Source organism: Lutra lutra, chromosome 1 (genome assembly GCF_902655055.1).
Source record: "Lutra lutra chromosome 1, mLutLut1.2, whole genome shotgun sequence".
In the NCBI taxonomy this organism is placed as follows: Eukaryota; Metazoa; Chordata; class Mammalia; order Carnivora; family Mustelidae; genus Lutra; species Lutra lutra.
The window spans coordinates 77,068,370-77,140,458 of NC_062278.1; the positions used below are offsets into that span (position 1 = coordinate 77,068,370).

The window sequence follows — 72,089 nt, forward strand, 5'->3', positions numbered from 1 at the left end:
AATTTCAGCAGATGGTATTCTAAAGGGAAAAACATGTTGTGGTGTTCAATTCCACTCTCTTATATCTCTTACCTCTCCTTAAAGACTTTTTTACAAGCCACCCTCTTCTAAGCACGCGCACACACACACACACACACACACACACATATATTTTTCTTTTGAAGTAGTGATCCACACAACCACAATTTCTTATTTTTTTCTCACTTTCAAGACAAAATCTGCAGGCAACATCATTTTGCACCTTCAGACAAATGCTGAGGTTTTCATTATAATAGTCTTGTTTTCCGTTTTAAAAAAAAAAAAAATGTCACAAAAGATGTTTTAGCAATTCCAAAATCAAGTTTTCTAGGGACAAAATAGAGAAGCACACAGTCCTATCTTAGGGGAAGGGGACTCCTTCAAGAGGATGCGATGGAGCGTCCACGTGCTTCGGATGAGAAACTGACTGTCTGGAAGTGGTGGCCCAAGGTCACGCCATAAGGCGTGGCAGAGTCAGAACCAGCGCGGAGCGGACAGCTGCCTTCCAGACCAGAGTTATCACCAAATCGGTTTCTTCAACTGTAAAGTGCAAAGGATAACACAACTGTAAAGTGATGTAGCCGGCCTGCAAGAGGATGTTGAAAGGTAAATGAGTTAATATGTGTAGGCGCTTAGCTCCTGGTGCAGAGTTCATGTTCCATAAATGTTAGATTGACATTGTAGGGAAAGGATGCCCTATATTCTCATCGTGTACATTTTGTCAAAATGATCTCATTTCTGTATTTGATGGAGTTTCTATTAGAAATGTGGAGGCTAGGATTTGGCCCAAAATGATGATGCTGATAAGTTAATTCACCAATGTAAAATATAATACTAATAATTTAACAGTAAAATATCTCAGTATTAAAATGTTTTATAAGGGGGATGGCATCACTAAGGGCATAGGGCAATTCTTCATAATCTGTTCTCTTTTTACTACATGTATCAACTTTAAGGGTTTTTTTGTTTTTGTTTTTTTAAAGATTTTATTTATTTATTTGACAGACAGAGACCACAAGTAGGCAGAGAGGCAGGCAGAGAGAGAGGGGGAAGCAGGCTCCCTGCCGAGCAGAGAGCCTGATGCGGGGCTTGATCCCAGGACCCTGGGATCATGACCTGAGCCGAAGGCAGAGGCTTTAACCCACTGAGCCACCCAGGCGCCCCTCAACTTTAAGTTTGATGATTATTTTCTCCCAAAAATATATACTATATTTTTAAAGATCATCATCTTCTACTTTCATTCCTCAGTACTTCTTTTCCTTTCTTCTCGTCCATCTTTATTATTATTCACTGAGAAGCAAACATAGGGCCTTCTAGACTTACAAAATGTATCCAGAAGTAGCAGTCTGTCCTTTCTATAATCTAATAAGACTACCTATTCATCAAACAGGCAACTCTGTTTTTAGTTATATTATTTGCGCCCTTATCCCTGTGATATTTTCATTCTTAAGAGGAAGTAGACAGGGGATGGTGGTGAAGAATCTTCAAAGACAAATGGCTTAAAATAAAAAGGCTTTAAAATGTCAGTGTGTCAATACGCTTACAACGTAATGTTCATGGGATATAAATAGAAAGAGGAGAGAGATGAAAATAACTAAGTTATTTGCCAGCTGGTTAAAAATGTGGTATACATTTAGAATTGCCTTTCAAATGTCAAATTTGTAAGAATATTTTTAAATGTATGGCTATTTTATATATTCATAATAATTTACATAGATCCTTAAGAACAGATTAATTCCGGGGTAAGTCTGGACCTGACTGAAATCTGCACTGTGTACCTTGTGGGTTTATTTTTCTGTAGGTCACTTCTTCTGAATAAAACAAAACAAAAAATCCACATACACTCACTGATGGACACACATACACACACAGGTAGTTCCAACATGACATTTTAGCAGGAACCGGTCTTTATTTTAGACAATTTTTATGTTTGGTCTTATTCAAGACTGGTTCTCTTGGCCATCCTCGGATGAAGGTTAAGTATGCAGTGTATTCAGCAGTGCCTTTGGGATGAACATTTGTAAAAACGGGAAAAGAAAGGAAAGGAAGAATGAGACCCACCGACTGACTGCCTAACAGATTCAGCCAACACTACGGAGATCTCTGGAGTGAAAATGGCTCTTTCAGGTGTCCCACGTGAAGTTAAAGGCTGGGCTTTTCTACTGCCTTCTCAATCAGTCACTGGATATGGGCTGCCCCAGGAAAGGCCTGTTCCCAGGAGAGATTACTCTATGCAACTGGGGCAAATCCTAAAAAGGCTGACAGCTAAATGCTGTTGGCCAGCTCAGCGGCCCTCCCAGCAGCACTGGCAACCAGTCCTTCAAGAGACATCTGGGCGACCCATTAGTGAGACCACCCTGGATTTGGTCATGGTGTCACCATGGCTCTGTGCACTTGGGCAGATCACTTGGGGTTTCAATTTTATTTCCTAGAAAAGGGCTGACTGGATTAGATCATCTCTAGGATTTCTTGGAGCTCTAAAATTTTAAATTAAAAAAAAAAATCAAACTGAATTTTCATAACCTGACTTCTACCTTGCCTTCAGCCAATGTAGAAAATAGTTCTATGTAATATATACAATGAAAGGATATAAACATGCATACAAGTAGATGGAAACTTGCCTTGTTCCTTTTGTCACAACAGGAGTTTGGCAGGAAAGTACAAGCAAGGGAAAAAGTGGGAGGGATTAGATAAGAACTCCACTTCTTGGGCAGCACTAAAGAGCTCTCAAGGGGCCATACACTGTGTGTCTCTAGAATATAGAATTCAAAAATAAGGTTGTTTTCTGAAGCCTTTAGATCGCTCTACCCAACAGTGATAAGAGCATGTTCTCTCTTTCTCAAATTATGGTGATTAGACCCAATTGTAGGAACATTAAGGGGAAAAAAGTACCCTTCTCATCTCTTCCTTTATCAGCCAGCCCACAGGATCTTCCACCTCCTCCCCAGCTAGATTTTTCAAGACTCGTGTGGGCATCTGCAGCATGGGAACCAGATGGCAGTTTTCTTGAATCTGCCTGTTCTACTTTAGCAGCCTCTCTGCAAAAAGCTCCCCAAATGAGTATGCTGCAGGTAGGGTCAGCATGAGAAAACTGGATTCAGGTCATCTGAGAACACGGGATCCCCCCTCAACACCAAGAAGACGATGAGAAGATAGTCTAAAGACAAACTCAGTAAAATATGCAATGTGGGGAAACGTGTCCAAGAAATAGTCTCTCTTCTTACTTGAGTTGTAGGAACATTCCCCCATTTGTAGGAAGGGGCTGATTGGCAGGGGGAAGTTTGGATGTCTGGTATGGAACTAAACATTTTCTAGACTTTGGGGCAGATCTTTGTCTCATGGTGAGAAAGTCTCAGGAAGGATCAACGTGGTTGCTGGGTTTTGGCTGCTAAGAGAAAATGGTTAGGGCAGCATGGCTGGTGGAGGAAAGGGGAAATGTTACAGGATTCTGAGGTGAAGAAAGATGGAGGGCTCTGTGGGTTCTCAAACACCAGTGGGCAGGTTGAGATCAAGCTGGCTGCTTCAGAATCACTTAAGAAACTTGTTAAAAACAGAGATTTCTGAAACCCACCCTAAAAAGTTTTGATATCATTACAAATTCTCCTGTTTGATTCTGATATATAGATAGGTTTAGGAACTATGGGGGTGGTTGGAATGTAAATACTTAAATCATTGGAATTCATCTATTATTCAAATATATGGTCATTAAGCATCTTCTATGAAAAATTTGCTTAGTTAAGTTCTATGGGGTTTATAAATATGTAGAAGACTTAGGCTGCCTCACCTGCCTTTGAAAATGAGCAGAGGACAAGAAAGTTATGCAGGTAAATGACAGACAGGGATGTTCTCAGATATCAACTTACAGTCCCAGGGGATGGAGAGAATAGAATGGAACTAGGATGCCAGGGGGAAATAAACAGATGTTTTAAACTGAGTAAGAAAAGAAGAAGGAGACAGCTTGGCAGATTTCCCAGGAATGGTCCCTAGTTCAGATGCCCAAAGGTTTGAGAAGACAAATATGAATATAAACCTCATAAGTTTGTGGGAAAAAATTCAATGAAAGCACGTATATAGTGCTAAGCACAGTCTGTGGTAATCAGCAATAAATGGTAGATATTAATAACTGTAGGAGATTTAAAGAGCTATGGGCAAATACCTTGTTCAAAAATATCTTCCTCTCTGCCTGTCACGGTGCCTCTAATTCCTTTACTGAGTTTTGAAGTCTTATTAGAAAAGACTTTTATTGAGGAAGCTATTTTGAAAGTCTTATACCTTAAGCTTTTAATAGTCTAGGAAGAAGGCAAAGAAAAGCAGGGGACAGTGGCCACATGGGAGGACAGAAGTCAGGAAGGGGTTGAGGTGGTGTCAGAAGCTAACTTTCATACATATGACATCATTGCTATAGATACTGCTTTCCTGAGAGTGAGTCAGCAGTCTAAGATAAGCTGTAAAGCTTGTGTGATCATCAAGAGCCTGGGCCCGCTGCACCTAATGGCTCCTTTTTCGTCTCAGCTGCTGGCAGATGGGGAAAGAGCCTGAAGAGAAAGGTCCTATTTCTTAACTACTCAGGTCTTAAAATACACACACACACACACACACACACACACACACACACACACACACCCCTCTTTGGGCTCACATTCCTTTGGTGAGAATCAGTCACTTCACCCATCTAGATAGTGGGTAGGTGGGGGATGATGAGAAGTGTAGCCCCTCGCTGGGCAGAAGGCCTCGGGACTCTTAGAGTCCTGAGGGATCCCGGGAATGTGACAGCACATTCATGAAGTGGAATCAGAAACAAAGAGACACAGGCTTGGCCAGCAAGAGAAAAGCTAAAGTTCAGAAACAGGCTAAAGTATAGGTGCCCCCCAAACAAGTGAAACTTTTCAGGGAGAAGAAATGTATTAAGTTAGGTACCAAACTGAGAGAAGAGAAGGGAAAGCATTTGGGGGAGTTTATAAGGGAATAAGAGGAGTGGCCTGGATGAAAAGATGAGAAATCATGCTAAAAGAAGGTAGGGAGGCCCAGGGGAGGAAAGGAATCCCCAGATGGAAATGTGGACTTTAAAGACATGTGATACACATGGTTAGTTGACCAACACAGATTCACGATCCCCCTGGCCAGCCAGAGACCACATCTCCCACCCCTTACATTCAGGTGGGCTGTTGACTGCTTCTTACCAATGGAATGTGAGCAGAAGATTTTTTACAAAAAGTCAAGGGAGCCAGTGGGCCATGAGAACACATGTATCTCCAGATAATTGCTTTCTCCATTTGTCTGCTTCTAAGAAGATGAAGAGAAGAAGGAACCACAAAGGAAAGAGGTCTGGGCCTCTGAATGATCATATGGAAGCTGTAAGACCTGCCTTAGGTTGCAACAGGAGTTAGAAAGAAACTTTATTGTTTTGGGTCTCTGAGAGTTCAGGGTTTGTGTATTTCAGCAGCCTGCTTTACTTAGTACATATAAAATACATATGAAAGGTCAGAGGCGGCCTGTGGGGAGCAGAGGCGATTCAAGAATCAAGGTGATGACTCCTCTGAACTAGACCCTAAGATACAGCATCTTAGGCAACCACCAAGGCCAAGTAAAGGAAACTTCCCTCCCCCTCCACTTCTACACTAGGCTTCAGGCTCCAGACTTTGGGGGGATTGATTTCTCTTTCTTAAGGCCTCCATCTGTCATCTCTAAACCACTTTGATTCTAGATAAAAATGTTGTAGAATAGGAAGAACACTAGGTGTTTTTACCCTAGCTTTTTTGCGGGGAGAAGGGGCAGAGTAACGGAATCAGATAAACAGGACAAAATCAGTTGTGAAGAAGAGGGCAGTGCTACCATAAGAGAACATCATAGTATCTCTGACCTCCAGGTGTGTTAAAGGAGGTGGTTTTTAGTCAGGCTAATCTTCCATGGGCTTAAGGTGGGTAAAAACTGGGCTGTGAACTCAGTTTGGGAGGAAGACCCGGTGAAGGGTTTGGTTGAGTTACTCTGCAGGGACGTTTAAGGATGAGAGTTGAGGAAAGGAAGAAATGTAGAGAGAAGTGACAGCAAAGTCCCAAGATGCCAGAAGAGTTGGCAAGATGAGAGCATTAGGGATGTGATGGGGAGGAAGATGAATCTGCCACATCCGTGAAACATGCGTGTTCAGTGTTAAACAATCTGGTCACTTCCACGTAAGTCTTTGTTTCTTCCATTATCACTGAAGGCTTTCTACCTTCTGTGGGAGGTTTTCCAGGAGCACGCTAGGAAGAGCTAGAATTCTACAATCTGACAAACAGTGAAATAGGGACATCATTGTGCAGGTTGGGCAAAGAGCTATGAACAGAGCTGATCTGGGTGGAGCCTGGAATTATAGTGACCTTCCATGCCACAGTCCTTGAGCACCCAATATGTGCTGGGCACTACTCTAGGACATGAGGACAATGGCTTGAGCCAAACAGAGAAGGTTTCTGGGAACTCACAGTCTAGTGGAATGGCGGACAATAAATAAATGAACAAATAACTAAAAGAGAAAACAAATTGAGGGGTTGTGATGTGAATGGAGGACCTACTTGAGAATGGGTGGTGGTCCTGCAGAGGCCATATGGAAGCTGAGACTTCCATAAGGAATTTGCAAACACCTTGGATGGTGGAAGTCTAGTCTCCCAGGAGCAGAGCCACCCCAGTACATGTAGCTACTCGTTTCTACTGCTAATTCTTTCCCTCCTCGCCATACTGATGTAATGTTCTTTTTCAATGGACAATACACTTGCATTGAACCCTTCTTTGTCTACTATGGAGAGAGACTTGCTATTCAAAAGGATGAAATCAAGGTTGCCGCTGAAGAAGGTCCCAAAGGAAAAAGCAGTGATCCATGGTATTTGAAATGATTTGATCTCACCCTGGTGTAGAGGCAGAAGAATAAAGACGCCTGGCAGACCGCTTAAGCTCCTTAGTTGTCCTGAGGGAAGATGCACTCCACCCTCCCCCAGAGTAAAGACGTCTATGTTGGCGGAAGCTGACATCCTGGTAAAGCCTGAGGTGCCAGGGCCCCCCTAGCTCTGGGTTCGAAGAAACTGCTGAACCCAAGCCGGCTGCCGCCCGCCCGTGCCAGCCTAGAGGGAACGAAAAGAAGGAGCTCCATCTAGTGTTCTCACAGAACAAGACCCAATGCACCCTGAACGTCATTTATCAGGTGAACAAACACACCTTGTCTGGTGTCAAGAAAGATTATCTAAAAAGCTGGAACTGCTGGAGGAGTGTAGCACAAAGTAGAAGTGGGGTTCACCTTTGTCTGGGAAGGCAGACTCAGTGGTCTTAAGCTCTTGCTCGTCCGTGACAACGCATAAAATATCTCCTCCTGGAATGGCAGACCCCAGCCCCACGCACAGGTTCATTTATTGTTATAAAATCAGGGCCTGGGCCCTTGACAACATCCAGAGGACCCTGGGGAGACATATACACTGGGTCCTGCACATTGGTGACTTTTTTGGAGCTTTTGTACACATTTTTGCACTTGATGGGTCATGGGGTTCACATAGCTTCAGCCTTACTGAATAATGGCAAACTGTTTTCCTAAGAAGGATAAGATGATTTATGCTCTCACTGACACTCTATGATGGTTCCTTTTAGTCCTTGTTGTCTCCAAAACTTGGTTTTGTCAGCCATTTTCATTTTTGTCATCCTGATGGCTATGGTCCTGATACTTTGGGGTGTTTTAATTTGCATTTTCCTAGTTAGTAGTCAAGTCAAGCACTTTCCATTAGTTTCTTGGCTATTTAGATTTCCTCCTTTATGAATTATCTGTTGGCCATTTTCCCATGATCTTTTTTTTAATTCTTAAAGTACTTGTTCATTACATATGCCAGTTAAGATGTCTTTATCAGCACATGTCTCATGCCTTCCTTCTTCATTTTCTTTTCCTGGCATCCCTGGATGAACACTCAAATGGAATTCAATGTATAAATCCTTTCTTTTTTTAATATAAATCCTTTCTTTTATGGCTTGTGTTTTCTGTGTCCTATTTTAAAGCCATTTCCCTATCTTGAGGACAAGAAGATATTGTCCTATATTATCTTTCAAAATTTTATTAAAGTTTTGCTTCCTGTATTGAAGTCTGCACTCTCCTGAAAATGAAATTTTGTTGGTAGGAGGTAGCACTCATGTTTTTTTATTTTCTTCCATGTGGATTTCCGATTCTAGATCTGTTTATTGGAAAGACCATCCTCTTCCCACTGTTCTGCAGCACCACTCTGATCTTAAATCAGGTGTCAGTTTCTCTGTGTTTTGAAATGTTCTATTCTATTCCACTGTCCCAGTTGCTGTAAGTTTATAATATGTCTTTATATCCTAGAGAGCTAGTCCTCTCACCTTGTTCTTCAAGTGTCTTGGCCATTCTTTTTTTTTTTTTTTTTTAAGATTTTATTTATTTATTTAACGGAGAGAGAGAGCACAAGCAGGGGGAACAGCAGGCAGAGCAGGCAGAGGGAGAAGCAGGCTCCCTGCTGAGTGAGGAGCCCAATGCAGGACTCGATCCTAGGACCCTAGGATCATGACCTGAGCCAAAGGCAGCCACTTAACTGACTGAGCCACCCAGGCGTCCCATGTCTTGGCCATTCTAAACCTTCATACTTTCTGAATGAAATTTATAATCCCAGGGTTGCATTAAATCTGTAGGCTATTGTAAGAGACTTGACATCTTTGTATCAAATATGCAGTCAATAAACATGGCTATTTATATAGGTCTTATTTAGTTGTTCTCAATAATACTTTGTAATTTTCCATATAGACATCTTGGACTTCTTTTATTGGACTTATTTCTAGGTATTCGATTTTTTAGGCTTTTGTAATTTTTTAAATAGACTTTGTTAGCGCAGTTTTAGCTTCACAGCAAAATTGAGCAGTAAACAGGGTTCTCATATATGCTCTACCCCTGCATGGGCATGTCTTCCCCATCATTAACATGACTTACTAAAGCATCACATTTGTTACAACCAATGAACACACGACAAATCATTACAACCCAAAGTCCATAATGTACAATAATGTTCACTTTTGCTGTTGTAAATTGCATGGATTTTGACAAATGTATAATGACATGTATCTGTATCCAGCACTATAATATCACACAGAGTAGCTTCAGTGCCCTAAAAATACTTGCACTCCACCTGTTCACCCCTCTCTCCACCCTAACTCCCAACAATCATTGGTGCTTTTACTATAGCCATAGTTTTTCTTTTTCCAGAATGCCAGATAGTCAGAATCATACAACCTTTTCATATGGGCTTCCTTCACTTAGTAATATACATTTAAAGCTCCTCTATTTATCTTTCCATGGCTTGGCTGAAGGACATTTTGGTTTCTTCTAAGTTTTGACAATTTTGAATAAAGCTGCTATAAACATCCCTGTGCAGGTTTTTGTGTAGACATAAGTTTTCAGTTCCTTTGGGTAAATAACAAGGAGTGTGATTGCTAGATTCTATAATAAGAGTATGTTTAGTTTTGTAAGAAACTGCCAAATTGTTTTCCAAAGTGGCTGTGCCATTTTGCATTTCCACCAGCAATGAATCAGGGTTCCTATTGCTCCACATCCTTGACGGCATTCGGTGTCATCAGTGTTCCAGATGTCAGCCATTCAAATAGGTAGGTGTCTGGTGGCATTTCATGCTTTTTCTAATTTGCAATTCCCTAATGACATATGATGTTGAGCATCTTTTCATATACTTTTTTCCATCTGTATCTCTTTTTTGGTGAGGTATCTTCTCAGGTCTTTTACCCATTTTTAAAACAACTGTTCATTTTCTTATTGTTGGGTTTTAAGAGTTCTTGGTACATTTTAGATAACAGCCCTTTATCAGATACGTCTTTTGTAGCCCTTTATCAAATATTTTTTATCCCCATCTATGACTTGTCTTCTCATTTTTTTTGGATAGGACCTTTGGCAGGGCAATAATTCTTAATTTTAATTAAACCTAAGTCATTTATGAATCCTGACTTTAGTATTATATCTAAAAAATCATTATCAAACCCAAGGTCATGCAGATTTCTCCCACCTTATCTTCTAGAAGTTTTATTGTTTTACATTTTATATTCATGTCCATAATCCATTTTGAGTTATTTAAAAAAAATTTTTTTTTAAGATTTTATTTATTGGGTGCCTGGGTAGCTCAGTGGGTGAAGCCTTTGCCTTTGGCTCAGGTCATGATCTCAGGGGCCTGGGATAGAGTCCCATGTCGGGCTCTCTGCTCAGCAGGGAGCCTGCTTCTCCCCCCGTCTCTCTGCCTGCCTCGCTGCCTATTTATGATCTCTCTCTGTGTGTCAAATAAATAAATAAAATCTTTAAAATATAAAATAAAAAATAAAAGATTTTATTTATGAGAGAGAGAGAGAGAGAGAGAGAACACACACAAGGAAGGGAAACAGCAGACATAGGAGAAGCAGGCTTCTCCCTACCGAGCGAGGAGCCCAATGTGGGACTCGATTCCAGGACTCTGGGATCATGACTGAGCGGAAGGCAGATGCTTAACCAGCTGAGCCACCCAGATGTCCCAGTTTTGAGTTAATTTTTATAATGTGTGTAAGGTCTATGTCTAGATTTACTTTTTTTTTTTTGCCTGCAGATGTCTAGTGGTTCCAGCATCATTTGTTGAAAACACTGCATTTGCTTCATTGTATTGCCTTTGCTCCTTTGTCAAAGACCCCTTGACTGTATTTGTGTAGGTCTATTTCTGGGCTCTCTGCTCTGTGCCCTTGATCTATTTGCCTACTTTCACCAATACCTCCTTGTCTTAACTACTGTATCTTTATAGTGGGTCTTGAAATTGAATAGTATTAGTCCTCCAACTTTATTCTTCTTATCCTTGTGCTGGCTTTTCTGAGTCTTTTGCTTCTTCGTGTAAACTTTAGTACCATTTTGTCAATATACACAAAATAAGTTGATGGGATTTGGATTGGGATAGTATTGAAACTATAGGTTAAGTTGAAAAAAACTGACATCTTGACAATATTGAGACTTCCTATCCACAAATATGGAATAGCTCTTCATTTATTTAGTTCCCCTTTGATTTCATTTATCAAACTTTTGTAGTTTTCCTCATATGTATCTTGTACATATTTTTTTAGATTTATAGCTAAGTATTTGCTTTGGGAAATATTCTTTTGTCCTTTGCTTTTCAGTTTTGGAGTTCTACTGAGACATCCTCAAGCTCAAAACTGACTCCTTTTTTTTTTTTAAGATTTTATTTATTTATTTGACAGACAGAGATCACAAGTAGGCAGAGAGGCAGGCAGAGAGAGAGGAGGAAGCAGGCTCCCCGCTGTGCAGAGAGCCCCTTGTGGGGCTCTATCCCAGGACTCTGAGATCATGACCTGAGCAGAAGGCAAAGGCTTTAACCCACTGAACCACCCAGGCGCCCCCTCCTTTTTTCATTATATAATGACCCTCTTTATCGCTGATAACTTTCCTTGCTTTAAAGTTTGCTGTGTTTTGACATAAAACTCATGAAAATGTGTAGGGCCCCTAGGACTGGGTTTTTAACTTTCAGGCTTATTCACACTGGGTCTCTAGCAACTTATCAATTACAGTTTAGGTTTTCCTACCCCACTACTCATTCTCAGGGAGGTTTCTGCTCATGGGTTTCTGCTTCAGTAAATTGTGATTCTCTGTATTTGCCTGTCTAATTTAGGGGGCAGTGGTTTGCCCTCTTACCTCAATTCTCTTGACAAATCTAAGAGGAGTTGATTTTTCAATTTGTTCAGTTTTTTACTTGTTTTGGGATAGAGCAATGATTTCCAAGCTCCTTACAAGCTGGACTGGAAATGGATAGTCCCATTATATTTTAAAGCAATTTAATAATCTTTGTTTTTTAACTCAAAGATTTATTCTATTTATAGTTACTATATTTGACAGATATATTTGGATTTTATCTCTGTTACTCTGTACTAATTTTTCACATATAGTCCCTTTCCTTGACATCATTCAGATTGACTGAGTGTTCTCAGCAATCTTTCTAAGATTCTCTCTCTCTCTTTTGGCCAGATGTATAGTAATGTATTTTTAGGTATTTATCCTATTGGGATTAATTTGGATTCTTGATTCTGTGGATTGACATCCTCCATCAATTTTGGTAATTCTCAGCCATTTTCCTTTCAAAAATTGCTCTTGTCTAACTTTTTTCTTCCTCTCCAACTCTAAAAAGATCTTACTGCGTTCTTTTATCTTTTTTCTTTTTAAGATTTTATTTATTTTTTAGACAGCCAGAGATCTCAAGTAGGCAGAGAGGCAGGCAGAGAGAGAGGAAAGGAAGCAGGCTCCCTGCCAAGCAGAGAGCCCAATGCCTGGCTCTATCCCAAGACCCTGAGATTATGACTGAGCTGAAGGCAGAGGCTTTAACCCACTGAGCCACCCAGGCGCCCCTGTGTTCTTTTATCTTTACTACATTCTTTCATACCTCTTTGCTTCGTTCTGCATATTTTCTTCTAAACTATTTCCAGTTCACTAATTTTTCTTCAGCTGTGAATAATGAACTATTAAACCCATCCATTGCATTTTTTTAAAAGATTTTATTTATTTATTTGACAGAGAGAGAGATCACAAGTAAGCAGAGAGGCAGGCAGAGAGAGAGGGTGAAGCAGGCTCCCTGTTGAGCAGAGAGCCTGATGTGAGGCTCCATCCCAGGACCCTGAGACCATGACCTGAGCTGAAGGCTTAACCCACCAAGCCACCCAGGTGCCCCCATCCATTGCATTTTTAATTTCACTGTTTCATTTTTTTCAGTTCTAGAATTTCTGGGTTTTTTTTTTAATTGGCTATCAAAGTTTTCAGTTCTTTCACCAGATAATCAGTTTTGTCTTTTGTCTTCTTGAATGTATACTGCAGGTATTTTAATACTTGTTTCTGATAACTCCAATATCTGCAGTTTCCGTACATCGTTTTCTACCAGAAGTTGCTATTTCTACTGATTATGGTTTGTGTTGTTTTGTCTTCTTGTGTGCTCAGTTATCTTTGTGTACCAGGCATTGTATTAGAAAAATTTTTTCTTGAAATTATTTGGAAGCCAAGGTGATACTATATTTCTCCAGAGTGCATTTGGCTTGCTTTTGCCAAGCATCTGCAGTCCCTAGCATTATTGGATTACTTGTGTGAGGTCTGTAAGAGGACTGTGAGAGACTTTTTTCTAGGTTCGCTCCTTAGTTCCAGGGGATAGCTCGGGGTCCCAGATGAAAATGGGACTCACCAAAGCCCTACCTTGACAGATCACTTACTCTTTTATCTATCTGACTCTAAAACTAACAAGAGTACTGATTGGCCTCCTGGCATTTCAACAGCCTCTTCTAAATCAACAAAAATTTCAAGGCATAAGCATCACCTTTATGGGTTTTCATTTTCTTCCCACTCTTGAACTACTACACTCTCTCATGTTTTTAGACATATCTACTTATATATAATTTTTTCCATTTTTTACTCATTTTTCTCAGTGAATGGGTTTGTCTCATTTATCTAGCTCCCCATTTCCAGATGTTGGAAATTTAGAGTTTGAAATTTTTGGTTTTAAAAATTAATCAATTTGCGGTGCCTGGGTGGCTCGGTGGGTTAAAGCCTCTGTCTTCAGCTCAGGTCATGATCTCAGGGTCCTGGAATCGAACCCCACATCGGGCTTTCTGCTCAGCTCCCCCCCACTCTGTCTGCCTCTCTGCCTACTTGTGATTTCTCTCTGTCAAATAAATAAAATCTTAAAAAAAATTAATCGATTTAACTAATTTTAAGGGGAGAGAAGCTTAGAAAAAGAAATACTAAAACTTCATTTAAGTACAAAAACAAGAATGTCAATAGAAAATGTACGTTAGAAGAAATGCCCTAAAATAAATAATTTGCCTTAGGCATAGCATATTAATAGAAACATTATTAACTTTTTCCTCACCACAAATATGATGTTTGGTCCACTTAGGTATTACCACAATCAGACAGAGTAGGATACCAGAAGACCAGTTCTGGTTTAACTAGACTGACATTGTTTAGCCCTGGGTTTTAAGGTCTCAGGATCTATAGGTAGATCTGAATAGGCTACTTTCCATTATTCACCCTAATCTTACTCAATTCATGTGTTAGAGCAAAATATTCAGGGTATTTTTCTCTTATTTAGAAAGCACTTAACTAAGGTGTGTTTAAAGAAAATCTATTTATGATAACTGTATAGTCTTATTTTTCCCACCCACTGACTAACCCACATGTACAGTATTTATCATTTTAATGAGCAAAATAGTTTTTTATCAATAATTTTATATAGAACACTAATATTTTATTAGAAATAAAAGTGGATTTTCATGCTCTTTCTTTATATGTATAGCTAATGCACATAGATGAAAAAAATAACCAAGAAAATAAGGAGAATTGGTTTTAAGTCTATATATTTTGAGGGTTATGCTTCAGATTTAAGAAATACATTATAGTATAGAGCATATCTTTATTATGTCCACTGAGAATTTAGGATTCTGTATCTACGTGCTAATAAAATTTCTAAAGGAATATTTTATACCTGGTAACACCACGGACCATGTTCCTATCTCGTGTACTCTCTGGATTTAAATCTATATTGATAATAATGAAAATAAAGGTGAAAGTACACACAGTTTAAATTTAGATTAAATAAAATCTATATTTTGGGATCAACAAAACTTCTAAAACTAATAAGTGATTTGAGCAAGTCAGTGGAATACAAAATCCACATGCAAAAATCAACTGTATATCTATATACGTCAATGATTATATGGAAATCAAAATTAAAAACAAATTGTAACCGCTGAAAAAAAGTAAAATAATTAGGCATAACTCTAATAAACCATGTGCTGGACTCGTATGCTGAAATAAAAAATACTTATGAAAGAAATTAAAGACCTTAAAAAAATAGAGGGATATACCATGTTCACAGATTGAAAGACTCAACATGATAAAGACAGCAGTTCTCTCCAAATTGAACTACAGTTTTAGTCCCATTCCTATCAAAATCCAACAAGAATTTTTGCAGATATGGGCATAGTTACTCTAAATTTTATATGGAGAAGCAAAGGAACCAGAATAGCAAATAATTTTGAAAAAGAAGAATAAAATTTACTAAATCCCCCTACTTGATGTTTAGACTTAATATATAGCTATAGCTACCAGGACGGTGTGGAATGACCAAAGGGATATGTACATAGATCAGTGGAAAAGGAAAGATAACTCAGAAATAGAGCCTGTACACAAGTATGGCCAACTGACTTTCAAAAAAGGTGCAAAAGCATTTCAAAGGAGGAAAGATATACTTTTCAATAAATGATGCTAGAACAGTTGAACATGCATAAGCAAAACTAATGAACTTTAACCTAAACCCTCATACTGTCTATAAAAATTATCTCAAAATAGATCATAGATTTAAATACAAAACCATAAAACATTTAGAAGAAAACAAAACATCTTTAGGATCTAGGGTTAGATCAAGAAGTTTTAGACATGATACCAAAAATATGATCCATCAAAGAAAAAAACTGGTCAACTGAACTTCATGGAAATTATGAATTTTGCTTTGTGACTCTGCTAGGAAAATGAATGGACTAGATACAGATTGGGAGAAAATATTTGCAAACCACATATCTGACAAAAGTCATATCTGGAATACATATATATTTAAAAACTCAACAGTAAAACAAAACAAAAAAACAAGTAATCCCATTAGAAAATGGTCAAAAGACATGAACAGACATTTCACCAAAAGGGATTTCAGTGGAATTGTCCTGAGTAAAAAAATCCCATCTCAGTAGTCCACTTATGCAGGGTGCCTGGGTGGCTCAGGGGGTTAAAGCCTCTGCCTTCAGCTCAGGTCATGATCCTGGGGTCCTGGGATTGAGCCCCACATCGGGCTCTCTGCTCAGCGGGAGCCTGCTTCCTCCTCTTTCCCTCTGCCTGCCTCTTGGCCTACCTGTGATTTTTGTCTGCCAAATAAATAAATAATATCTTAAAAAAAAAATAGTCCACTTATGTAACATTTCAAAATGAGAAAATTTATGGAGATGGTGAACAGATAGACGGTTGCAAAGCATTAAAGAATCAGGGGAGAGGAGGCTGGGTATGACCATGAATGAGGAATCTTTACGGCGATGAAGTAGTTCTTGACTGTGGCAGTGGGTACATGAATGTACACTGTTGGGTCCCCCAATAATGGGTCCGTGATTAAAGGAGTGAGACTGATACAAAGCGAAGGTCAAACAAAGCTTTATTTCGCGCCAAGCATGGAGAATCAAACCGACTGGCCAGGGCCACACCTCTTACTGAGAGCGCGACCCCTCCCTGCCTCACAGACTAACTTTTATAGAGCAAAGGCCATGTGGTGGGCCTGGCCACACACAGGTGGCGAATGAGATTGTAACACACAGAGAAAGCTTCACAGTCATGCTAGGTCACACATAAGTGACCAATTGATTTACAATTTACCCTAGTAGATATTTGAATTAGCCTATCACCTTGGTCAGAATGGGCACCCAAAAGGCACCCAAAGGGCGGGGCCCACACTCCTTGGTAGCTAGGGAGACAGTATGTGCACTCTACTGATTGGATGTCTCCACCTGACCCAACTCATCCCTGCATTGGGCTGTAATCTCCACCTGACCTGACCCACCCTTGTATTTGGGCTTTGTTACAAAGCCCAAAACCTGGGACTGGTTTCTCTGACTTGTTTTTAAATAAGTTTCCCTGGGGGGAGGCAGGGTCAATTTAAGTTTTACTGAATAAACAACAAAATGGCTGTTCAACCGAGGTGGGGCCACTCTGCCTAAATAGGCCCTTACATACACATGTGATAAAATTGCATAGAATGTGCACACATGCACACACACACACAAATAATGTGTATAAAATTGGTGAAATCTGTAGAAGGTCTATGAATTATACCAATATCAGTTTCCTTGTTTTGATATTGTGATATCCCTGTTAACTGTTGTCACTATCACTGGGGAACGCTGGGAGAAGGGTACACAGGATCTGTCTCTACTACTTTTGCAACTTCCTATGAATTTATAATTACTTCAATATGAGAAGACTTTTAAAATACTACATTTTTGTCACTGGTCTTGCTCTCCTTTCTTCAAAATCTTTACAGAAGATGCCAAGAAGTAGCCAGTTGGGGTGATTTATTTTTCTACTATCTATTCTCCACGACTTAATGGCAAGGACCCTGACTTGAAATATATACAAGTCACCTAGCAGAGGAAGAAGGTGAGAAAAATCAAGAATTTGGGCCAGGGCAGGAAAGTATTATGTGCAGTCATTACTGAAAGTGATGCCTTTCTCAAGGTGTTTATTTTTTTAATGATCTTAGATTAACAGGAGTCAGGGCAGCAAGCCGGTTTTAAAGACAGGTGTTTGCAAATGAATGGGCAGGAGGGGAGACCTTGGAGGCAAGAAAGAAGAGTGAAGAGATTTAGGAGAGAAGAATTCACTTAAAAGACAAGGTGAGTGGAGGAGACTGTAAATTCAAAAATAAAAATGATCCAGAGACCCAGTACTTGATAAAATTATGAGTATTTTTACTTCTTACCCACTAGACAGAGCTAGTCTTTGTTGTGATTTCCATGAACCTCTGAATTGCATGTGGTTTCCATGAACCTCTGAATTGCATTTACTGAGGTGAGAGAGAGCTCAGTAGAATCCAAAATTACTTGACAATGGGTATTTACCGTATAAATCTTAAAGGGAAAATACCCTGTTTCAGCAATGTTAATTGCTGCCTCATTGTCTTGTCTTTTGTTACCAAGTGAGCAAAATGCAAATTGCTTGTTCGTAATTGTTCTATGGTTCTGTGGTGTTCTATCAATATTTGCAGCATCCACAAAGGGATAATTGGATACAGACAAAAGTAAAGAAAACTCAGAGTTCCAAAACTCAGACTTTTGCAACAGACAGACTAGGTTAGAATTTCAGCCCCACTACTCACCAGTACAAAGACTCAACATCCCTGAACCTCAGCCTTTTCAGAGGAGAGAGTAACACCTTCCAGGACTACTGTGAGGATTAGAGATGATGTGGAGAAGCTTCTAGCACAGTGTGTGGCACACTGTTGGCATGTTAGTCATTGGTAAATGTTCGATTATTATGTTATTATTAGTAGTAGTAAGTGATTCTTCGATATAACACTATTCACTATAAAGTGTCATTTTGCACACGTTGCATCTTTCTTGAGCCAATCCAAAGAAGACTAGTTACTGATGAATCACAAAGGCCTCTGTATGAAGCAGTCTTAACCTTATAAGGCTGTCTCCTGGGAGGGATCCCAAGGATAGAGTTACAGGGAGGTCATAGGTTTATTTCCCCAAATTATAAACCTTACATAATAGTGCTCTGTACTAATATAGTAGAAAGCATATACTGCAGATCTTTTTTTCTCTTCCAGAAACCCAAATAACATATCCATAACATAATCATAAAATAATTAACAGATTTACCCGGAAAACTTCAGGAAGTCAAAGCCAAAATTATATACATTTTTGTCCCTCAGAAAGAAACCCAGGTTTTTCTACCTCTTGACAATGATTCTTTGCTTGACCAAACTTAAGCCAGGCTCCTGAAGCTTTTCTTAGGCCCAATGGCACACTTACTTACAAAATCCACTTTCAGCAAGAGCCCTGCTAAGTCAGTATACCAAGGATCGATCCCCCATGTTCCATATCTGATCACTCTGGACCTCTACTCAGGTTCCTCAGCCTCCACATTCCCTGGGTGATGTCTGGTCACCTTGGCCTGTCTGCAGCAAGAATCCTGTTAGGTCAGTTTAGCCGGATCCCCCTTGACCCCCCAATGCTTCCTCTAAGTAACTGTCCACCCGCGCACTCCTGCTCTGTTCCTTGGCAATAAATTCCCGCTTGCCCATGCTATATTCAGAATTGATTCCTGTTCCCACAATAGGGTTGGTTTTCTCCTATTCCAAGAGTCCTGAATGAACTCAGATTTTACTGCTTGAACTACTCTCCAGCTCTGGCTTTGCTTGGACAGTCTCACATCCCCAAGACTTGCCATAGTTCTCTGAGTCAGTGAGGTGTTCGGTGTGTTCACAAGATCTGCCTCAATTTTTATGGGATTAAATTACACATTATGACTGCAAATCTTTGAGGTGGAAATGAATAAATTCCCCGAAAGAAGTAACTATGGTTGTTCTCCCACCATCAAGTTCAATGTTACACTTCTAGGCACTCATCTTGCAGTCATGAAGGGTCCACTTGTTGTAACTGAACCCTAAGTGACTCTCTGTGATGTTCTTGTTCGTTCACTTTCTTATTAAGACTTCTTCGATTCCCCTGTGGTACAGAACCCAATGAATTCTGGAATATTTGGCCGTCCTGAATCACCTGTCATGTTCCAATGACAATGGAAACATTTTCTATTACAATCTTAAAAGGAGAACAGCAGGGTACGTTTGGAAAGAACAAGTTCTCAGGGAAAGTCAGAGAAATCAAATTATCTGGGAAGATTTAATTTTCACAAAAAATATTGCCTTTACCCTGAGTTCTCTCTGAGGTCTGCTCTATAAATGAACTAAGTCTCTGGAAGAAAAGTTCGGTGGAATTTGACAACAGAAAAAGCACATTATTTTTAAGAATTAAAGGAAGAAATCATGACTCCAGCTCTTCTCATAATCCTAATTAGTGATTGCTTAGACCCATAAAACTTTACAATGGGAGAGAGACCTCAGAGATTATAAGATCCAGTCCCATAGTTTTCCTGATGATGGCACTACAGCATGGAGATGTTGCTGGCCTTTCTCATGGTCACATAGATCCTTAGCACTGAGCTGAAGATTAAAACCCAGGACTCCTCATCTGTGGGCCAGGCTTTTTACACTACCATAGCAGCCACTTTAGGTCACTATATGAGTCAGGGCTCTCCAGAGAAACAGAGCCAATAAAGACATATCCAGGTAGAAAGAGGTTTAGTGTGAGGGTTGGCTCACATGATTATGGAGACTAAGGAGACCAATGATATATGGTCTGCAAGCTGGAGCCTCAAGAAAGCTGGTGGTGTCCTTCCAGCCCAAATCTGAAGTCCTAAGAACCAGGATAACCAATGGTATAAGTCACAGTCCATGTCTAAAGGCCCCCAAATCAGAACACCGAGGTACAAAAGAAGAAGAAGATGGCAGAAGGCAGAAGAAGATGGATGTCTCAGCTCAAGCAGAGAGATTTGTCCTTCCTCCATCCTTTTTGTTCTGTTCAGGCCCTCAACAGATTGGATAACGCCCAGGCTCATTGATGAGGGTGATCTTTACTCAGTCTACTGATTCAAATGCAAATTTCTTCCAGAAACATCCTCATAGGCATACCCAGAAATAATGTTCTATCAGCTATCTAGTATCCCTTAGCCTATTCGAGCTGACACATAAAATTAACCATCACAGTTATTGTATATTTTCAAATATGTCTTCTATCTCCTCTTATGTGTCCAATAAGAACCTCAAATTCAACAGAAGGGGACTTTGTTGGTGGTGTTTATTACATTCCAGAGCCTAGATTAGTTCCTGACACCTTGTGGACAATCTGTATTCCTTACAGAAATCACAGGGAGTATTAGGCCTACTCTCAGAGCTGTGTCTATCTATTCTAGGCCTGTAGATCACGTTCAGGCAATCTTATAGTTCACTGCAACCATGGAGGATGAAAGATGGCCACAAATTCTTAGATAATACTCCAGTTGGGTGGTAGGTCTAAGTCCCCTTGCTCAAGAATCTCAATAAGCTCTGTAACTGCTTTGACCAATATAATACAGTGAAAGTGAAGCAGTGCTCATTTCCAGGGCCAGTTTTGAGAAACTAGACACTTCTGTTTGAGCTCTTTTCTCTCCAGGGGCCCTGAGCCACCATGGGATGTCTGAGCCATTGTGGTGGAGAAGCCATGTGTATGTGCTGCAGTTAAGAGACCCCACTGAGCCCTACTTCAGGGGCTCCCTGCCAAGGCACCAGACACGTGGGTGGAGCTGTCTTGGAGCCTCCAGACAAGACCAGCCGCCAGCTGAGTACCACCCAGTGACCATAGTTGATGCCATATGGATCAGAATAATTGCTCAGCCGACCCTGCCTGGATTCCTGACTCACAAAGCCAGGAAAGAGAGTAATTGGAATAATTGCTGGTTTAAGCTCTAAGTTTTGGACTGGTCTGTCATGCAGTAATAGATAACCAGAATAGGCTCCCGCCAAAATCCCTTTCTGTGCCCTCATGGAGAGTCTCAGTAAAGAATATGTTTGGCTGCAAATAAGAGAAAACCCTGTTTAGTGGCTTGAAGAGATAACAGAAATCCAGAGCCAGGTGTCCTGGAATGGGACAACTTCTCCAGGCTACCCTCTAGGGCTGGGCTCTACCTTCCTGCTTCCTCCAGGATGACTACAATCTCTCCAACCACTGCAGCAGCAATGAAGACAGTAAAAAGAGGTAAGGGCAGAGCAATGAGAGGACAAAGGCCTAGGAGACTGCCAGGCAAATCTGCTTCTTCCCCAAAGCTTTTGTGGAGGTTTCATTCAGTGACTTTCCCGTGCATTTCTTTGGCAACATTTGGATCACAGGGGGTACCTCCAGCCACCAAGGGAGTCTGAGAAGGTTTTAGCACAGCACATTGTCACCCTCATCATAACCGGAGTTAGCAAAGAGAATGGGTAGTAGAGAAGCAGTGAGCATATTCCCCGAGGATTCTTTTTGTCCTGGAGCCTCAAGCAGGGAAGAAGCTGCCTGTTGTTACATGTCCTGAATTCTTAGAGAGAAATGGCTTAGAGCATAAGTCTTTTCAGAAAGGTAGGTGATGGAAGCTGAACTTTCAGAGCAAGTTCACTTGTTTCTGCTTAAATTCATTTGGACATTTATCAGGATGGCTTAGGGAAGCCTGTGATTTCTTTTAGTCGGGGAGCGACTCCCCTCCCCCACTGAGCACCCTTTGAAACTGACCCTGTCTTCTCAGGCAACGAAGCACCAGCCTCCTCAGCTACTCTGGGGAATGGTTTGAAATTTGCTCTTCACAAAATATAAAAGGCCTTAATAACTGGGTCAACCCATACCAATCATTTCTGTCCATCTTTGCATGACAAATGCACAAAGATGCAAATTCGCTTTCAGAGGCACCCATATACACAAAAACTCATTACAAAAAAAATGGAGGCTTGTCATGTTTGGAACAAGAATTAAAAAAAAAAAAAAAAAAAACAAGCTCATCTGAAATCCAAATACCTCACAAGCACTTGAACGTGTAACATGGCCTAAATGTTAATGAAGCAATTCGGCTCACTCAGCAGGATGAGCAACAAAAGAAAGTCTTTTCAAGACACAGCTGTCAACAATTACACTTCGTGGGGTGGAGCTGGCTGGTACTCAGCATCTTAAAACTCATGGAAATGTGGAGCCTATTTGACCGAAACCATTCCAGACTCCAGGGAAGACAGTAAACCCTTATTTATTTGGCAGGCCCGAGCATAGGATATTCTGGGGAGCTGGGCATCCCCACCCTGCTCAGACATAAATGACAGATTTTTGGAAAGACTCAGAACGATACAGAAAGCACTTATGAATGATAGAGGGTCCAACCCACCCTTCCTTTGAGGTGGTGATTCAGATGGCATTTTGGGGTCTGGCAAGGCCTCGGTTTTATATTTCAGAATTAAAAAAAATATATTGGAACTGATTATTTTTATAAACTGAAATTCACTTTACAGTATTGGGGTTACTTACAAGAGAAAGCCCCCATTCTGGCTGGGAGTGCTCCTTTGAGAATTACTGCCCTTACCCCAACAGACTCACACACACGGGCACCTAGTGAATGCGTTTGTACCACAGATAATTGGGCCGGGAGTAATCCCTGACCAAAGGGAGATACTCAGATTCTCTTTCCTGGCAACTGGGAAGTCAGAATTTAGGGAAAGCCCTGCAGCCTCTACCAGTTGCCTTGAGCCAAGGGTATTAAAACTTGGGACCTAGGGAGTGGCCGTGTTCTGCCTTGTGCATAGGGATACAAAGTGCCAGATGGGAAAGAAAAAGTAGGAGGTACTTATGCTGAATGAAGAAAGACTAGAAACCATGTAAACCCCAGAAGGAGACACCCCACCCCCAGAGTGGTGGCCTGGGTTCCTAATAGCCTGCAGTTCCTGGGTCTTGCCCACCCCCCATGAGGCCTGACTGAACAGCTTCCCTTCCACTTCCTCCCCTCTCTCCCTCCATTTTGTGGCAGGTCTTTCTGCCACGTTGGTCTAAGACTTACTATTTGTTTAATTGTGAAAGATTTCTAGCCTCCACAAAAGAGAGCATAATTAAAACAAAAAACACCCATAATTCCCATCACCCAGATTTAACAATTGTCAAGATTTTGCTGCATTTATTTCTTTTCTGAAGTATTTTAAAACAGATCTCAAACGTCACGTTATTTCACTCCCACATACTTCAGTGTGTTTCCCAGAAATATATGTAATTCCAAGACTTTTGTGCTGTAAAATCAGAGGACGGACAGTGAAGGATGGAGTTGAGCAAAACTGAGGAGGGGGGAGAACAGTGGGGAAGGGTAATGGGGGGAGGAAAGTGGGCGAGGGGTCAGCAGAGGAGGTGGAAAGGACTTGTCAAAAGCAGTGTCCTAGAGAGCTGCTGGACTGGGTATCAGGAAGAGGGTTTGGGGTGAGCTAGCTGAGAGGCTGGGGGAGACTCTGAGGTTTATTAAAACAAAGAGACAAGGGGGTCCTAGAAAGCTCATTAAGGATTGTATTTGATTACCCTTACATTCCTTCAAAAAACTTGAATAAAGACTGAATTTTAAAAAGCTAATTTTTAAATATTTAAATATTAAAAATATGACTCTATTCTCCGTTTGAATCATGTGTGACTTGGCTCCACTGAGGTACATTAAATGTGTTGGGAGAAATGGAACACATGAATTTCCCTCAATATTGCAGGCATCTTTTAAGAGTGTTTTTCTTAAGATTCGCTCACAATGGGCCAGGCACTGCTTTCAGTACTTCATGTGAACTGGTTTAAATTCACAGTAACTCTATGAGGTAGGGGCTATGGCTATTATTATCCCCATATTACAGATGAGGATATCATGGCTGAGAGACGTTTAAATGTCTTGTCCAATGTCACAGGTTGTGGGGCAGAACCAGGTATCGAAACCTGGTCTGTCCTTTCCAAAGCATGGCCTCTCAACCGCTCCTCCACACTAAGGATTAGGAGACTGTGAGCCCCCAGTCATGGGTGGGATGCCCATCTGATAGGCACAGAACATTCCATGACTCTGTGCTGTCAGAAATGCCACCACTACCAGTGTGCTCTCCTTTCTCGGGGTCCCTACGGGTCCTGCAGGGATTTCTGTGTTTATAAATTCCTGTAAGAACAAACTCCCCCTAAGAAGGCAGAACCAGTGAGGTGAATTCACTGCTCATGAACATGTGATGAGCTGGAAAGGAACGGTCTTAGTCTGTTTGGGTTGCCACAATAAATTACCATATACTGTATGGCTTATAAACAACAGAAATTTATTTCTTATGATTCTGGGGGCTGAAAGTCTGAGATCAGGGTGCCAGCACAGTTGGGTTCTGGTGAGAGCCCAGTTTTGGGTTGCAGACAGTCTACTTCTTGCTGTATCCACACATGGAGGAGAGAGAGCAAGCTAGCTCTGGGGGACCTCTTAAATAAGGGCATAAATTCTCTCGATGAGGGCTCCAACCCCATGTCTAAGTACATTTCAAAGGCCCCACTTCTCAGCACCATCATATTGTGGATTAGGATTTCAACATATGAATTTTAGGGGGACACAGTCTACAGCAGGAATGAAGAGATGAGGAGCAGGAACTCTGGATTCAGGGGACCCTGGTCTCAAGTTCTGTGTCTCCCCTTTCAAGGTCTGGGACCTTGGGCAAATTGCTTAATTTCTCCAGACCTCAATCTTCTCAAAGTAGTAATTACATGATTACAAAGAATAGAGAAAGCAGAGGATAAGGGAAGAAGGACATGGTTTATAAACACTAAGAGGGGAAATAACATGGAAAGGCAACCGTGTCAAAAATAAGTTTCACACACACACAAAAATAATAAGTTTCACATGTTGGGCTGGTGATGTTGGCCTTTTGTTCTGCCTATTTCAAAGCCTTCAGTCTAGGTCAGAGTTTCTAAAGAGTGTCCCTGACATTGACGCCACCTCTTTGGACTAGACTTTGTGGGTGGATGGTACCTGTTGACTGGCAGAGGTGTGGCCTAGTGGGCTCACGCATGGAGCCAGAATCATCTACTAACAGAACATCTTACTGCCCACTAAGAATTGTCAAGAATTTACACTGCCCTGCTCCTCTTTGTCCAACATTGTAAAACACCGCCAGGCCTTCTGCACTGCACACAGAGTGACCAACCACCCAGGAGGGGTTCTGGGTGCCAATTGGAACCACCCAGGGCAACCGGCATAAACTGGCCATCCTACCCACACAGCTCCAGGTCCGGGGCTCCTCATGAAGGTGCCTGTGTGAATGACGCCCCCTTGCATGAGGCACAGTTTGTGTAACTACACACCAGTCCCCAAAGAGGTTATTTAAAAAAAACTTTCAGGTTACATTATTATGGACAGTTTGTACTCTCAGTGGTTAACTCCAAGTACCTCCAGAAATGAGAAGAGGCTGAAGAAGTAAATAAAGTTACTTGGGCTCTACTTGGAGAAAAGGTCAATCTTTTTTGGCTCTAAAAATAAATAACAAAATGACCTGGTCTCCGATTGAACCATGAGACCAATTTTTCTTCCAAACCATTTATTCTCTCAACATTTTTGCACATATGGAAAAGGAAAATGGGACAAAACAACTATACACTCTCCACTTAGTTTTTTGGTTTTTTTTTAAAGAATTATATATTTATTTATTTGACACAGAAATCACAAGTAGGCAGAGAGGCAGGCAGGGGCAGCGGGAAGCAGGCTCCCTCTGAGCAGAGAGCTTGATGCAGGGCTCCATCCCACGATCCTGGGACCATGACCTAAGACACCCAGGTGCCCTCACTCCACCTAGTTTTTAACAATTGTTAGCAGATTGCCATATTTGCGCGTTCTCCCCCACCCCCCTCTTTTTATATAGACAGATATGTAGTGTGTGTGTGTGTGTGTGTGTGCGCGCGCACACGCGCGCTACATATCCTCCTAAATATCCTACAACACACAGGACAGGCCCCACAACAAAACATTACCTAGTCCAAAGTGTCAGTAGTGTTGAGGTTGAGAAACTTTGCTTTATATGAATCTGTCCAGAGTCCAGTAGAACCATTATATTTTAAGGTCAGAACACATTCTAGAATGCAATTCTTTGCTACTCTTTTTCATGACTGTTACACTCCTGCTTCACATCAAGCCTTATGTTGAATAACCTTCCTCTACAAGGAATGGTCTGATCACCTTCTTCCTCATCTTATACATAGGCCATTATTCTTTGGACCCAAATGAATCCTTCATTTTTAAAAATTCCATGTTGCTGATTTCATTCAGTGGGAACTGTTTTTCCCCAAAGGATATAAGTTGTCCTCCTTGCTTTGAATAAACTATAAATAACTAGGTAAACAACTCTGTTACTATTGTTAAAATTATTGATAGAAAATAATTGACCAGAAAAGGGCCAAGGTTGGGTGTTTTGTGGCACATCAAAAATAACTAGTTGGACACAGAAATTAATCACTACATTGTATGTGCTATGATGTTCAAACAGAAATGACTTAGGAAAACTGTCATCCAAATGGTCACACCTCACTGGGGATGATATCTGCTATGGACTACATTGTAACCCCCCCCACCCCACGCCTCCATTCATAAGTTGAAGTCCTAACCCCCAACTTCATATGTTGAAATCCTAACCCCCAAGGTAATAGTGTTAGGAGGTAGAGCCTTTGGGAGGCATTAGGTAACAAGGGCAGAGCCCTCATAAATGGGATCTGTGTCCTTATAGAAGAGGTCTGACAGTGCTCCTTGCCCCTTCTACCATGTGAGGACATAAGAAGAAGTGAGCCATCTGTAGCCCAAGAAAGGGCCTTCACCACAACCTGACCATGCTGGCACTGTGATCTTGGCCTTCCAGCATCTAGAACTGTGAGAAATTTCTGTTGTTTATAAGCCACTCAGTTTATGGCATTTTTGTTATAGCAGCTGGAACATGCTAGTATGGGAAGTAAATAGGTTTAGATGAGCTCATGAGGGTGGGGGCCTCATGAAAGGATTAATGCCCTTATAAGAAGAGACCAGAGTCTCTTGCACTCTCCCACCCCTTCCCTCACCCCCTTGCTCTGTGAGGATATGAATAAGGTATTGGCCAGGAAGAGGGCCCTCACCAAGAACCAAATCTGCCAGTACCTTAATCCTGGACTTCACAGCCTCCAGAACTATGACAAATAAATGTCTATTATTTAAGCCACCCCATGTATAGTACTGTGTTACAGCAGCCGAGCTAAGACACCATCCTTGATGCTCTGGAAATATTTTACTATTTTTATGCCATTTGTAATCTGATAACCCCATCAAAAGGTACGACCTAAGATTTCTTCACAAGGCATTTCCCACTGCTCTGAATTTTAGGAAAGGTTCTCTCTTCTCTGGAGCTGCTTTGCCTATGTGTTGTTATCTCATAAAGATAACTATTAATTATAAGACATACCATTATTTAAGTTACTAAGAGATAAAAAGCCCAATGTCATAATGGTAAGAGATATACAAGGCACGTCTAGTTTTAAAGATGCTGAAATGTAAGAAATGTATGCTTTGTAACTGAGGACCATATGGCCCTGGGTGTAAGGTGTGACTGACTCTAAGGAGGGAGAAAAGAATCAAGCATTTCCAGACCATGGTACTGGTCCTAAAGCTGAAAGTTCCCATCTTACTCCGGGTTCCTTTTTCAAGGTCCACATTTAGAAAGTAGCTCTTTCCTCAGTGGGGCTGAATGGAGTGGAGAGCCATTTGCTCTCCCCATCTGCTAGGGAAAAGATTGTTGCTCAGCAATGAAAGTCCTGCCTGACGGGGTGTCGACAAGGTGCTCTTTTTTGCTGTCTGAGCAAAAAGATGTGATGAGATCGGTCTTCACTGGACCAGGGAATTTTGCAAAATAGGGCCCTTCTCACTCCTGGCTTGAAGCAGAAATGTTCCCTTGTAGGTAGACTACAGAAGAACAGGTCTGGAAAGCCAAGAGAGGAGAGGACTCATGATGAATGGGAGCCAGCATATATTGCAGGACTCACATATATTGCTTACTTTCCAAAACAAGTCCACACCAGAGCCGAGGGCGGACATGGCATTTGTCCCCAGATTCTCAGAGGCAGGCAGGCACTCACAGTAAAAGCCAGCATCCAGATGCACAGGACAACAGAGGCTCTCCGCTTGTGGCGAGAGCACATCCCGACAGTGGATTCTCTCTGGTGGGGAAGCAGTGAGGTTTCTCTAACACCTCGTTAAAAACCAACTCATGATTCTGAGGCTGTGAGGCGCCGAGGGAGCCTGTGCGCTTGCTGGAGAGCTTTTCTATTTTCAGTCTCGCTGCCAAGGCCCTGGGCAGCTGGGAGTCCCAGGAGGAAAGCCTCCCCACCGTGGCTGGGTTGGGGTGCTGGGCTCTGAGGCTGGAAGACTGTGATTTGTGAACATTTCTCCTTCCGGGTCTCTCACAGAAGGATCTGACTGGTGCTGTTTTTCGGGGCCCAGACTGGACCCAAGGACCTTCCTTCTGCACGTTCAGGCTTGTCTGGTGGGGTGGGGAAGGCCCCCCAGCCTGCCTGTGGCAAGTGGGGGCAGTCATAGTTCCCAGGTGATGGTGCTCTCTTGGGGTGCCTTTTGCTTTTTGGCTGGGAAGCATGCTACACCTCCTCACGGCACCCTTTGTGGCAGCAGAAATGGGCATCACCGATCCCCGTAAACCAAGCCAGGCATCTTGTTAACTAGCCGGGGTGACCTTGTCACCAACAACATTTGCAGCTACAGAAAGTCGTGGACAAGTGGCTCCATTTGCTTCCTGTGCTTCCAGAACGCTGGCACACCCTGCTGGGTCTCACAGCTTGGCCTCCGCAAGCTTCTCTGCTGGGAAGCTGTGCACAGAGCAAGGTGGGGGTTGGGGAAAGCACTCTGCGGTGGTTTTATTCTTGGTCATCACCACTGGAAGGTTTTTGTATTTTTAATTTCAATATTGTCATCTTGCCAAACAAACAAACAAATCCCCTGTACCGGAAGTATTTGAAATGTTTAACGGCATACCTTTCCTCAGGGTGGCAACCCCAAAGGCCAATCCAACAGGACATGGGACATGAGCACCACAAAGTAGTAACAGCACTTGAATGTTACACCGATGCCCCAGCGTTGCCCTCCCCTGGGGCTCATTTTGGAAATTTATGGGGGAGTTTTGGATTTCACCATGACTTGGGAAGGGGGTTCCCAGCCTGTAGGGCATGGGCTCCCACCTCGAACAATAATTTTTTTATCGAACAATAATTTTTTTAAAAAAGATTTTATTTGTCAGAGAGAGAGAGAGAGAGACTGCACAAGCAGAAGGAACAGCAGGCTCCCCAGTGAGCTGGGTGCCCGATAAGCCCAATGCGGGATTCAATCCCAGAACCCTGGGATCGTGACCTGAGCCGAAGGCAGATGCTTAACTGAGCCACCCAGGTGTCCCTCATACAAGAATTTTTCTGTATCCCGGATAACTTATAAATGTCCCGTAGGACGGTTGAGTAAATAAGAGACGTGTTCATAGTTATACGTGTAAAAAACCTAACTTGAATTACAAGGTACTTTTTGTGAGGTTTTAATATACACTGACATTTTGGGGAATGCCACTAGTGTACAAATGGACAGAAGATTGTACTCTGTTTTGTACAAAATTCTACCCGGGATTGTTCACTGTTTTGGAAAAATGTGGTCAGTCTGATTTGTACCTGTGACATTCTCTGTGGTTCTATACACAGGGTGCAAATGTCTGGCTCTTTCATATGTCTTCTTCAGTGATTAGGACTGGGCACTCACTTGTTGAAATACATGTATTATTCTCCTTTTAGAAAACCTTCCTTTTACTTCTTTAATAGAATTAAGACACTATGCTGAAATTTTATTATGTTTTATAAGCAGACTACATTATCTATGAATTTTATTTCGAGATGGAGAAGGTGAGTATTACTTTTCCAGTGTGGTATTACAAATTACCACAGATTTAGTGGTTTAAAAACATATTTATTCTCTCCAGTTTCTGTGGGCAGGGGTCCAGAGGTCCTCTGTCAGGACCCCTCACAAAACTGAAACTGAGGGAGGTGTTTGCTAGTTGTGTCCTCATCTGGAGGGTCAACTAGGACAAGATCTGTTCCAGGTTCACTTGGTTGTTGGTAAAATTAAACTCCCCATGGTTGTAGGGCTGAGGTCCTAGTTTCCCTTGCAGGCCATGGGCCGGGGCTGCTCTTAGAGTCTAGAGCTTTCTGCAAGTTCTTGCCAGGTGCTTCCTTCCACAGACCCTCTAACAGTGTGGTAGTTTGAGAGAATGTACTATTTCACTGTCTTCTAAAGATCAGGTTCACTTGAGATAATCTCCTTTATTAACTCACAGTCAATGGATTAGTGTAACCTAATCATGGGAGGGACATTCCATCCCATCACCCCCTGGGCTTGCCCACACTCTAAGGGAGGGGATTAAACAAGGTGTGTACCTAGCCGGGTTGGGGGGACTCCCAGAAATCTGTTATGAGAAGGAAGCCCTGGGTCTCCTAGAACTGAGGAACACTGCATGCCATGAAAGGGAGTTTTTCACGTACATTTATCTTATGGAAGCCTCCAAATCACCTCTGGAGGCAGGTATAATTTTTGTGGCAACTCTCCCCATAGCCATAGTCAATGTGGATTACCACTTGGGCTGACTTAAGAATGCTTAGGGCCCCAGCATAGCAGGATGGAAAAAGAAAGAAAAGGAAAACTTAAGCTCCAATGAACTTACCTGGAATTTGCAAAACCTAAAATTTTAGAGGAAATTCTAAAGCCAGAGGCACACAGATAGGCCACCCCCGCTCCCTGACTTGATTTCTGACACAAAGAAACCATGAGGTAGTAATTGTTTGCTATCTTAGCTGCTAAGTTGTGGGGTAATTTGTTATTTAGTGAGAGCTACAAACATATGAGATACAAAGCAATAGCTGATTAGTATTAGAAGAGGCCCACTCACCAAGCTGATTTCATGCCAACTCACGGAGGAAGCATTAGAACAGCACTTCAGAAATGCAGAATTCTTGACCTATGGATGGAAGAGGACTATGTATAAGGATAGGAAGAGGTCAGTTATTCTAACATGAGCAGTTTAATATCCAAATGAGTGTCACTCCTTTCAAAATAGTCACCTTGAGTGACTGTACATTTACTCTAATGACAATTGTTCCAACCACATCGGGAACAATTCTTAGATACTCCACTTTGAATAGCCAAGAAGTTGCTGGTCACACCTCAAAAGTAACAGATACCCAAAGACAGAAACTCCAGAGCTTCTTCCTGTGACTGTGGCTAACCCTGGTGAGCTCCTACAGAGCTTGGCCCCAGGTGCAAAATCAGCTGAGGGCACTCTGATACTGACAGAGCCATGACCTGAGATTTCCTTCTGCTCCTCTCCCTGAGGAGCTGGTTTAGCAGAAGGAAATCTCAGGTCATGGTTCTATCGGTATCAGAGGCCAGATTGGTACCAGAACTCGAGATTCCTCGAGTTCAATGTAGAAGAGAATTCCCCCACAGTGGTTTGTGGTGGGGGGCTCTGGATGGGTTACTAGTGTCTTAGACCCCGATTTTCTTAGGCCTCCAGGCTTGAGAGGCTGGGGCATCACTGGTGACTTCAGTGTTTGTTGCCATGCACAGTTGAGCTGAAGGCAATGAAGGAGGCACCCTCCCCCTAGGCATCTACTCCCTGGCAGAGAGCAGCAGTGCCTGTACGGATGAGGGAGCCAAGAAACAAGAATGAAGCCCAAGAGGTGGCCAGTGGAGGAGAATAAGGAGACAAAAAGTCCCATCTTCTAGGCTTCATAGGTACCTAGTATCTGTCTTTATATCCCTGGAATACTTCGGGCCATTTGTAGCAAGGGGAGCCCCCTAATGACATGTGTCCTCTGCAAATGAAATATTTGCTCTGAAAACCTTCCATTGAATTCATAATCTACTGGAAATGCCAACATTCTCTTTCCCAACGAAAGAAGAGGAAGAACAGTGGGGTCTCTTTTGTTAGAATTTCCCATGTTGTAAATTTTTGAATGGCTGTAAAGCCAGTCTTAGAAATTTTATCACCTTCTATAGCAAACAAAATCCTTGATGGTGACTGTCAAAACTCTGAAGAGGTTATGATTAAAATGTCTTGAGGAATTGTTGCAAGGAGCCATTTTAGGCATCAAAATCCAATAAAAAAATTCTGTTGATGAAAGCAAACGCAAGCTTCTCATTAAAAGTGTTAAAAGATTTTATTTGAAAGTTTCATACACATTCAATACTTATGTAATATAAGATGATGCCTCCAGATCCTCTTTAGTTCTAGTTCTGTTATACAAAAAGTGGCCCTCTTTATGCATTTGTGATATACAGATGGTTGGGAAGCACTGGGACAGTAGGAGCCCACTTCTGGGCCCATACCAGCTCAGACCCACCTTCAGAGGAGTGGAAGGGGAGCAGAGGCTGCCCTCCAACCCCAGCCTTCTCTCAGCTGTGTAAGAACCAGGGAGAGGCTAAGAGAGCATACCACAAAGACAACCTCCTCTCACATCACAGAGCTATAACCCCAACACCAAGGCTGGATTCTGTTTATTCCTCCCTCCTTGTGGTGGAATGGTAGCCCCTAATGGAGGTGGTGAGTCTTTATCCTTTGGAGGTGGATTAATTTCCAGAAAAGCTTTGAGTCACCGGAGGCTAAATTCACTTGCATAAAACACTTTGTAAGATGGCTAATAATATTTGGAGTCCCAAAGAGCCATGACATAAGTCAATTTTTAAAAAATTTTCCCTAGAGATGGAGAGGAGAAGGGAGTTGAGGGAAATTGGAAGGGGAGGTGAACCATGAGAGACTATGGACTCTGAAAAACGATCTGAGAATTTTGAAGGGGTGGGGGGTGGGAGGTTGGGGGCACCAGGTGGTGGGTATTGTAGAGGGCACGGATTGCATGGCGCACTGGGTGTGGTGCAAAAATAATGAATACTGTTATGCTGAAAAAAATAAAAAAAATTAAAAATAAATAAATAAATAAATAAATAAAATATTTAAAAAAAAAAAAAAATTTTCCCTAAATGGACTCCAAGGGTAATTTCCTAAGCCAAATGCTTTGATGCCTGCAATAATCATATTGGTTCCCGTGGTTTGCAGGGAGAGTGTCAATTAGATACAAAAGGTCTAAGATGTTTAATTAAAAATCATTGTCACTGCTTTATGGCTATGCCTCTTAGGATATGCAAAACAGATTCTCTAAATAGAGGCTTCCAAGAGGCAACTGAAATAGCTTTACTATTGTTTCTAATGAATTCCTAACAATTGAATGGCATCAATCACTTAGAGTTTTATCTTCATAAAAAAGTGGAAATGGTAACAGCTTCAGTTAAGAGTCACTGCAATTGGGGTGCCTGGGTGGCTCAGTGGGTTAAAGCCTCTGCCTTCCACTCAGGTCATGATCCCAGGGTCCTGGAATTGAGCCCCGCATCTGGCTCTCTGCTTATCGGGGAGCCTGCTTCCTTCTCTCTCTCTCTCTGCCTGCCTTTCTGTCTACTTTTGATCTCTGTCAAATAAATAAAATCTTTAAAAAAAAAATCACTGCAAAACACTGACACTATCTGGTATTTATTTATTTCTATTAATTTCAGGCTAAAGGTAGCGTGTTCAGAAGGCAATTAGAATTCATAAAAGAATGAAAGAAGGAAAAAGAGACCATGGAGAGGAATACAGATGTGGAAGTGGAGGGGCAGTGCCTCATAACAAAACAAAAATCCAAGAATGACATTGATGTTTCCTAGAACTCCAGAGCAACTTTGGGATTTTTCCAACATTTTGCTCACTGCTTGTTCTGTTTCCCATTTATTTTAAATATGTTTCTTTATGTGCTGTCAATTTAGAAAATAATGTATGCTTCTTTAGACCAAAAAATCAGAATAGTGCAAAGTAAAAGATGAAAGTCTCCCAGCGATTTATTCTTCACATAAAACATGATTAAATTTTGACACATTCCCCTTCTGTTTAACTCTACAGTTGTTTTCTCTCACGTTCTCTCTGTTCTGCTCCCCACTAGGCCTCCCACTTCTCTCACTTTGGCTTTCTGTCCAGATTCCTTTTGTGGGTTCAGTCCAGCCTCTGGGGGTTCATTCCTGTTGCGGGTGGCTCTTTTAAGCCCAACTCCCTACACCACTGGCTCCCTCTTGTGGCTCTAGAGGATCACTGCATACCGCAACTTCCAGAGAGGCTTTGACCCTGGGAGAGCAGTTCCACCCTAACCGCCTCCCCCAAGGTAGCTGAACAATTCCGCACGTTGTCGGGAGTCCGTCAAGATTCTGTCTTCTAACTCTAAAGACATTCCCAGAGAGCAGTTTGGGTCTCCTAATGAATGTGAGGGCTCTTCTTAAGATTTCTGAGAATCATGACCCCTTCATGATTTCTCAGGTTCTTCTGTGAGGGTTTCCAAGAGGTATCAAAAGAACACACCTGAACTGTGTGTTGTTTAATTCAAATTTGCTGAGAGTACGGGCACCTGGGCAGCTTAGTTGGTTAAGCATCTGCCTTCAGCTCAGGTCATGATTTCGAGGTCCTGGGATGGAGCTTTTGGCTCCTGGCTCAGTGGCAGGGGGTGGCCTGTTTCTCCCTCTCCCCCTGCTTGTGTTCTGTGTCAGATAAATAAGTCTTTTTAAAAAAAATTTGCTGAGAGTAGAACTTAAATATTCTCATATGAAGATAAGTATATATAAATATGTGAGGTGATGGATGTGTTCATTAACTAGATGGAGGGAATGTTTCACAATGTATACCCATCCCAAGTATTTTACAGTTTAATATGTCAATTACCCATGAATATAGCTGGGGGAGAGGAAGCAAAGTCTGCAGGTTCAAGTTCGTGTGTGTCAGAGTGTGTGAGGGTATGTGTGAGAGAAGTGTGTGCATGTGTGTTGTATGCAAATGTAGCTGGGAGGAGAAAAAGGAGTGACAAAAGCTTCTGCATCTCTTTACAGGTCTTGGGGGAGGGGAGGGATTTTAAAATTCATTTACTGCGTACCTGGGTGGCTCAGTCAATTAAGCATCTGCCTTCGGTGGGGCTGGGATCAAGTCTCAAAGCAGACTCCCTGCTCCGTGGGGAGTCTGCTTCTCCCTCTGGCCCTCACCCTGCTCATTCTCCCTCGGTCTCTCTCTCAAATAAATAAAACTTTTTAAAAAATTTTTAAAAATTCATTTGCTTTGCCTACAGATATCAAGCAATCAAAATATACCAGCACTGGGGACGCCGAAAGTAACCAGATATGATCCCGCTACCAAGGCTCTCTTTTACAGTTAATGGGAGACAGTTTATAGGAAACACTGGCCTAGGAGCAAGCACTGAATGGCACAGAATCAGAAGATGTGAGGTTGAGCTTCTCCTTCATCACTGTGCAACTTTGTGATCTTCGAATAATGCAGCAGAGTTGGAAGAAAGGCAAACAGGGACAGGACGGCCCTGCCTAAAGAGGGAACCACCCTTAAAAAGATTTACACCACAGGGGCTGCCTGGTTGGCTCAGTGGGTTAAGCCTCTGCCTTCAGCCCAGGTCATGATCTCAGGGTCCTGGGATCGAGTCCCACATCGGGCTCTCTGCTAGGCAGGGAGACTGCTTCCTCCTCTCTCTCTCTCTCTCTACTTGTGATCTCTCTCTGTCAAATAAATAAAATCTTAAAAAAAAAAAAATCTTAAAAAAAAAAAGATTTACACCACAGAGAAAGGAGCCCTCCACCCTTTCCCAAGCGGTAGTAGAGGACAAAAACCTGACTGCATGACAGGCACAGGAAGGGTTAGTCAGGTTAAAATAGACCCGACAACAAGCCCATAAAACCCCCTTGACTCAAAAACTCCGGTGACAACCCTCTCAGGTCCCCTCCCTCCTCGGGAGCTTTGCGCTATCGCTCAGTAAACTTTGCTGCCAGCCACTCTGTCTGGTCGTCTATCTCTTCATTCTTCAAAGCAGTGTGAGCAAAAACCTCAGGCATTAAAGTAAAAGAAATCCTGTAACAGAAATAGTCACTTGACCTCATTGAGTCTCAAGTTTTCTTCATCTGTGAAATGAGGACAAAAATACCCCCTCATTTGTCTTCATTGTCTCGTTGTGAGGGTCAGCTGAACTTGTGAATGTGCTCTGAAAACCCCACACCAATGCAGCTAGACGCTGTTATTTTCAGGAGAATTTGGCCCTTCCAAAAGCTGTATTTTTTTCCAAAATACTTTCCTGCAATTTGTGCCTGGAAATTCTGACCCACAGAGTCACTCTTTTAAGGGGTTTTCCTAACCGGGCAAGGCATTGTTACCTGGAGGGCCCAGCGGTTATCTGCAGCAGCTCGTCTATCCCACGAATCCACCCACAGATTGCGTCTACCCGCATTCCAGTGGAGAGGCTCAGTGGGAACTGGTGACTCACCCCACACAGCAGGGCAGGGTTCTAGCTCCTTAACTGGAACTCCCGACCATTGTGTTATCTACCCGGTGGCTCCAGCAAGGAGATCACCCAGACTATACCCGAGACTATGTCTCTTTCCCCAGTAGCTTCCAACCACCATCTCCATTTGGGCTGGGTCATACCGTTTTGGTACTGCTACCACTACCATAGTGGGGATAATCCTTAGCTCAGCTCTGATACAAATTTGTAGCTGAGGCTGACGTGCCCAGCCAGTATCTCCTTGGTGCTCACCTTTAAATACCAACAGTTGTTTTTGTAAACACCTGCTTTTTCTTTGCTGAGGGCTGTTCTGGGACACCAGTGAGTTCACACCTCCAGATGCAGCCCCCAGGCAAAGTCAGAAGAGGTGTGGATAAATACATCAAGTTTCTCATCCCTTGGGCACTGGATAACTGAGGAATATTCTAGAGTGTTTCCAGGTGGGATTAGATCCCAGTGTCTCCCAGAGGGCTCTTGCTTGATACACACTTATTGGCTTCCTGCCCTTCCCTGTCTCTATGAGTGCTTCCTGGGAACCCCTCACAAATCCACTACTTACACCCAAATCTTTGTGTCTGAGTCTGATTCAGGAAAACGCAACCTAGGACAGTTAGTACTGGAAGTTAAACTTGGAATGGAATTGTGGAATCAGACCATTAAGCAGCCCGATGGCAACAAGGCCCCATTGTTAGTCTTATCTGGGGCTTTGAAAGATTCTAGAAGATTCTCTCTTTAGCCTATGAATAAGTTGGGTAAGACTCACTTGCAATGCCAAAATGGAGTCTGGAAGGAGATGCATCCGCTTATGCAATGGCTTTGGCACTGGCATATCAGAGATTCAGTGGCAAAAGATTATAGAGCTGGTTAATTGTTGAAGAAAACAACAAGCTCAGGATCAGCCAATTGTCAACTTGGAACATAGCGTGAAAGCCAGAAGGCTTTGGGGCACCTGGGTGGCTCAGTCGGTTAAGTGTCTGACTCTTGGTTTGGCTCAGATCATGATCTCAGGGTCGTGAGATAGAGCCCCATGTCAAGCTCTGAGCTCAGTGAGGAGTTTGCTAAAAGTTTCTCTCAAATAAATAAATCTTTAAAAAAAAAAAAAAAAAGAAGAAGAAGCCAGAAGGCTTCACAGGCAACATTTTAAGAACCCTCCTCCACTGCAGCTGGAGGGTCAGTCATAAAGAAAACCAGGTCTAGGACTGGATTTTCAGGCTGTTGCAGTAACAAGAGAAGTTGAAGTCACAGCCTTGGCCATGTCTCCCCTGGGGAAGTGAGGGCCCTGATAAGAGTGGGACTCTTAGATGGGACATCTGGGGTGATGTGCCCCAGAAGCTCTAGGCTGTCAACAGCAGCCCCCTCCCACTAACAGAGCAACCACCTATCACGTGAAGATTAGACAAAGGCCTCCCCTCAGCCAGATACCTTGCTAGACAGTGTTTGCTAGCCTCGAGATTTGCTCCTGCAACTCCTATTTCCAGCTGTATCAATAATTATGGTCCTGTCTTAATAAGGCTTGGAAAGGGAGTAATATCCCTGCTATGGGAAGGAGGCGATCATTCAGGAGACCTGGCCTGAGTTCTAAACGACTCCCAGGTGAGTTCTGCCAGCTGTTCATCCTGCTTCTACACGGAGGAACTGAAACATCTTGTCCCTTCATGTTAGTGGCTTGAAACTGGCCATGGTGGAATTATGTCCAAACTAAAAATCAGTAAACGCCACATATTGAAGTCAGAGTTTTTTTTTCTCCTCCCCTCAAGCCACTTCCCCTCCGCTCCCGCGTTTTCCTCCTTCATAGAGAGCTGGCCTACCAGCATATCACCGTGAGACAGGGACCCTGGGAACAAGCCCCAAGTGACAAATGTTGTGCAGCCAAGGTGCCTTCTATTGGCTCTTAGGGTTGGACAGCTTCCCTCACAGAACAGAATCAGGAGTCGGTCCCATATACACAAGTCAGATTTAAAACAAGATCCGGCTCCAAAAAGCACCAATGAGCTGCCCGAGTTGCCGCCCATATCAGCCAATCAGGATTAGGCTCTTCCAACCAATCAGGATAAGGTCTTTCCAACTAATCAGGATGAAGCACTACTTTTCTTTCCTTTATTAATATATCTGACCCAGGGGACTGGGAACCTGAGTGGGCACTTTCTCTGTATAAAGAAAGCCTTCCCCCTCCTTTTTTTTTTTTTTTTTTTTAGGAGACAAGCCTAACTATTTTGTTTGTGTGTGTGTGATTGCTCCATGTGGATTGTCCTGTGTCTTTTGGCTGGGTCTTAGCTTGTTTTTGTTGTCAGGCGCAGTAACCCGGCCCCAGGAATTAGTGAAGTGAAAGAAAGAATGGTCCATGTGAATCCACTGGACCAATTTTGAGGCTGATGTGGGCCATTTATCTCAGGGGTCCATTGTGGTCCACTAGGAAAGGGGCCATGGTGGTTTTTGGGGTCCCTTGCTACAGTTTCCAGCTCAGATCCTGAAAAGATCTATTCTTTCCTGGGGTAAATAGCTACAGGAACCTTTACAGAAGGGTTAGGGGAAGAGCTACCAAGTATGCTTAATACTTGGTATTAAGTATAATACCTGCACGTGGCAGGGTCCTTAATGTGCTCTGGCTCTGGCAACTGACACTGAGAAACTGGGTGAGGGCTGCCATTCTTCATTGTGACAGCTGACACCAGCCTTTGTCCATTTGCACTTGAGCTTTTCAGTTAGGTAGGCTAGGAAGTTCGGGTACTGGCTCCCCTGACTTGACCCCCACGTGCACCATGGTCTAGCAGTCATTAACAAAGGCCTCTGGAGGGTTGTCTCTCCGCCTTGCTTGCCATTATGGCAATAACTTCCACCTTGTCTCTGATGGGCAAATGCCCCCCCATTCCCCCCGACACAATGACTAGTTTAACATTACATACCCTTCAGTCAGTCTTGGTCTACAGAAGACGGCCACTGCTGAACTGTTCAGGGGTGTTGGTGTCAGCCCTCCCAGCTAATGGGTTCTTTATCTGTTGGAGAAAGTGTCTACCATGCCTTCCCCAGGATGTGAGTCCTGATTCATAAGAGTGAATCAAATAAAAAAGTTCTGCCTTATTTTCTGTGGCCCAATGGTGACTCAATACTCTGAAGATGAATTTCCATACTTGTTCTCCTGGCCCTTCAGTGTATGAACAGGATGGCTATATCGATCAGCTAGCAGAACTGACCCGGGAGTCCATTAGAAATGCAGAATCTCAGGCTCCTCCCAAACACCGAACCAAAATCGATTTTTTTTTAAGATTTTATTTATTTATTTGACAGAGATCACAAGTAGGCAGAGAGGCAGGCAGAGAGAGAGGAGGAAACAGGCTCCCTGCTGAGCAGAGAGCCTGATGTGGGACTTGATCTCAGGACCCTGGGACCATGACCTGAGCCAAAGGCAGAGGCTTTAACGCACTGAGCCACCCAGGTGCCCCCAGAATCGATTTTTAGTGAGCTCCCAGGTGATTCGTCTTTATATGTAAGGATGAGAAGCCCTGTTTCAGAACTTTCCAGAGACCCCAGCAGAAAAGAGTCTTCAGTTTCTTAGGCTTGAGTAAAATAGCTGACTTTCTCTGACTCCATCATCACCAACCCCCTCATCATCATCAGTGACTATCAGCGTTATTACCTCGAGCAGGATCGATGAGGCGGACACTTCATCGTGGACCATTTTTATAACAGCACATATGGAGCAGACAATGCCTTGTCCTAGCCGACCCCATTTCCACAGGTATATTTATAAAGTAAACCATTTTTTTTTTTTCCCCTGACAGGATTCTGTAACTTATTTGCTTTCACTTAGAGTTTTAAATCACCTTCTCTGGCAATTCCCACTTTCCCCAACTCCTCCACCCTCGACTGCTTCTCATCTGCCCAACATGCCTGGTTCCTTCCTCACCCTGCCCCTCCACCTTTGTGCACTTACTAGAAGGCTTCTGCTGTTGTCAGAACTGCCAAAGACAACAATGCTTCAACTGGCAGGAAACAGTCTTCACACTCAGGATTTCCTATTATGTGCAGCCTTTTCCAGAAACACAATTGCATCTAAAAATAGAAACTGCCTGGATTTACCTTCATCTCAACACAATGACTCCATGGCCACTGTGACTGGCCTTGAATGAGGGCCAAACACTTTGAAACACAGAGACACTCCATCAGTGCAGGTGAAGGAAGTCGCTTCCAGGGACTTCCAGTGAGGGTAGGCAACTGTTTACTTATTCCCCATTCTTTGTTATTTTGCTCGGTTTTGCCAGTAAAGCTGGGGTAGGAGGAAGGAAAGAGAGGAAGACCGAAAGGAAGGAATTCAGGGGGAAAGGGCTAAGGAAGAACAGGAGGTGGGAGTGACAACTGTGGGGCCGAGGAGGTGACTCAAGAAGAAAGGAAAAGTGGCAGGTGTGTTGTTGAGGAAGAAAAGTGAACTGGAGAAGGAAGAGAGGAAAAGGACCGCAGTAGGATTTTCAGCAGTCTCCACGCAGCTGGAATGGCCAGGACTTCACAGCTGGCTCATGGTTTCCTGAGAGTGGAGAATGAAGAGAGCCGTGTTTAATGTTCGTGCCAAGTTTGGTGTTGTTTATTTTCTCCTTTGCAATCCCCTGAGTAGCATAACCTCCTCTGGGGAAGAGATGTTTTCACCTCTATCCTCATTCCCTTCTGTCGGACACGTGTGTTGGGGACGGAAAGGGACAGGGGGTTGAGGAGGTCAAACAGCATCTTGAAAGCTAGAGAGGTGTCTGCCCTGTCAACCTGAGACCAGAGAAAATAAGCTGTTGCTAAATACAGTTCTCAGACTCCTGTTTGAGAAGACACCATAGCCTAGGAAGTAAGCCCTTGGTTGGATATTGGAGGAGGTGATCCTGGCAGAGAATTTCTAGTGATGATTCTGGGAGAACATTTTTCATGACCTGGAAATTCAGAAGCAAATGGAGAACTGGTGAGAAGTCAGGAGACAAATGCATTGGAGGGGACCTGGAGAGAAATAGGCAGAAGGCTGGAAGTTTTCCAGGGCTGGCAGGCTCTCCTGACTGAGAGTTAAGCAGAGCTAAGGGTAGGCCCAGCTCTGCCCATTACCACTGGGGGACCTGGAAGCACTCTCATCCTCTCTCTAAGCCTCAGGGGCCCCATCTGTGAAACCCGGACGAGGACACCCACTTCCTAAGGTGTTTGTGATGATTCCGGGGTTTGTGAACGAAAAGTTCCACTTCCTGTTTGTTCTATTTGGGGGATTGCAGGTAGAGTCAGGATTCAGGAGGTGTTAACAAAAGAGCTTTGACCTGAAGTCAGACATTGGACCAGAGAAAGAAGGAGATGCAAGGGAGCGAAAATTAGAGTTCATATTCAGACCTGGTGAATGAAGAGAACACTGGAACCCTAAGGACCCAGACTCTGTGACACAGGGAGGAAATGGTGGCAGTGGAGAAAGAGCCAGTTTCTTGTGTATGCTGTGCCTCAGGACAACCAAAGAGATGTAGAAAGTGTCTCCCTCTAGGAGCATTCCGGCTAATAAATGAAGATAGCAAGAATTAAAAATGCAACCATTTTGCAACCTCTAATGAAATAAAGGACCTAGGACCTGATCATTGTGTCAGTTATCAATTTATTGCCTCTCAGCCCCCTACCACCCTTCAGTACCTGCTTCGTAATAATGGATTGGACTCTTGAAGCAGTTTTTTTGAACAATGAGTGCAATGTTAAGCTTTGTCAGTAGAGGGCGGAGGAGGGACACTGCTGGAGAAAGGGGGCTTTTCTCAGTCCGCGTTCCAGTATTGTTTTTCTTGGTCCTAACGCGTGGCCTCTCAAGGGTGCTTGCTCTGCCCTAGCCACGTGCTTAGGCCGTGCAGTCCTTCAGAGACCTCAGAGTCCTAGCCTGGGCTCAGCGATCACCTTGGCTGTGCACTGTGTTCTCCAGGCCTCACCCCGACAGTGGAGCCCCAGCTCCGCCTCTGCACTGTTCAGCATCAGCTGACTTGTGCCTGAGGACACTGTTCCCTCCCATCCCCCCAACATGAACGCTGCGCGCAGGCCTTCCACCCTTAGCAGCCGCCTGCACCCACCCTTGCAGGCACCCATGGAGTCTTTCTGGCTTGCCTGGCGACTGTGGACTAGCTCTGGCCAAGAAGCCCAGTGAACTCAACTGCTTTCATCTGCTGTGCACAACCAGACCTGCTCCAACTAAGGGGAACAGTTCTCAGTCTTCGGAGAACCCTCTCTCCAAGCTCATTTCTCCATGAGTATTCTCCCTTAGCTATTGGATACCGTATACCATCCTTCTTCACGGTTACTCTCCTATCACAGTTAATCATTCTTTTTTTTTTTTTTAAGATTTTATTTATTTATTTGACAGAGAGAGATCACAAGTAGATGGAGAGGCAGGCAGAGAGAGAGAGAGGGAAGCAGGATCTCCGCTGAGCAGAGAACCCGATGTGGGACTCGATCGCAGGACCCTGAGATCATGACCTGAGCCGAAGGCAGCGGCTTAACCCACTGAGCCACCCAGGCGCCCGACAGTTAATCATTCTTTATATGATTAAATATAAGGGAATGCCAAATGTCAAATATATTTGACAAGATATTCTTGTCAAAACATCAATCTTGAATCTCAGCAAGACTTCGACACAAGTATTCAAGAAACGCACAGGACACAGGGACATGTCCAATGATATCATCAGATGCAATCAGTAAAATCCAGGCTGTGGGAAACTCCAAAGAAAAAGAACCAGAATTCTCCAACAAATGAGAGAAAGAATCTGTAAATTAAAAGAGACTTAGAAGGCCTATTAGCCAATTAAAATTCATTGACCTTCTTTGAATCTGGATTCACACAAGCTGTTAAAAAAGATTTATGAGCCAATGGAGGAAATTTACTGGATACTTGATGTTGTTGAGGTAATTATTTTTAAAACTACAAGAGCTAATGAAGGAAATATGAACACTGAATGTTTGATGATATTAAGGAAATAATTTTTCTTTTTGGATATGATATTGCTGTGGATATTTTAAGATCTTTGATCTTTTAGGTTTACTTACTAAAATATTAACAGATGGTTTGGTATGATGTGGGGATTTGCTTCAGAAGAGTCCATGCATAGGGTAGAAGTGGATAGGAGAATATATTGGCCCTGAGTCGATAGTATCAGAGCTGGGTGATGAGTACATGAGCTGATTAAAAACATTTTTCAACTCCTACAGATTGATAAGAAAAAAGGCAACCTAAGTGAAAAATAAGCAAGGGGTATAAATAGGCAATCCATGAAAGAAATATACACAGCCAAATGAACATGTAAATGTGCTCAGCCTTGCTGATAATAAAGAAAATGCAAATATAAAACAACAATGGAAGATCAATGAGATGGGGAAATGGGTATTCCCATTCGTATTACCATACAGAAGGACAAGTGGGCAGAATTTTTCAGATGTAAAACGTGCATTTCTATAAACCCAATGCTTTTGCTTATGGTCAGACATATGGACAAGAATATGTGGTTTTGGCCATATATATTTTTTTTAAATAGCAACACCCTAGAAGCAAACTAAATATCCATCAATGGAGAAGTGGTTGACAAAAAGGAGTAGCTAAAACATGATGTGATATATCCACACAAGGGACTCTGTAGCCATTTTAAAAGGCTTCATGAGCTGACATAATAAAGCACTCTAAGACATATTGTTTAGTGCAAAAAAAAGCATGTTACAGAGTAATGTGTTCCAACTGATCCCATTTCTGTAAATAAAACTAAATACACCGGTGGGGGGAAACACCTACAACGCGTCCCCTTGAAAATGGCATGTTGTAAATGTTTACATTTCTGTGTAAATATTTACTTGTATTCATATGACTTTGTATATACACATACTCTGCTTTGTTGATTTTTCATAATACCTTCACGGTGTTTATATCATTTACTTTTCTTTTACTTTGTAAGTGTTTATTAAATTTGGCAAGAAATAAGTCGTGATGACCTGAACATAAGTGATCCCTCCGGGGCATGGTGGGAGACCAAAGGCAGGGAAGTGAGAGCTTGGTGGGTGGGTCCCGCCGCAGAGGCTCTGTCCACAGCCAGGCCCTGGCCCGCCTGGCCCACCTACCTGACCTGCCTGGTCCAGTTAACACATAGATAATCAGACAAGTTTTAAGATAGAGAAAGCTCAACTAAGTTTTTACTATTTAAAAGGTTTCCTCAAATGTGTCTTGTCATAGGACTTTCAGGCCAGTGAGTTCAATTCCTGATTTTTAAGGATGATAGAGCTGAGGCCCAGGGAAGCTAAGGGAGTTACCCAAGGCCTCTGGACTATTTGGCATTTTAAAAAGTTCTCTTGCAAAGAAAGTACTAAGAGGACAACCAGGAAAGCATTCCCAGGAAAGCTCTGAACATTTGGGAACAATGAGGAAGTAACTAGGGAATTATATGTATAGGACAAGCATTCAGAATTCCTGCAAAGTTGCTGACAGCCATGTATGAGTGACCGGCATCCTGGGGTAATTCACCAGGATCAGGAGAATGAATCATCCCAGGCTTTGTTCTTTGTAGGACAGCACATTTTTCTCCCGCTCCCTCTGTTCTACATCACGGGATTGTTTCCATCAGGGTCACCGGGCTGAAGGACCCACTAAATCTGGCCTCAGTCCTATCTTGGCAAGCGGCCATGACCAGGGTGATGGAGGAGTGTTTACACATGTCAGATCCCAGGAACATTTTCTCTGTTCTGTCTGATAAAGCCCAGAGTCAGATAGGCAGTGGTGAAGAGCACTGGATGAAGAGCCAGCTCACCTGGGGGAGGCTTTTGTTCTGCCCTGAATCCAGCTGTGTGAGCCTGAACTGGTCATTTAAGGCTTTCGAAGCAGGCACAATAAACAGGTTAGATGTGACTCCCCAGCTCTCATGTCCCAGGAACCTGCTTTGGGATGAAAGTAGCTTCCAGCCTGAATATCCATTTTCAAAATCTGTTCTCTCAAGCAGAGTGAGAAAGAAGTACAAGTTTATAGCCATGATCAGTATAGAGCCAAGGCCGGATGTAAGGAAGAGAAAGAATCAAAGTTGACATCACTACCCTATCCAGGCAGAGCAAGTAGACTCACCCTGGGAGCCAACTGTTTGTAGCAGAGGCCTGGAGCACTGTGTTGAGAAGGATCTAAAGGAAAGGTGAGCTCAGGGAAGAGAGTTTTCTGACCCATGAATGATGTCAGCCATGGTTGAAGAGGGTGAGGGCACACAATGTTTTTGCTACCCTTGCTCCTAATTACTGTATTTATGTTCCTATAGCCATGAATCCAGGGACCTAATATGAAGCAGGAAAATGCATGTGATGAAACCTTTTTAGAAAAAAATTTCAGGGGCATGTAGATGGATCAGTTAAGCATCTGCCTTCTGCTCATGTCATGATCCCAGGTTCCAGGATTGAACCTCGTATCAGGACTGCTGCTCAGTGGGGAGTCTGCTTTTCCCTCTACCCCTCACCCTGCTCTCATGTTCTTTCTCACTCTCTTTCTCTCAAAGAAATAAAATCTAAAAAAAAAGAAAAGAAAAGAAAAGAAAAAAATTTCAGAAAGCTGGCTGATTTGGGGTATAATTAGCAGATAGGGGAGTGGGGAATCTAGATGCCTGGGTTCTGTTCGTTGGCCTGTCACTAAGTAACTAAGAATCTTGGAGGAAATCAATGTGTTGGGATATCGATGTTGGGATCCGTATGCTCTGGCTCTGTTGTGGACTAAGATGTGATAAGGAAGGTGCTAAAAGTTCTTTGGAAGTGGGGATGGCTTGTAGACCAGCCTGATGTTCCTTCAGCCACAGGAAGTATTTCTTAGGGGCAGTTTGGCCCAGTTTTGTCTTGTTTTAATTAATGCTGTAATTGTACAACATAAGAAAAAACAAAGTGAATTATAAGTGTTTCTCTTATGATATGTAAAAGAAGGGCAGAAAAGAGAGACCAAAAGAAAATTATCTGTTTTTTTTTGGGGGGGGGGGGTTGTTTTTGTTTTTGTTTTTTGTTCTTTGAGAGTAGCTGAGAGGGGCAGAGGAAGAGAGAGAATCTTTAGGAGGTTCCATGTCCAGTGCGGAGCCTATCACAGGGCTGGATCGCACAACCCTGAGATCGTGACCTGAGCTGAAATCAAGAGTTGGATGCTCAACCAACTGAGCCACCCAGGAGCCTCCAAAATTACCTGTATTGCTATCACTCAAATCCAACATTTGATATCTTATATTCCCTTGATCTGAAGAGAAGTTGATATAAATGTCTTCTGTGATAACTAACAGATTCACCTTTTTGGGCTCCTTTTCAGGAAACTGAACTGCAGACCAAGAGAGTGTTGTATTTAATATTAATTTTAATTTAATAATATTAAATATTCATTAAATAATTATTTAACACAATTGGTAATAATAATTTCATGTTATTTTATCTTTTTTTTTTAAAGAGAAGGTTGAGAATAAAGGTGTTACTAACGTGTTCTTTTTTTTTTCCCCAAAGATTTTATTTATTTATTTGACAGAGGGAGGGAGATCACAAGTAGGCAGAGAGGCAGGCAGAGACTGAAGGGGAAGCAGGCTCCCTGCCAAGCAGAAAGCCCAACGTGGGGCTCGATCCCAGGACCCTGAGACCATGACCTGAACCGAAGGCAGTGGCTTAACCCACTAAACCACCCAGGCGCCCCTTATTTTATCATTATTATTATGAATGACTAACCAGGGCCAAATGAGGGTGACACTCTTTAAGCCAGCATCACTTCTAACTTTGTGTATAAAATTGAGGCAAACCAGGTCCTTTCTGAAATTACATGTAGGGGCGCCTGGGTGGCTCAGTGGGTTGAAGCCTCTGCCTTCGGCTCAGGTCATGATCCCAGGGTCCTAGGATTGAGCCCCGCGTCGGGCTCTCTGCTCGGCAGGAAGCCTGCTTCCCTTCCTCTCTCTCTGCCTGCCTCTCTGCCTACTTGTGATCTCTGTCTGTCAAATAAATAAATAAATAATTTTTTTTAAAAAAGATGAAATTACATGTAAAAGTGAGTGAGGACTAGAAAGTAACAGATAAAAATAATAAACTATTTTTAAAATTTTTATTTGATGCTGTTAAGTTATCTTATTTGATAAAATAAAATGAAAATCACTTGCAAGGATGAAGGAAAACCCTAGGATCGTTTTCCAAGGCAGGGTGAGGTATCTAGTACACAGTACTAGTTAAACCTATTGGCTCTGACGTCAGATGGGCTGAAATCCTGGCTCCTCCCAAATAATAAGGATAATAGTGGGAGCCAATCTCTTATAATAAATCATTTAATATATATGTGCATATATATCCTATTGTCTCTGTTTCTCTGGAGAGCTCTAATGCAACATGTCAAATCCGTAGGACAGTGTCTAGCACATACCAAGCACACAATAAATCTTGTTAAGATACTTCATGTTGAACCAAACACAATGAAGTTAATTCTGTGTTGGGCTCCCTTAGAAGATCTTTGGTAGAAAGTATACAGATCAGAAACTGTTGCTAGGACTGAGAAGAGAAGTACCCTTGCTGGCAAGAACTAAAAGCAACAACGAATGCCAGAAATTTCTCGAGTTCAGAAGCTATGCCACTGAAGTTGTGGTTCTGAGCCTCTCCCTCTCTTATCTACATAGCACACCATTGCCAGAACGTTCTAAAGTGCTTTTTAAAATGCTACTAGCTAAGGGTGCTAGGGTAGCTCAGTTGGTTGAAATGCTACCAGCTCAGTGAGGGTGAACTCATTCATTGATCCCATGTGTATTTATTGAGGTACTGGGCCTGATCCTGGGGATAAAACAGTGAGTGAAATACCACATCCTTGTCCAGGGAGTGTAGAGCCTAGTGAGGGAGCCAGACACCCACACATACAGACACCTCTCCGGGCTTAAACTGATACAGCAACAAAAAAAGAACAAAAAATAACTTGGTGCTGTGGAGGGGATCACTGAGGAGACCCTAATTCAGAAAGATTTCCTGAAACTCCCACTACTTTGCACCCTCCTCACCCCAGGGCACCACTTTGATTTAGGTTCGATGGATTTTTTTAATTTTTATTTTTTTTATTTTTTTGTCTTACAGATACTATGGGCAGTCACTCACAAAAGGGAGGTCTCTGAGAGTGGAGGAACCCAAGCCTCCAGGACATGACATCATTTGTCCCAAATTACCCACCTCAGGCATGGAGGGACCTGGATTTGAACTTGAATCCATCTTCTTCCTCCTTCTCACTCCCCTCATTCTCTCCCATTCTCCACCTCCCCCAGCATCACTGGGGGGGCACCCACTCTGCCTTTGCCCATGCTGTTCCTGGATGTTCCCCTTCTCGCTGCTGCTCAGCTAAACCCCTCTGTGTGGTCTAACCCTAAGTGCAATGAGAAAGGAAAGAAGGGGGGTGATGGCACAAGCTAAAGGCGGTAAGGAATGCAAGGGGGTCTATGTTGGACCTTGAAGGTGGTGTGGGATGTAGGATTTAGCTAAGAGAAATGTGGGTAAAGAGGGCCTGCATTTGGGGAGCAGTGGAAGAGGTTATATGTGCTGCCAGTGACCAACACGAAGCCATTTGAGTGGTCTGGGAGAACTGTGGAAGGTGGGATATTAATGCAGCGATATTATCATGGAAAAAACAGACAACATGCCTGCCCTCAAGGAATTCTCTATTAACTGGAAATTCAGAAGAAAACAAAAATCTCTTTAATAACTCCTCATGCCCTGGCACAATCCTGGGCACTACATAGTTTCCAAAGTTCAATACCAGACTGACGGGCTGAAATTCTTTTGAACTCAGTAAAGAGCCGACTCCAAACCTTTCCATCTGCTGACTCCTTCTTTGTACACGAAGACCACATTTTCCATTTGCCTTAAAACAGCTTAACATTTTTGCTGCATTACTGAGGCCACTTTAATTTATCACTTTGTTTTAAAGAACCACACCATCCAAAAATAGCACAAAATTACTCATTCTGTTTGAGGGTAGATGGTACATACTGTAACCTTCACAGGAGGCGTGCAATCTCTTATTGATCGGACCAGTGTGAATACAGTCCCGATTATCTGTGCATTCTAATGGTCTCACATGGGAGCTGCTCAGTGTTTGTGAAGCAGGTTACCTGTTTTTCCCCCTCCAGATCCACTGAAGGATGGCTGAGCAGCTGCAGAGAGAAACTACACGACTGGGTTCTGAATTCCTCCCTTATCCAGGCCCAGGCAGGCTCAGATATTTTAGAAAGAGTTGACTTACCAAACTTTCTCTCCCCCAGCTCTTCATAATGTTATTTCGTGTCTTTATTTCTCAAACGTTTAGTTTTACATTGGATTTCATATTTTAAGCACAGAAGAACATGGTTTAGAATTTCATTGGAGCCTGGGCAGATAATTTAAAGGGAGAATTTTTTGAGAAATAGGAGTCAGGGCTGGGCTTTCCAGAAATTTTGTTGGGGTTATTTGTGATTGTTCTTATTTTTATAGCAATTATAGTTTCCTCTCCCCACCACTTGCCTTGTGTCCTCCCTACCCTCCCTCACCCCCCACCAGAACATAAGAGGGCTCCTTTTGAGTGGTCTGTCCTGAAAAATCACCATAATGGAATATATATGAGGATTAGGAATAGAAATGTCAGGCCTTATTAAGTCTCAGTAGTCAAACTCTTGTGTTTCCCATTAGGGCTCCAGTGTTTGAGATCTTCCAGAGAGGAAGAATTCTGCCTGTCCCATAGGAAATGCAGCCCCTCCCCCAGACTTAGCAGAACCTTGCCTGGGGTCAGTCATTATTGGAAGCCTGCAGTGTTTTCCACTTTTGTTGACTTTTTGAAAATTCTATTTCAGAGGAGACCTTTGGGAGCTTCATGTAATCAAATTCTATCAAGGAGGGGAAAGTCTAGCTGTTAGTGTATTATTAAATGCCCTGTATAACCACAGAATCTGGGCATTCATAATCTCTCTCCCCAAGGAGCTCAGAGAGCTTTGGATACATTACTTTCTTTTATTCAACCTCACAGGGACATGAAGAAAAAGGGGGGTGGGGTGGGGCAGGCTCTTTAAGCAATCCTCCCGGCATGCTCAGCTGTCTTAGTCCCATATTCCTTATTTCTATTCTGGGCTTCTATAACTCAGGAGAAATGTGGAGACCTGACAAAGCTTAGAAGGAAACTAAAATAACAACGAAGGTAGAGCCACCAGAATGGGGGCAGTCGTCAGCTTTGGAGGCACTCCTGCACTTGGAACAAAGCAATGATCTTGTTCTCGAGTGGACTTGTAAGTCCACTTGTAAGGGAGGAAAGGAGGTGCCTTCTTTACTGCCTGGGAACTAGCAGATGACTTCAGAAGCCCAGAAATGAGCTATTGGCCCAGGATATACCTTGCTCAGAAGGCAAGCTCCCCCACCTTCTGCGGCTAAGGAGAGCTTCTGACACATCTCCCTGGCTATCTTCCACTTTAGAGAACGATTGTGCTTATCAGCATAGACCCACCTTCCTGTGGGCTGCCAAGAAGTATCTGGGTTAGTGGGAGTTTCTAGCCATAGGAGCCGCCATCCCAGGATGTGAACCATGGTGACTCAGGATTGAACTTTGTGGTCAGAGAGACCACGCGCACTCTCTCAGGGGAAGAAATCCCTGATGTCAGACCAGTCTTTAGGCAAAAAGTAAACCTAGGGGCATCTCTTCCCTTCGGGCATCTATATTCCTCTGGAGTATTGATGGAAATAGTTGGAAACCTTAACACACATTCACATCTCTTCCCCATCTACAACTTACTTTGCTCAGTCTGCTTTACAGAAAAGACTGAATGAAATTATTCTTGGTGAGATTCTGTTGCTTACCCCCAGGGGTATTTGCATCTGTAAAAGAGCCAAACTTGAGGTCAAAGAGTAAAACTAATATAGAGGAGGTTTTGAAAAGTGAGGGAAGCATTTTAGCCATAGTACATCCCTCCCCTAGACAAAGATTCTCCCTGAATCGTTGCAGATGCCTGCTCTCCCTTCTCAAAAATGTGGGACGGGGGCACCTGGGTGTCTCAGTGGGTTAAAGCCTCTGCCTTCAGCTCAGGTCATGATCTCAGGGTTCTGGGATCAAACCCCGCATCGGGCTCTCTGCTCGGCAGGGAGCCTGCTTCCCCCTCTCTCTCTGCCTGCCTCTCTGCCTACTTGTGATCTCTGTCTGTCCAATAAATAAATAAAATCTTTAAAAAAATGTGGGACATACAAGGGAGCAGCAAGAAGCGTGGAAATTAATCACGGCTTTACCAGCTGAGTGACTCGGGCCTGACCCCTCCTGCTTCTGGACATCAGTCTGCGTCTCTGAAGAATGAAGGACAGAAGGAAGACCCAGTCCACACCATTCCTTCCACCATCTCCTCTCCTCCTGGCTCCTCCTCCCCCTCACTGTTGGGGGCCCTGAACTGATAACAGTGTTTACTCCAGGCCAGCTGTGTAAGCCACAGTGGGAAATCAGGGCCTATCGCCAGTCACCCCAGAATTTCTGTGTAGGTTGAATAGGGAGCAGCAATCTGGTGGAAGGGTGGAGCGGGCAGGAGTGTGTTCTACATAGCACGGTACCCTCTCCGCCTCCACCCAAGCCACTCTTCAGCTCTGAGGCTTACCAGCTCTCATACTTCCTTCGGCTCTAATGCTTATCTTATCCCCAAGATACCTTATAGCCTAGAGTTTTAGGATTCAAAATGTCAGCCTCAACTCTGGAATCTGACCCAGTGGCTACTTCAGACGGAACTTCTCTCTAGCCCTTCTGTGCTTTTTTTTTTTTTTTAAGATTTTATTTATTTATTTGAGAGAGAGATCACAGGCAGAGGAGAGGCAGAGAGAAAGAGAGAGAGAGACTGACTCCCCGCTGAGCAAGGAGCCCTATGCGGGGGGTCTATCCAAGGATCCAGGGATCATAACCTGTGCCCAAGGCAGCCACTTAACCGACTTGAGCCACCCAGGTTCCCCCTTCCGTGCTATCTGCCTTCCGTCTTTTCCTGCTCTGGCCTCCGACGTCAAACAGGCTGGAGAAAGGCAGTCCCCTTTCCGCCGCAGCTGTGAGCCCGCTGGGGCCCTCCCGTCTTACGAAGCTGGGAGCGTGGTGCCGGAAAGCCCTTCAGATCCCCGCAGGCCCGGCAGAGGCACGAAGCCGGGCAGGGTTGCAGCTGGAAAGGGAGTAATAACCGGTTCTATCAGAGCAACTTGCTTGAGAGCCGACCGGCCGGGCACGGGCACGGGCACAAACGCTAACACAAATTAAACAGAGCCACTGCAGAACCGGTATTGCTCTTTTTCAGTTCGTGGGAGCCTCCTGCCAAGATCAGAGCGATCCCTACGGATGTGATGAGTGTGGGCAAGGCCAGAAAAGGGACGCGCCGGCGACACGTGTGTTATTTTAACCTTCTGCAAGGCTATTCTTAGTCTCTACACCTTGTTCCATCTCAGATGCGATCCAGATGGTTCACAACCTAATGGTGTTGCTCCAACAGAGATTTGTAGGTAGCTAGACCCAGCGTACACTACGTCAGGAGCTGCTCACCTGGGGGCCCTGTGGTTCGGGTCACCGGCGTGTCCCCGGGCAACGCGCTAATCATGGTGCTAGAAGCTGAGCTCCTTCTCTCCCCTCATGGGCCGGGTGCACGGGCAGGTAACTTGAAAGTGATCCGGGACGCAGAAAGAGCCGAAGGAGCCGGGAGGAGGGGCCGCTGACTTAGCGTGGCGGTGGGGGCGGGGCCTTGGAAGATAGACGTGAGGCGAGGCTTACAGGTTGAGAGGAGTTCCGCAGGTGAGAGGGAGGAAGGGAGGGCATTCCCAGCAGGGGGAGCTCTCCTTTTGTGCAACTCCCGTGGGGGTTGCAAAGGAAGACAGCAAGGGGAAGAAAAACGATTGCCTACTCTGCCTTATCTATTCTTCTCACACCGGGCTCTGATTCCTGAAGAAAGGACACACTGAGGGATGGTTGTGAGCCGCTTAAAGGAGGTAGGATAATGTTGGAGTGCTGTTTCTAGTTAGGAAGAAAACCAACAAAAACCCAACCTGCAAACAGGAATGTCCATGCATAGGGAAATAGTTAAACAAATATGGTACACCCAGTTATGTTATGGACAGTCTGTAGTCATTAAAAAAAAAAAAAAAGATCTACATGTGCAAACACAAAGAGATATCTGAGAAACACTGTTAATTAAAAAAAGCAAGTAATAAATAAAATCTTAAAAAAATAAAATAAAAAAATTAAAAAAGCAAGTAAAAGAAAAATATGTATAATTATAATAGGTTCCCATTTATGTAGAGATATGTGATTTTTTTTGCATTTATGTATTTTCTGTGCATTTACATATCTACACACATACAAACACATAGAAAAAAAAGTCCTAGAAAGATACTCGGCTTCTGGGGAGGGAGGTGGGTTAGAGGATGGCAAAGGAAAAGAAACTTTAGCTTTTGTTTAATTCACTTCCATATTATTTACATTTTTACAAGAGCATGTATTACTTGGGTAATTTTTTTTTTTTTTCCAGTGGGAGCAAAAGCACTGAATTGAAAGACAGAGATCCTCCAAGAAGTCGTCGAGAGTGGTCTTTGCTCCTTCCCTTCACTCCCGGCAATCATCTAAATCCAGGAGAAACTGAGATGCCCCAGAAGCTCCCCTCTCCCCTCCTGGCCATCAAGAATAATGCCAGCACAGAGAACCAGAGGAAAGTAGTGTACTAGGAGTACTGGATTTGTTTGTGGGCTTCCCTATTGTTAGAAAAAGATGGTTTATTTGATTTACTCTCGGGAGTTATTTTTCTAGTGGTAATTCAAGGGATCCTTTGTAATCACCTGTGAATAAATAAAACAGTGATATTACAATTAAAATAAAATAAATTAATTAAAATAAATCATTAAAGTCAACTTTAATGCTGACATAAGGAATATAATCTAAATTCTAATGTGCATTTAAATTATAACATTGTGTCAGAGGCTACTGGACCTAGGGATAATATTTTCTAAAATGTCTTCTCTTACCCAGTTCCCCACCCCACCATCCATCCATGATTTCATTTGATCAACCACAAAACAGAGGTATCGAGCTCGAACAATGCTTCAATGATACCCTGTTAGAGCCTGTTCCACCAACACCACATGGGCTTGGGGAGGGGGGTCATCTACCTCTTTAGAGTCTATGTCAAATAAACTCCAATAAACCGTGAGGGGTCCCTGATTAACTACAAGATTCCTTTCTCAGACTTCTGGTTCAAGTCTGATCTAGAAAGAGCTCCTGGCCTTCTTAACCCTCAACTTGCCAGGGATAGAAAATGACTATAAGTAATAGAACTTTATTCTGCCTCTAGGAAGGAGAGGCTGTAGGGTTTGAGGGCTCTGCCCATTGTTTAGTTCTGGAGGAAAGGTCACTTAACCTGCTTAAGCCCCCATTTCCTTGCATCTGCACAGAGTCTAGGCCAGAGAATGTGTTTAAGCTGTGTGTACCCCTGGCGGTGGGGGGGAAGCTCTGAGATTACAGAAGATTTTATTTTTGAGTAGGGCTTGGCTGTCACACCCCAAAGCAAAGCAATCCACAGAAAACTATTTTCTTTTGTATAAGTATTCCCACAGTGAAAAACTAGAGGTCAGAATGTTGCCCCTCATAAGCTTATAGATCCCCAAGGCCAAAGCTGTCTAAGTCAGAGTTTTGTAACTGGGATCCTAGGACACAATTCAGAGGGCTCATGTTTAGCTGGAGCAGGGAACAAAAATCTGTCTTTACCTTTACTAACCTCTTTCAGAAATTTAGTAACTTTTCCCTTTTAACTGTGATCACAAACCACAGTAGTATTATCAGTCTGGACCTGTGACTTAGTCACCAATAGAAATCACAGATAATTTTATAGAACATGACAGTTGTCCCACATATCTCAAATTATTTGCTCTCATCTCTACTCCCAAATTATGGTAGCTATTCAACCTGCAATTAGTCCTAGTTAGTTAATGCTTAATAAAGAGGAACACATGTTATTACATCACAGATTTAAAAGAATATCCCAATAACTATATTTCAGGATAATCAGATTTCTTTATAACCCAATGCGTATTTTTTTTAAACTTTTATTTAAAGACCTGAGAGGGGTCCATTAACTTTGCTAGACTGCCAAAGGGATCCATGCCCAATAAAGGTTAAGAACCCCTGCTCTAAGTGGGGTTAGAGTGGGGTTTGTAAATGTTCCTAAAGGTCTGTGTCAATGTCACTTTATTTACACATTCCTGAGATTCAGCCTCTAGCTCATTGAGCTCTTCCTAACCAAATATGCTGAGGAAGAAGCTGCATCTGTGTAAACATCATCCAGCTAAAGTGTCAGGTTTCCTCCTCGTCTTCACAGTTGTTTGAAGCCAACAGCTAAAGGCATTAGAGGGATCAAATATCCTGTATGGCTGGACGAAGAGAGAGGAACTTCTATGGAATTACAACCCAGGCATTTTGGTTGAACCCTGTGAACTTGTTTGCTTTGTTTAGAGTTAAGTGCAACGATGAAGTGTTCTGAAAATGAAAGAAGTCACAAACCTATAAGTTGTTGGTTTGATTCTCTCCATAGGAAATTAGGGCATCACCTAATACCTGCCTAAACACTTTGATTATGAACAGTCTTGCTTCTGATCTAGGTTGGATACAACAGATGGCTTTCACCCTGATCTCATCAAGGTACCATTGAGTTAGAATCTTATATAACCATTGAGTTAGAGGCCATCTCCGGGCTTACAGAGGGAAAAGGTGCCGTGGTTGCTTGCTGATGGTTGCCATGGTGAGGGGATGTAGCTATGTGCATGTCCTGTGATTATCCTCAGTCCAGTCCGAACTGGTACCAATGACCATCTTTACTTGAGACCCAGATAGAAATACATTCTTGACCATTCCTTTGGTGTCCCTTGTCTGTGCTGAAGAGAAAGGGGAACCTCAGTACTTGCAACTATTTTTGCCAACTAGTTGATTTAAATCGATGAACAAAGAACAGTAAACACACCATGACATTGTAGAAAACTGCCTGGGATGCCCCAAAATAATATAGCACAATTGATAAGGGGAATTTATTTAAAATAATTTGATCAAAGAAAATGTGATTTCTGTGCTTCCCTCCCACTTATTGGTATCATAAAGTTTGATCTCATGACTTTGGTTCAGAAACACTTCTTCAAACCTGATGCTTACTGACTCTGTTTCCTTGGCTTTGCTTCTCTTGTAGGCCATGATAGGCAGGGTTAAAGCTGTCTTGCATTTACAGAGTGCTCTGTCCTTTACAAAACAGTTTTTACACTCTCTCCTGAGACATCTCTCAACAGGCAGAAAAGCCCAATTGTTATCATTATTCCCATTTTACAGATAAAGAAACAGGGGCTCCAAGAAGTCAGGTGACTTACCCAGGCTCTTACTCTCAGTTCAGTGCTCTCTCAGCCACAAGATATTGCCTTCCAGCGTCTGCTTGCTTATATCATGTTCTTCTAAAGAAAGGAAATACTTTTTTTGTTTGTTTGTTTCGGTGGGGGAGGGAAAGAGGGAGAATGAGAGAGAGAATCCCAAGTAGGATCCACACCCAGACAGAACCTGATGCAGGGCTCGATCTCATCATCCCAAGATCGTGATCTGAGTCAAAATCAAGAGTTGGTCACCTTACTGACTGAGCCACCCAGGGGCCCCAAAGAAATCTTTTAAAAAGAAAATGAAAACAAACCAATATTCCTATATGATCAAAATGCACTGTCATCCACCTATCAACTCTTCTCATGTTGGCCAAGCTAGAGGTGATGTTTCTGGTTTTCTTCTCTTTCCTCCTATTTTAGCAGGATTTAAAGTATCTGTTTAACCATTTACACTTCATCCTTCCGCCAGTCCAAGTTAGTAAGAACATGGGTTGTTCAAGCACAGGGAGTCTGCAGAAGGGTTCTTTTTAGGATCTCAAATCAAACGATCCAGTCCGGGTTTTGTAAATACATTTCCTTACAAGCGCCACTTCTGATGCTAGAGGCAGATGCAGGTGTTGGAAGTTTATCTTAGGACACACTAGGAAGTGACCAAGCAGAGGAAACCATCTTGACAGAGATGAAGACAAGCTTCGTGGAGCACCAAAATGTTCCTCTAGAGACCGCAGTAACCCCAGAGGCTCAAAGCAGTGTGGTAGCCAGAATTTCTCTGCCTCTGCTTTTGTGCCATAATCAACTGCCAAATCCCCAACTACCAAATCTCACAACTTCTACTACTTCATGGCTTCTGCTCACCACCTTTTGTGTGTTGGCGTCCGTCTCTACACCTTGGCAGTCCTAAGCCTATGTCTTTCTGGGAACTCCAAGGACCAGAAATCAACTTCCTTGGTAGTTCAAACAGAACCCTCCTAGAGAAGATGATTATTGGGTTTTTTTTTAGGTCCCTTGTGTATCCCTGCACCAGTCAGTGAGGGTAGAGGGATGGGGATACACATGTCGCCAGGGATTTAGAGTCCTACTCAGTCACATGTTGTGGGAAGGAGCTCTCCAAGAAAGTGGTGATCCCTGAACAACCTGAGGTAATTTTTTTCTGAAAAGAAAAAAAGTGTCCTTGGCAGGGAATTTGGACTTCATGACCTGATCTGAATATTTTCCTAAATATAGGTAAATGCTTTCACAATTTCAAGTTTCAATTTCTTCTAGAAAATAAGAATCTATCAGATTGAATGTTAGCTGGTTTTTAAATGAATCTCAAGTCTATAGAACACTCATAAGACCTTGGGGTATATGCAGAAAGGAACAGAACAAAGAAAAACCATTATATACTGTCTATGTCTCCAAAAGAGTCTTTTATCTTCTTTAAAAGATTTTATTCATTTATTTGAGAGAGAGAGGGTATGTGAAGAAGGGGCCAAGGGAGAAGCAGACTCCTTGGTAAGTAGAGAGTCTGACGGTGAACTCGATCCTAGGACCCTGAGATCATGATCTGAGCCAAAGGCAAACGCTTAACTGACTAAGCCATACAGGCACCCCTCAAGAGTCTTTTAGTAACAAATAGTACCAGTTGTGTTTCTTTGTTTGCAAGCAACAGAAATCAACACTGGCAATCTAAGCAAAGTAAAATGTACTGGGAGAATATTGAAAGGAAACAGGGCATCTCTGGGGACTTTGAAACAGGAATCTTCCGACTGGTAGGCCTTATAGCAGGACAATATGTCTGAGCACACCACTGGGATCAAAGAACTCTAGATGTTCATGCAGGTGGTGAAATTATAAAGAAAAGCAAGAAAATCACCTTCATAAAAGTTGGGTTAATAGTAAGCTCAAGAAATAAAGATAGGATGGGTTACATAATTTATAGGTCCCCATGCAAAATGCAGAATGATTCGTTGAAAGATTATAGAGTTTCAAGATGACAACTGCAGAACATTAACGCAAGCCCCGGACACTTCTAAGCAGGGAGTCCTGTGTGACTGCCCAGTTCCACACACCCATGAAGTCGTCCCTGAATGAGGACAAGGGTTTCAGTTGGTGAAGGGAACGGAGGAGGCTCTAGGAGGCAAATAATCATGACTGTGGTCCTATATGGGCACTTGCTTTCAATTCTTTATAAATATTGTGTGTAGTTTTATGCACTCTTCCCGAAGTAGTGTTATATTTCACAATTAAAAAAAAAAAAGGAGCATACCTCCTGTCCTGTGTTAATTGTACAACATTCAGTATGCCAGGATAGAGTCTGAGTGGCCCAGTTCAGACTGCCGTAGAGGAATAGTAATCTAATAATAATAACAAAAATGAAAATGCAAACGAGACCAAGATGAAGAGGACAAAGAAGAATGCCGCGTCGAAGAGCTCAGAGTTCTTGAGCCGTTACACCGTGCTTGAGATGCTATCTGAAGTCACTCATTAAGCATTCATTATCACCCTGTGAAATAGGGGACTCCCCCTTTAGCTTCCAGAGTGGGCTGTGGGTGCTGAACTTGTGACTATGATCTCACACTGTGAGGGAAAGACAATTCCTTAAAAGGAAAGCGGGATGTTGGGATATAGAATGGTTGTGGGTAGCCAAGAAAGGCCAAAATCCACTACATCAAGTAAGAAAAGAGGGCTTTATTTGCGACGACGTGAATGGAACTAGAGGGTATCATGCTTAGCGAAATAAGTCAATCGGAGAAAGACAACTATCATATGATCTCCCTGATATGAGGGAGAGGAGATGCAACATGGGAGGTTAAGGGGGTAGGAGAAGAGTAAATGAAACAAGATGGGATTGGGAGGGAGACAAACCATAAGTGACTCTTAATCTCACAAAACAAACTGAGGGTTGATGGGGGGAGGGGGGTTGGGGGGTGGGATTATGGACATTGGGGAGGGGTATGTGCTATGGTGAGTGCTGTGAAGTGTGTAAACCTGGCGATTCACAGACCTGTACCCCTGGGGATAAAACTATATTATATGTTTATAAAAAATAAAATTAAAAAAATAAATAAATAAATAAAGTGGGAAAAAAAAAAAAAGAAAAGAAAAGAGGGCTTTACTACAGGCTTTCCTGTTCTGCGTTTAATAATCATTTGCCCTGGGGCACCTGGGTGGCTCCGTGGGTTAAAGCCTCTGCCTTCAGCTCAGGTCATGATCCCAGAGTCCTGGGACTGTGCCCCACATCGAGCTCTCTGCTCCGCGGGGAGGCTGCTTCCTCCCTCTCTCTCTGCCTGCCTCTTTGCCTACTTGTGATCTCTGTCAAATAAATAAATAAAATATTAAAAAAAAAATCATTTGCTGGTTTCCGAAGTTGGAAAGAGAGAGGAACAAAGTTGAACAATACAGTGACCTTCAAGTTACTATCCTATGTCACTAAGAAAAAAGGGGGAAGAAGGGGAGAAAATATCTCTAAAATACAAAGAAATATACATGAAATGCTTCATAACTAAAGAAGCAAGTGGTGGGCGTGTCCAGGGTCAGCATTACACGTTACATTCCCAAGGTAGCTTCAGCCCTGCAACGATGGACCCAGAAGCCTAAACCCTGTGCAAGGCCATCTCCTCCATAACGCAGGTGCCCTCAGAAGTAATCTGGCCACAGACATCGTCGCTTTCTTGCCAGCCTGGAACAGCTGAGAGGCAGGCACACTATTCACATTAGGTTCATGGACATGCAAAGCTGCCAAAGAGGGGGGCTCACGAAGAGGCAGAAATCTGGAAATGCCATTAGCAACAGATGCAGCCCAGCATGCCTGTCTGTAGAGGCACCGGCTCTGGCCCATGGGACCGAGGCAGATTCATCTCGGATCCTGACAGCCACTCAGGGCCGACCTGAGAACAGCATGAGTGGGTGGCGGGCCACACAGAAGGAACCCATAAAGCCAGGCCATTTGTTGGTCACAAGGGTTCAAGTCCTTGGAGGCAGTCCAACCTGACTTTGGAATTAGGAATCTGAGATCCTCCCTCTACTGTCTCACCTTGGGCAAGTTACTGTGCCCCTCCCTGCCTTGTTTCCCGGGGAAAGCCGTATTCTGGGGAAAGCCATATTCTGGGCTGGTTAGGATTAAATGAGATGATACAGAGACACTGGCAGTGATAAGTATTGTTAATCGTGTCTATGTAAAATGAGGGAATGAGTGGAAGGATCTCTAAATCCCTTTCTTTTTCTTTTTTTTTTTTTTGTTTTAAAGATTTTATTTGTTTATTTTGACAGAGAGAGACACAGAGAGAGAGGGAACAGAAGGAGGGGGAGTGGGAGAGAGAGTGAGAGAGAGGCAGGCTTCCCGCTGAGCAGGGAACCTGATGCAGGGCTCCGTCCCAGAGTCATGGGATCCTGACCCGAGCTGAAGGCAGATGCTTAATGACTGAGCTACCCAGCCACCCCTCTAAGTCCCTTTCTAATAGTGACATTCTGTGATAGTCTTGAGGCTAAAGTATTTATGAGTTTGAATTTCTATTAGCAGAAGTAGCTGTTCCGTTGAAGGCACTCTCTGTGCGTGGATTTTCACTTCTGTTTTTACGCCTGTTAAAATCTCTGGCGATCTTCACGCGCGGGCTCATGCAAAAGACGACTCTTTTAACCTAACCGCTTGAACATTTATAACCGGTGTTGCCAAATGTTGAACAGGGAGGAAAAACTTGGAGACTGAATCTGTCTATTTTTAATCAGTCCTACCTTCTCCAGAGAGTTCGTTCAGGAAGGTAGGAATTGAGGCCGAGAGGGGCACACACCAGTGCGAGGAAGGTCACGTGACAGGAGAATTCTAGATTTAGAAGTTCAACGTGGAGATTATACTTGCTGAAAATATTCTTAATGTATATTTTCGTGGTAAATTGTTAACATTCTTTCCATATTTCCTAACCTCAGCTATTCCCTTTCCTCCACTGTGGTTAAGGGTAAAAATTCAGGAATGGATAACTTTCAGAGAACTGAGGAGACAGGACTTTGCCTGTGGTCAGGGGAAAAAAAAAATCAAAAAGGGAAATTTCAGTTGCTTCGAAGCTGGTTTGTGAAAAGTCAGCACAGGGGAAAGGCAGTGGGAGGAGGCCTCTCCAGGGGCCCAGCTGAGGCTCCAACTCCCCATTTGTCTTAATTTGGTTTGTGGTTCTGCAGGCCCAGGAAAACACAGACTTGCACTAATGTAGCCCAGGCAAAATGTTGGAAGGAAGAAAGTTTAGACATTTTGTACAAGCTACAGAAAATAAAAGCAATAAGAGAGGTACTGTAACTTCTTAAGGCCAATAAAAAGAGTCCTCAAATACATCCTCAAAGAAACTGGGCTGTTTATTGTGGTGTCACATTTATGACCCATGTAAGTAGCAGTCAACTAATATCATTATAAAACTCTGATTTATAGGCACTTACATTGGATTTTTCTTCCTACTGGGACCTCCCATTTGACAGGACTACGTCGTTATTTGCATGAGGAATTCCTGTTGTAATTGGGGGATGGTGGCTTTCCAGTGGCCAGGATGGTGACCGTTGATGACAGTTTAACATATTCCATTTCTTCAGGGGGCAAAAGTCACATGCATATGGTTGGATTCTTGGTAGAGTGTCTCTTTCAATTTCTATTATGTTGATACAAAGAATTTCTCCGGAAAAAGATCTCTCTAATAAAATTATGAATAAATCATTTGGACTGATCCCAGTTGGAGAAACCAATGTGATTTTTAGAAGTCGAAGCCTTCAGATTTTTCATCAAGATTCATGGTAAATTCATTTTTTAACAACAGCAGCACACCACGACTTGGTCTAGGGAGTCATGTAGATGGGATTTGTCAGACAGGGGACCAGGAACAGATGATGCCAATAATCCAGCAAATGGTTGATTTCTGCCCCTCCCCCCACCCCCACCCCCGCCGGCTGAAGGAACAACTACTCTTTGAGAGCCAGCTCCTGACTTCAGGGCTCCAACAGTCCCGCTCTCTGAAAGCCCTGTAAAAAGCTAGGGGGGTGGAAGGCAATCATTTTAAAGAGATCACATTCAGTTTTATTAAAAAACCAAAACAGCTGGGGCATTGATTTGCAAGCTCTGTAATGTCATTGGTATGCCTGACCTGGCCAAGATATTAAAAAGATATTTAAGGAAATGTCAGTAAGTGTCTCAGGCACAAGCTTTGGCATATCCCAACAGCATTATGGTGCTTTGGGTCATTCATCTTCCTTTATGTTTTGCTATGCAGAGAGAAGGGAGGGAACAGTTACAAAATGATTTACTGTGACACGTCCAGCCTAATGAAAGCATGTGCCGCTCGCCAGTGCTCCTGGCTAATCTGCCCCCTCCCAGATGCTCAGCCATATGTCCCATGCTTGGCCTGAGCAACAATTGTGTTGGTGGGGAAGGATTCCTGGGATCTGAGTGTTTTTAACAGAAATCCCAGAAAGCTCTGAGGCTGCTGGCTCAGGTAGAAAAGCAGCAGGAAAGGGCTCATCAGTTTGGGACTAAGTATTTTTAAAGATGCTCACGTGGTATAATTACAGGATGGAGGGAGATTTACTGTCTCCTCAGACCCTGGAGGATAGCTGAAAGAGGAGTTTGGGCTTCAGCTGAGCAACTTTGCACTGTTGCTGGCCTCCCGGCCCGGGTTCTTTCTTGCCTAGCCTCTCGCTCGCCCCTCTGTGACTCCCGGCAGCGGCCGCATTCCCCGGTTGCCAGAACCTGGCATCCCACCCTTTCCCAGTTGCACATGGTACCGCTCACTTAATGTAAGCAGCTGCTGCTTTGACCAAGTGTGTTTCCAGCCCCTGCCTATTGCGACACTAGATCCATTGCTTCTGCCTCTTGGAATGAAATCAACATTTATTGAACACCAACTCTATTCTATGTAAGACAGCCTGTGAGGCCCTGTGAAAGACAGAAAGCAAGTCGGTATAAAGTAGATCTTTGCCCCCCAAAATCGACGAGATAGTTGTGAATTAATGCTCCCATCTTATGTCCTGGTATACCCTGGACAAAGATCTTAACCTCTTTGTACCTCAGTTTTTCCATCTGTAAAGTGGGGAGTATAACAGGACACAGGATTGCTGCCTATGAATTAATGTGTGCACAATGCTTTGAAGAGTAGGGGACACATAAAGAGCACTCAATGAATTTTAGCTCGTTTTGAGCCCTAGTTGGAAGGAAAAGGAAAAAAGAGAAGTAAAATAATAGGCATATGCCGTACCCTGTAATAAGAGTTCTGTATGCGTAAGCATAATGCTCCCACTGTGGGATAAGGCAGGTATTACTATTATGCTTTCATTTTTTAGTAAGGAAGATCTGCCAGGTTAGTAAGTTGTACACGTTTCCGATGTTGACAGGGCTGATGGTTAAGGCCAAAACTCCTTGGTGCCAAAGCCCACGATTCTGAAAAGACAAAGCATTTAAAATGTAATTCACGTTTCCAAGACATCAGAAGATGTGTAGCAAGGTGCTAGCTGACTGATTCCCAGCACATCCCACAGGAAGACAAGGCTGTGAGAGTTCACTTCCAAATGGAACGTCAGGGCAAGAAAGCTGACTGGAAAAGGTGGGGTTGGAAGACAATCTTGAGGGATGAGTGTAATTTTGGAAGGGTAGCCGAGGCCCGTTGACTCTGTGGGCAATCCTACGGGAGATTGCACCATCTCTCTGAGGGACAGGGCACAAACTGGTTGCCCAAAGCCAAGAGCTCAGGAAAGTCTAAAGATAGCAGGTTTGAACTCTTTCCTCTGGGCATTGGGGGTCGATGGAGTGTCTTAGCAGTGTCTTTGAAAGGCTTGTTCTGCTAGAGTATATTAAATAAGCTGGAACATAAGAGTCCATTAGGAGGCCAGTGCTGTCCTCTTCAGCAGAATTCTTGCCGACCTCCTCGAGGGTGGTGGCAGAGAAAGCAGAGAAGCAGAAAACCAATGACCTGCACCAAAGGGGTGACTGAAAAGGGTTAACAGAGGGGCTCTTCCCAGCGGTCTTGGTAGGGCTGGACTCGGCCATCAGAGCTCCAGTCATCCTCTGTAGCTCTTACCAACGCAAACCCTGAAGGGGCAGAGAGTGAGGTGCAATTCCTGGACTCCGGGAGCAGAGCTGGAGCCGAGGGCCGCCCAGCAGGAGCTGTGACTCTGGGTGGAGGGACACAGCCAACCTGCTGCAACCAGCAGGGAGGTAGCCAGGAAAATAAATAGCCCATCTTCCCTCCTCCCACTCTTCTCCTGCCTGGGCAGGAACCCTCTCTTCAGTCCATATAGGCCATCATTCCTGGGCAGAGGACAGGATGGAGAAGAGTCGAGTACGACCCAGGGGTGCAGATGGAAGGCACGCAACACAGAAAGTTTGTTACGGGATTAGGTAATCGACACGGCCCAGAGCCTGGCACGCAGAAGGTACTGAAGACTTGAGGGTCATTATGATTTCTTAGTGTTTTTCAGGCTTTGGTTGCCTTGGTATTCATGTATCCAGCTCAGCACCTCTGGCCTCGCCACAATCAGAAAACGTTCTCAAATCCCTCAGTAGCATGAGAAGTGAAGTGAATCACTGAAAAGACAACTGAGTCTTTTGCCCGCAATCTTTGACCTCTATTTTTTTTTTTTAAGGAATCTTAAAGAAAAAAAAAAAAAAGGAGGCTTGGAAATCATCTTTTTAAAACACAGCCTTTGTGATTTGTTTTATTGGAAGTTCTAAACAGAGGAAAGGGGGTTGTTTGTTTAGATTGCTATGCAACAGGAGGCATTGAGTAAATGGTTTCTCAGTTTTTATTATTTTAAACTTCACCCAGGAGAAAATTGATTCAAGTTCAAGAAAGAGAGAAGGAACAGAATATAGACTCCACTGTTTTCAAATTTCTAAATGGCACCACAAATAGTAGAACCTTGAAAACAAACATTTACATATGGAAAACTACCTTCATGATTCTCACGTACAAGGTAAAATCAGAAGAAAATCTGTCTTCATCTAGCCAAGCAGATTTTTTTTTCCAGCCGATTTATATATGCTACATGCTGAATAACCAAAGGAAGTTGGAAAATATATCCCTTTCAACCAAATATCAGCAAAAGGTGAAGTGGTTCTGCAAGAATTTTTTGTCCTCTTCCCTCCTGGCTCTGGACGCATGCAAAGCTCTAGGCTCAGATGTAGCCCCAGGTGAAGAGAGCAGAGGGGCACATACTTCCCGGAAGCCTCACCCGATTTTAAGTTCAGACCTCAGGGTTGTTGACCAGAGCTTCGAATTCCCCCTCACACGGTTTTTCATTCTGCCAAGGGCTTTCTAACTGACGCTTGCATCGGTGCTGACTCTCTCAGATTGGCAGGCTTTGCTATAGTCTCTGCATTTTCTGTCCAAGCTAGGGGAGAGAAGGACATGAGTCGAGCTCCCTAAACTTGGTTAAATCTGACATCTGGAAGCCAATGATGGAGAAAGAGAGCAAAGGTTAGGAGAAAAATAACACTCAGTAGCAACCAGCAAAACAAACTTTGGTCTGGAGCAACAAGAAGGCACAGCAAACATTGGATGAGCTCATGTGGCACCAAATCATCTTTTAAAAAAGTCTTACCACTTTATCTAAGGTTAGATTATACAAAAAAGTAAAAAGGAGTAAAGAAAGATAATTAAAACACCACTACCCAAAGACTGCTGGTACTAACCCTTTGACACATTTCCTGCCAGTCTTTTTTTAAACACATACAGATTCTATATGCAGATATGTATATATGTAAGATTGCAAAGAGATACAATGAATATTTTTCAATCTAAAAAACAGAATTTTACCCCTGTAGTTTTATGCCGTGCATTTTAAGCCTGACACTATATCTACACATTTTTCTATTTCATAAAATATTCTTGGAATGGTGATTTTTAAAAAATTCACAACATTGCAGTGCCTGTGTGGCTCAGTCATTAGGCATCTGCCTTCAGCTCAGGTCACGATCCCAGGGTCCTGGGAGGCTCACGTTGGGCTCCCTGCTCAGCGGGAAGCCTGCCTTTCCCTCTCCCACTCCCCTCCACTTGTGTTCCCTCTCTCACTCTCCCTCTCTCTGTTAAAATAAATGAATAAAATCTTAAAAAAAAAAAAAATCTCAGCATCATAGTTGCCCTGCAGAGGTAGCATGACTTACTTCCCCCAGCCTCATATTGTTGGCATTCACGTTATTTCCAATTTTTTTTACTGTTTCAAGGATGTCCATCGAAATATTACTTGTAAGAATATCTTTATAATTCTGTCTGTGGGATAAATTCCTAGAAGTGAAATTACTGGTTGAAAAGCACTTAAAACATAGGGCTCAAACTGCCATCTAGAAAAGTTATGCCAACTCTTGGTCTTGTGGGAAGTTTATGAAAATACCCCTTTAATTACATTCCATCAGTCCCAAGAATTACATCTTTAAAATTCTTTGCATATTTAAGAGGTGGAAAATGGTGTCCTGATATTTTAAAATTTCATTCTCTTTCTAAGCATTTATTTGCCATGCTAAACCAGCTTAGTTATCCTTGAAAAAAACTAGTTTCCTTGTGAGTAGACCTTGGAGTGCCCATTCCCTGGGAAAAGTCAACTTCCATGGGGCATGTGAATACACCCTCTTAAAACAAATGCCACAAAATCCCCACCAACCTTAATTTTAATAATAATGGCACAATGGATTCTCTCCTGTCACATTTTGTAATACAGTCATACAGGCTTTCAAAGGCTGGTGTGCCCTGAAATCACAAACACAGTCTGTGGCAGGAGACACTGGCAATTCTCCAAGCCAGAATGACAAGGGAGCATCTCTGTCACTCTGAGCCACAGGGCGATGGAACAGGGACATGGGACCAAGTGTCATGGATCTCCAACAGCAACCTGACACTTGTTCACCCCTCACATGTCAGGACTTCCTAATCTTTGTGCCAATTAGCCCTTTGACAGTCAGGCAAAGTCTACAGATCCCTTCTCAGAATAATACCTTTAACTGCATTAAAGAAAACACATAATTATAAAGGAATCTAATTACATTGAAAGTTTGTTATCAAAATACTTATAAAAATCTGTGGCTTTGTAATATATGTGCTTATTTATTAAACACTAAATAACAAGATCTAGTGGGAGATCTAACTACCATAATTTCAGAGTGGTAATGAGGGTAAAGATATTTCAAGATCTCTACCACAACTAATAAAATATGAGAATACTTATGACTTCTATTAGTGACAGAGTGCAAGGACTGCACATACTGTTGTGGTTTGTTGCCTACAGTCATAATGAAGGAAATGCTTCCTTTCAATGGGAGGTTAATAAAAGATATAGCTTTCTTTTTCTCTGTCATGGAATGTCTGGGTTCTTTCCATGGACCTATGGTCACATGAAGTGCTCTGAAGTTTGGAAATTATATAAATGCATTATCTCCACCTCCTCCCACTTGCAGAAATGTGACATTTTCTCTGGGCCCTATCCATTATTTTTCTCGCTCTAATTACTACTGTTCTGGGAAGCTGTTGGAACAGGGTGGTAGGGTTGGCCACAGTGGAAGATCTTAGTCAAAAGGTTGAAGCCACGGAGTTAAAAATACTGTACTTGATGAAGTCGTGGAGCTGTGTGCTCTGATCACATGCCATGCCCAGCGCTGCCCTGTCCACCATGCCTGAGAGGCAGGAGCTCGAACAGATTTGCCACTAACTGGCTCCTGTGGCTGCAAAAAAGCCTCTTGAACTCCCTGAGCCTCAGATTTTCTGAACTCAAAAAAATCATCTGGAAGGGACCAACAACCTTAAGTTTCCTTCCTGGCTCTCACAGGAGGTGACTTTAAAACTTCCATTGTATTTTGACAATTCATGCATCTTTCCAAAAGAGTTCTTCAGCATCCGGGACAGAAAGCCTCACCTGTTTTCTAAAATCAAGTTTTATCCCTTCCTCTGTTCCCCCTTGGTTCCTTTTTTGTTTTTTTTTTCCTCATCCTTCTTTTAAAACAAAGACCTTTTGTCTTTTCCTTAAAGCAACAGAGCCTGAATTCACATGCCAATTTTATTTATTTATTTATTTTAAAAAAGATTTTATTTATTTATTTGATAGAGATCACAAGTAGGCAGAGGCAGACAGAGAGAGAGGGAAGCAGGCTCCCCGCTGAGCAGAGAGCCCGATGTGGGGCTTGATCCCAGAACCCTGGGATCATGACCTGAGCTGAAGGCAGAGGCTCTAACCCACTGAGCCACCCAGGTGCCCCCTCATGTTGATTTTAAAGGAGAACTCAGTTTGTCTGGGTCTTCAGTCTAGCACACCACTTCTCCTCACCAGGCCTAATTGCCCAAGACAACTAACTGGTCTCCATTTCGGCCTCCGTTCTCATGTTCCCCAACTTCCGTTCATAAGGCATCCTCGCTTCCTCAGGAGACACGCCTTCCTTCGTGTGTCTTTTTCCATGAGGTCCGAGGCAGGAACTTCTGAATTCTCTCTGGGCTGTTGCCCTGAAGAAGTTGAGTATTCCGTTCTCTTACTCAGCGGGAGTTCACGGGGTAAATATTCCTCATGAATTTTCCTTCCTAATCGCCCAACATTGTTAAATGCTTGGCAGTCTGCTCTGTTCAAGCGGTCGAGGCCAGATTCAGGGAGAGCTTCAGCTTCAGGTGTCCGAGTGAACAGGAGTGCTGGGTAAATGATGGGCCCTGGCAGGAACACCATGGGGGCCCCTTAGGCCCTAAGAATACCAACAAGGCTGAAAGGAGAGGCTCAGAGGCAGCCCTGCTCTTGGCAAGCCCAGGCAGGGTTCCCTTTGATGTGAAGTCTTGCTTGATACTGCTTTGTGTGTCTGCATTTGTCCTTGGCAGGCAGAAGGCTGTTCCTTTCCAACAATGAGGTGCCCTTGTGTATTGCTGCCATCCGCTGAAACAGTGAGGCATGCAAGCAGCTCCCAGGGTGACAGGGGAGGCAGAAGGGAGCTGGGAGGCTGTGGTTGGTGGTGGGGCTGGGGAGGACACTCAAGGAGAGCCCAAGTGCCAAGGATGTCAGCAAGGAAGCTGAGACAGTCCTGGGAGTCTGCACCACGGTTCTCGAAACATTTTACCTCGAAGTAGGAACAGTTGGAGAGGTATACAGAGTAATTAGGAGCAAAATGATGAAAGTTATTTCCTTTGATTGAGACACAAAGAGGTTTAGAAATATGGATTGCAATGGCCTGAAGTTGGCCTGGGCCTGATAGTGGCTTATGAATGTGAATTATCACAACTGGCTCAACTTTTCTTAGGTTCTGTGGATATTATTATGGCTGTTCTCTAAATATTTCCAGTTCTCTGTCCTTTCAAGCACAAGGTCTCCTTGTGGTTGTGGTTGGATAGGACCATGTGATTAGTTCTAGCCAATGAGTAGAGACGATAAGGGTCTCTTCCAGACCGGAGTATTGAATTACTGATGCAAAACTCTCCAGAGTTTTCTTTCCTCTTTGGAATGGGGACCACCAGTATTTCAGATGGTAGCTTCTCTGTCAGCCTGAGTCTTCAAATATCTATTATGTCAGACTCCAGCTGCCAACCCACATGAGGTAAGTAGCATGAGCAAGAAATCACCCTTTTTGGTTTAAAGCCACTAAGATTTGCAGATTTATAACAACATGACCTAGACCTTTATAATTGCTGAAGGGCCAGATGACTCTCTTTTCGCTGAGCTGGTACACTCACAGAGATTAAATATTGAATCTATTGAAGTCAAATCCTCAGCTTCGCTGGGAAAGCATCTTCACCTTATTGAGGCACTGGAAGCTTTCACAGCCAGAAATTTCTCTAGGGAGTTTCACCAAAGTGGACTGACTAGGCTTGCATCTCAGAGCCTCAAGTTTTGAGAAGCCTAGGGTGTTGCAGATGAGAGCCATGACAGTTCCAGAAGATACGGAAGATTTTCATTGGGACTGGCTCAGCCTCAAGGGAGCCAAGAGAGAAACATCATCAACCAGATGCATGAATTACGTGTCTGTTTTCATATATTTCTGTGGTCAGAGGACTTCAGTCCCTGAGCAGTTTTTAATGTGAAAGTGGAAAAAAAAGGAAAAAGAAAAATATGGTTGGAGGAAACTCACAAACTACAAAGAGCCCTAAAAGAGTACTGGCTGGAAATCAGAAGAGATGTCGTTTATACTACAGAACATGATTTGCAGTCTTGGTAAGGCACACAAGGAACATTGGTTGGAGCTTCATGTGAAGTGTAAAAAGGGCTGTAGTTAGTCGGGAGAAGTTTCAGGAAAGATGCCATTTTCAGGAACTACTGCACTTTTAGAAGGAAAAATAGAATGGTGGGTCAGGAGGAGAGCCATACAATCTGAAGCCCTTCTTGGAGAAGGGTCGAGAAGCCAGGTCAGGGTGACTTTACAAGAGGGCATTATAGAAGTTTGCCCTGGGGGGCCCAGTGGGTGTAACATTTTCAGGGAGTCCTCTAAGGTGAGAGGGGAATGTCAGGGGTAAGCTGATAGAGAAAGAATTTTAAAAGTAAAGTAGCTAACACCAAGAGAATTATTCTGAGTGAAATGACCCAGGCAAAGGGCACTGAAGTGGGCACAGAGACAAAAAATGACATCAGCAGTAGGGTCAAGACCACCTGGGATGGGGGTGGTGTTGGGACCTGAGAAGAAAAGAAAAGGAAAACAGCAAGCTTGGAGGAAAAAGAGGGGATGGTTTTGGTCATGTGATTGGGAGTGCTAACTGTCCTCTGTATCCCTTCTTGCCTCCTCCCCTAGGACAATGGAAGATGGAAGGATGGAAGCTCTCCTTGCCCCATTTTTATCTGAGTACACAGCTGCACAGAATAAAGATTACATTTCACACCTTCCTCTTCACATAGATGTGACCACTGGGAACAAAGGAACACGAGCAAAATGTCACATATGGTTTCCTGAAAGAGCAGGCTCTTCATCTTCCTTCTCCCTCCTGCTGCCTGAAATGCAGATACGAGAGGGTGAGCTAGGCCAGTTAGCTTGGACAATTAAGTGGGAACATATGAAGAAAAGAGTACAGACCAGTGAAAAGAAGCTTATGTTCCCAGTGGTCATGGAGCCACCATACCATCCTTGGAGCGCTTAGCCATGAATTTATTTATGTGACAGAGGAAGAAATGTGTGTCTGCTCTACTTAAGCGACTGTTAGAGTGACTTCTCTGTCATAGTTGACCTC

General features: G+C 43.1%; 1 long non-coding RNA gene across 1 annotated transcript; it reads right to left on the reverse strand.

The window, feature by feature from the left end:
• Window positions 1-40,940: 40,940 nt before the first annotated feature.
• LOC125079444 (uncharacterized) lies at window positions 40,941-53,265 on the reverse strand. Its single transcript, XR_007121128.1, has 3 exons — window positions 53,123-53,265; window positions 51,362-51,444; window positions 40,941-41,149 (listed from the first exon to the last, which is right to left on the reverse strand). It is a non-coding gene; the product is annotated as an uncharacterized LOC125079444 (long non-coding RNA).
• Between the last annotated feature and the right edge of the window lie 18,824 nt (window positions 53,266-72,089).